Source organism: Panthera leo, chromosome A3 (genome assembly GCF_018350215.1).
Source record: "Panthera leo isolate Ple1 chromosome A3, P.leo_Ple1_pat1.1, whole genome shotgun sequence".
Lineage (NCBI taxonomy): Eukaryota > Metazoa > Chordata > Mammalia > Carnivora > Felidae > Panthera > Panthera leo.
In genome coordinates this window covers 104,838,862-104,892,357 of record NC_056681.1, presented here as the reverse complement: position 1 = coordinate 104,892,357, position 53,496 = coordinate 104,838,862, and the positions used below count along the sequence as shown (strand labels likewise).

At 51.6% G+C, this 53,496-nt stretch overlaps 2 protein-coding genes across 3 annotated transcripts; both read right to left on the bottom strand.

Annotated features, from left to right (window-relative positions):
* Positions 1 to 4,276: 4,276 nt before the first annotated feature.
* Positions 4,277 to 4,808, bottom strand: LOC122215259 (pancreatic progenitor cell differentiation and proliferation factor-like). Its single transcript, XM_042930335.1, has one exon. The coding sequence runs from the start codon at positions 4,685 to 4,687 to the stop codon at positions 4,277 to 4,279; it is 411 nt and encodes a 136-aa protein (XP_042786269.1). The 5' UTR covers positions 4,688 to 4,808.
* A 12,830-nt stretch (positions 4,809 to 17,638) lies between these two features.
* ARID5A (AT-rich interaction domain 5A) lies at positions 17,639 to 31,253 on the bottom strand. Of its 2 annotated transcripts, XM_042933128.1 has the most exons (7): positions 31,158 to 31,253; positions 22,729 to 22,844; positions 21,100 to 21,238; positions 20,704 to 20,756; positions 20,125 to 20,222; positions 19,667 to 19,826; positions 17,639 to 19,245 (listed from the first exon to the last, which is right to left on the bottom strand). In XM_042933128.1, the coding sequence occupies exons 1-7, from the start codon at positions 31,159 to 31,161 to the stop codon at positions 18,007 to 18,009; spliced, it is 1,809 nt and encodes a 602-aa protein (XP_042789062.1). In that variant the 5' UTR covers positions 31,162 to 31,253; the 3' UTR covers positions 17,639 to 18,006. The 2 variants fall into 2 exon arrangements, with proteins under 2 accessions (XP_042789062.1, XP_042789063.1); XM_042933129.1 differs by lacking the exons at positions 21,100 to 21,238; positions 31,158 to 31,253 and having other exon boundaries at positions 22,729 to 22,817.
* Positions 31,254 to 53,496: the final 22,243 nt, after the last annotated feature.

Here is a 53,496-nt window from a genome sequence, read left to right as displayed (position 1 = left end):
GGGTGAAATAGGCTGGCCTCAGGGTAAAACACTCTGATTTACTATCCTATCATGCCTTTCATCTCACTTCCTGACACTCATTCTTTTCTATAAAAGAAAAGCTCTTTTTGCCTAACTCAACATGACACATGCAGGTCTTAGGGTTCTCCCTGTTGCAGTAGTCACATATGCCGGCCCTCACCCCTCCTTGCAAGTGTCCCCCCTCCACTGCCGCCCTTGTAGTAATCCTTCAGATAAAATCTCTCCTTACTAAATCTGGATTTGATCTTTTCTTTGACACCAAGAATATGTTAAGAATATCAAGGAAAGAGACTCTGTAAATTTGGATTAGGTCATAAATGCCTATGTATTAATAAAACCCCACGATAAGCAATGTGAATCTCTAATCAAAAACCACTGGCCTGGGGCGCGTGGGTGGCTCAGTCGGTTAAGCCTCTGGCTTTGGCTCAGGTCATGATCTTGCTGTTCATGGGTTCAAGCCCCGCATTAGGCTCTGTGCTGACGGCTTGGACCCCAGGGCCTGCTTCAGATTCTGTGTCTCCCTCTATCTCTGCCCCTCCCCTGCTGGCACTCTGTCTTTCTCTCTCTCAAAAATAAATAAACATAAAAATTTTTTTTAAAAACCACTGGCCTGGGGCACTTGGGTGGCTCAGTCAGTTAAGCATCTGACTCTTGATTTCAGCTCAGGTCATGATCTCATGGTTCGTGGGTTCGAGTCCTGTGTCAAGCTCTGCACTAGCACAGAGCCTGCTTGGGATCCTCTCTCTCCCACCCTGTCCCTTCCCAGCTTGTGCTCTCTCTCTTTCAAAATAAATAAGTAAAACTTAAAAAGCAAAAAACACACTGGCCTACAAGGTACTGGATTTGAATCAAAGAAGTAAAGTTGCAACCAAGTTAACAATTTAAAAACTAACAAATTGGGGTGCCTGGATTGCTCAGTCGGTTGAGCGTCTGACTTCGGCTCAGGCCATGATCTTGCGGTCTGTGGGTTCAAGACCCGCATCGGGCTCTGTGCTGACAGCTCGGAGCCTAGAGCCTGCTTGGGATTCTGTGTCTCCCTCTCTCTCTGCCCCTCCCCCGCTCATGCTCTGTCTCTCTCTGTCTCTCTCTCTCTCTCTCTCTCTCTGTCAAAAATAAACATTAAAATATAATAAAAATAAAAATAAAAACTAACAAATTATGATTAATAACACTAACCTGTTTTTGTCTAATATCAGGCAAAGCAGCACTAGGACTCTGATAAATGGAAACTTGTCATAGACAGCTAGGGCACTGACAGTTCTCTAGAACTTCCTGTACAGCATACAATTTATGAAAATCTTATGTTAATAACATTTTACCTGAATGAAAGCATCTCTTCATTTAACAAACCTTTCTGTGCTACTCATTAATAGTAATGTATCAGATAAGCCTAATTGTAATACCTCTCTTTTTACAAACTTAAAAAATTCTTGGGGTGCCTGGGTGGCTTCATTGGTTGAGTGTCCGACTTCGGCTCAGGTCATGATCTCGCAGCTCATGAGTTCGAGCCCCACATCAGGCTCTGTACTGACAGCTCAGAGCCTGGAGCGTGCTTTGGATTCTGTGCCTCCCTCTCTCTCTGCCCCAACCCACTTACATTCTGTCTCTCTCAAAAATAAATAAACAACAACAAAAATTAAAAAAAAAAAAAATCCTAAATGATTTTCTGGAGACCCTCTGGGAAATCTCAAAGACAGTTTTAGGTGTGAAAGATAATCTTCAGAATTGGATTTTTTTAATAAAGATTTTATTTATAAAATAAATGACATGTATCCATTATTATGGTATCACAGAGTATTTTCACTGCCCTAAAATTCTTCTGTGCTCTGCCTATTGCTCCCCCACTCTCCATCTCTACCCACACCGCCCTCCCTGTCCCACCCCACCCCCACCAAACCCCGGGGCAACCACTGATCTTTTTACTGTCTCCATAGTTGGCCTTTTCTAGAATGTCATTTAGTTGGAAACATACAGTATGTAGCCTTTTCAGATTGGCTTCTTTCACTTATTTATATGCATTTAAGAGAGGATTTGAGGAGGACAAAATATCAAAAGCTTCCGCCAGGAGTTTTGAGCACTTAAGGTAGGATTATGGATTACTGTAAAACAATATTTGGATACCGTATTTTTTTTTAATTATTTTTGAGAGAGTGAGCAGGGAAGGAGCAGAGAGAGAGAGAGAGAGAGAGAGAGAGGATCCAAAGTGGGCTTTCTGCTGTCAGCACAGGACTTGAAATCACGAACTGTGAGATCATGACCTGGGCCGAAGCCAGACACCCAATGGAGTGAGCCACCCAGGCGCCCCTACCATATATATATTTTTAAGTTTATTTATTTTTTTATTTTTAGTCATCTCTACACCCAACATGGGCTTTGAACTCATGACCCTGAGATCAAGAGTTGCATGCTTTTCCAACTGAGCCAGCCAGGTGCCCCTTGACTCCCACAATTAACTAAAATAATAGTAAAACATGGGGACCTGGGTGGCTCAGTTGTTTAAACATCCGACTTCAGGTCAGGTCGTGATCTCATGGTTCATGGGTTCAAGACCTGCATTGGGCTCTGGGCTGACAGCTCAGAGCCTGGAGCCTGCCTCGGATTGTGTCTCCCTCTCTCTCTGCCCCTCCCCTGCTTGCTCTTTCTCTCTCTCTCTCTCTCTCAAAAATAAACATTAAAAATGTTTTTAAATAATAGTAAAACAATTTTTAAAGGAAACATGATCGTAAAGAACCTTTGCTCTTTCAAAAGTGAGACTTTATTCTCTTAAATAATCAAGGACATGATATAGTCAACCTAAAGCATAATTTTTTTTAATGTTTATTTGTTTTTGAGAGAGAGAGACAGAGTGCAAGCAGGGGAGGGGCAGAGAGAGAGGGAGACACAGAATCTGAAGCAGGCTCCAGGCCCCGAGCCATCGGCACATAGCCCGACACGGGGCTCAAACTCAGGAACCGCGACATCATGACCTGAGCCGAAGTCAGATGCTCAACCAACTGAGCCACCCAGGTGCCCCAAGAATTTATTCTTTTAAGACACAGAATCTTTGCCGTCTAAGCAGATAACTAGAAGGTAAAGAAAACTTTTAACCAAGTCCTTATTAAGAGGAGACCGATAATCCAAGAAAATTTTGTCATTTTAACAGAGAAAGCCAAATTCTGATTTTGGATCAGTATAATAATTTGATTCTAAAGCTTTTTTTGAATATCATGTCAAAAAACCAATCAGTGCTTAGCCAGCTTTGGCCCAAACTCATGTAAATTTCTTTCTGCAAAAGTACAACTTTCTATATCCATACACACCCATTATATTGCAATTTCTCAAGGTGGCAAAAATGAACATGTTTATTAATAGACCTAAATATATATATATATATATATATATATATATATATATATATGTATATATGTATATATATACATACACATATATATATATATATACACATACACACACACATATATATATATATATATATACATACACATATATATATATATCCATCCTTCAGTACCATATAAAGAGGCAAAAATACATAAACTAAAACTTATGCTTGAAATAATGTTTCAGTATTTTAGTAAAAAATTATTTAGGAATTAAATGAATATCCATTATCAAACCCAATTTAGAATCAATCTAAGATTTTTAGGTTACCTAAAGTTATCGGACACTATCTTCTAGTTGACACACAGCAAAATATAATTACTCTTGAAATGAAAGGTTATCAGAATAATGATTCAATTTGATTAAACATAATTTTATATTTATTTATTTATTTATTTATTTATCTTTTTATATTTGAGAGAGAGACAGAGACAGAATCTGCAGCAGGCTGCAGGCTATGAGCTGTCAGCACAGAGCTCAAAAACCTTGAACTCAAAACCTGTGAGATCATGACCTGACCTGAAGTCAGATGCTTAACCGACTATGCCATCCAGGTGCCCCATAAATGTTTCATATTCTTAAACATTAAATAAAAGCAGTGCTAGCTTATTTGATCAGTAAATCTGTAGGAGTTTAGGAAGAACACACCTAAATAGGATAAAATGTAAGCTTATATTATACTTTTTTTTTTTTTTTTAACTGACCAACCGCTTGGAGTTTGTTTCCCACCTGATGCAAGGCACACGATTACAGGGTGTCAGGAAGGCTTGTGTGTGGCTTGGATAGTAAAGAGTGGGATTCTCTTGACTTCCTTTTTGGTGTTTTGTTATTTTGATCTAAAAGAACCCAACTGTTTCCACTTGCTGCAGCCTGCCTAGTCTACGTGGAGAGAGGAGGGGACAGGAGGGGCTCTGATGAGCCTAGCGCCTCCTGAAGAGGGCCAGTGGCCTCTCAGGACTGGGGACGGGTGTTCGGTGTTCGCTTTGCCAGACTGGCCACCAGGCTGCTGCTTCCTCATGGCTTCCAGAGTCAAGTCACAGGCGATCAAGTCGCTGGAGGCCTGGGGAGATTCCGAGCGTGTTGCCATGAACGGGAGGGTGGACTTCCCAAAAAAGAAACTTGCCATCCAGTGACCTGGGTCGGCCTTGGAGGGACCGGGGTGGTGAGGGATGGCTTCCCCAGGATACTCTGCACCTCCACAGGAGCTGTTACTGGCAGTGGAACCCAGGCAGCGGTAATAGTCGTAGGTGGCCATGAGCAAACAGCTGGAGGGGATGGCTGCCATGCTGTCGCTTGTGGGCTAGTGGAAACCTCCCAGGCGACCCCTCGAGGGCCTTGGCGCTCGATCAAGATCACGGTGGCAGGCACGGGATGCTAAGGACCCATTTGCAGAGACCGCCTAAGGCAGCTCCACCACAAATCCTGCTCTAAGCTTAATGCTGACAATTCAGAGAAGACATAGCTGTTTTTGTTAAAATATTAGTGTCACTTGCAAAAAATATATATAAATTATGTGATAGTTAATTCTTTTTTTTTCTTTTAAAGTTTATTTTGAGAGAGTATGTGGGCGCATAAGTGGGGGGGGTGGGCAGGAAAAGGAAGACACAGAATCCCAAGCAGGCCCCCGCACTGGCATGCACTTGCACGGTCAGGGGGGAACCTCATGCCAGGCTGGAACCCACAAAGGGTGAGACCATGACCTGAGCTGAAATCAAGAGTCTGATGCTCAACGAACTGAGCCACCCAGGTGCCCCGTGATGTTGAATTCTTAAAAAAACATTTGAGTTGTTTTAAACATAATGTGTATTCCTCCTCCTCTCCCTCTCTCCCACCCCCACTTGTTGAAAGTATTAGAAGTTCAATTTCCTTAATTTGGAGGAATTTTAGGAATATTCAGTTTATATAAGCCTCCATCTCTAAGATAAATAAGTCTCAATCAGAATAGAGGTCCTGTAAGAGATTTATGATTTAACTAATTTGATAATCTGAAGGTAAGAAAATACTACACACTCAGACACAAACATACAAATAGGGATTATAGCTGCAATTCCAAAATTTTAGCCATGGGTCAAGAATACACAGAAAAGGGGCACCTGGGTGGCTCAGTTGGTTGGGCCTCCAACTCTTGACTTCGGCTTTGTCATGATCCTAGGGTTGTGGGATTGAGCCCCACGTTGGGCTCCGTGCTAATGTGTGGAGCCTGCTTGATTCCCTCTCTTCTCCCTCTGCCCCTCTCTCCTGCTCACACACTCTGTCTAAAACAAAACAAGAGAAGAAATACACAGAGAAAAACAAAACTCAGTTTTTGAACATTTCCTATCATTGTGCCGTTCTCTTCTCAGTGCTTACCGATTCTTAAATTGATTTGAGTTCAAAATACACAAAACAGAAGAGTAGCAAACTAGATGCTTTGTTGTCTTTCACCAACAAGGACAAGACCTCTATAAACCATTATATCATTTATCAGCACCTTCCCTCATCCCTCCTGCAGGTCACTAGAAGTCTGCCTTCCTATCTGCTTCCCCACTCCCCCCTCCCTTCCCATTGCCCTCTCTCTTCCCTCTTTCTCTCTCTGATTTAGATTCCAAATTCCATGGTGTCTGATTTAGCTTTCCTTTGCTTTCTGTACAAGCACCGGTCTGACAAGGCCCAACAGTGGGGCAAAGAAGCTGCAAGGACTGCCTTATAAACTCTAGGCATTGTTTGCATACAACTCATGACTAGGTTTTTCCTAGAAAAGAATAGTCAGAGCTCTTCTTGCTCCCAGTTCTCAAATGTAGCTGAACACTGAGCAATGTTTACTGAAAACTCTGGAGTGGTTCAGATTCTCCACTGTCTGGCATGTCTTCCTCCCATTATTACAAACCAGAGAGGCCTGACTTACTGTCTGGACAGAGTCCTTCACTTACTTGTGAACTGGAAGCCCAGGATACTAGGGTACCAGAAGTTCCTTGCCCTCAGGGGTGTGCTTTGGCAAAAGTGATGGAGAAGCGGTTTGGGCCACCAAAGACCAATATCCTTGTCTTGGCCACAGAGGGCTGTTAGGTGGCCCAGCTCAGCACAAGCCCCGGGGAGTCTTCTCGGTCATTACTGACTCGGCAGGGGGACAAGGCTCAGCCCAACTCCACTGATGTGGGGCTGCTGGGACCCATGGCTAGAGCCCCTGGACATTCACCATAAAGGAGACCTGGATGGCTGGTGGTGTTCAAGTGGCAAGTAGCAGAAATTGCTTCTGGCCGGTTTATACTCAAAGAGGGATTTGTGGGGAGGATTCTGGGAATTCCCTCAGGCTCCAAGAAAGATTTGGGATGCCCCAGGACATGCAGGGTCTCCATGGAGCATAGCCATGACCCTGACTCAGCTCCATTAGTCCAATTAGATATGGCCTGGCCCTGGAAGGGGAGTAGATATTGTTTGACCATTCTGGAGATGACCATGGGCTGTCTATTACAACCACACAGATGCTATCAACAAAGTCCAAGATCAAGGTCTAATAGGGTTGGTTTCTGATGAAGCCTCTCCTCCTGTAGTACAGATGCCTGCTTTCTTGCTAAATCCTCACTTGGTCCTTGGGGGCAGGAGCGGGGCAGGGGGCAGTTGGAGCTCTCTTATGTCTCTTCTTATAAGGATACCAGTCATATTGGATTAGTGCCCCACCCTTATGACCTCATTTAACCTTAATGACCTCCCTAAAGGCCCTATCCCCAAACACAGTCATATTAGGACTTAGAGCTTTAACGTAAATTTGGTGGGAATACAATTTAGACCCTACCAAATCTCAGTGGTCAGAGCTGGGTGATGGCTCCCGGCTGCCAGGAGGCTAGGGACGTGGGGAACAGCATTGTTCTGACTGGCTTACATTAATCATGTCCCATGAATCCTGGGATGATGCCCTGGACCTAGTTGGAATTCTGTTAGCAAGAGCAAATAGGGGATGGTGTTAGGTGGTTAACTGACAGAGTCTGCTGCGCTTTGTGTAGGCATGCTTCTGACCAAGCATTTAATCGTGAGCCCAGTAACACAAGAACAGATTCATTCTGGCCACCTCCTCCCACCGCCCCCAGGAGACTCAGCCGGTCTCTGCCTCCAGGCCTCCATGCACTGATCCGGCCCACATTTTCCAGGTCCTGATCGTCTTCTAGTCCTTCAAGTTTGTGAGCCACCGTCTCCTTTTCAGACATTCCTTAAATCACCAAAATGATTCCTGTTGCCTACATTCCAAGAGTGCCACTAAATACTCATTTAAACAATATAGTAATTGGGGCGCCTGGGTGGCTCCGTCAGTTGATCATGCGATCGAGCCCCAAGTCAGACTCTGCACTGTGCACGGAGCATGCTTGAGATTCTCTGTCTCCCTCTCTGCTCCCCTCCTGCTCGAGAGTACATGCTCTCTCAAAATAAATAAATAAACATTAAAAAAATAATAAAATAAAATAAATGATAGTAATAATATGCACATATATATATATTTTTTTCTATTTTGCTACATAGTCTTCCTATTCATAATTTCAGTGCCACAGATGCAGACGGTCTTCTCACCAGAGGTATGATTGTCATTTACGAGCCCTTTCTTCTTTATTGCCAAATATCTCCAATCATTTTCTATAATAAATTCCTAGAACTAGGAGTACCTGGGTGGCTCAGATGGGTAAGCATCAGACTCTTGATTTCAGCTCAGGTCACGATCTCATGGTTTGTGAGTTCAAGCCCCACGTCGGGCTCTGCGCTGACAGTGTGGAGCCTGCTTAGAATTCTGTCTCCCCCTCTCTCCACTCCTTCCCCATGTGTGCATGTGCACTCTCCCTCAAAAATAAACAAACATTATAAAAAAAGAAAATTTCTGTCAAACCACATGTCCCAAGTTCTGGTTTGGGAAGTATGGGGATGTGATGAGAAGGGACATGGGGAAATGGGTAATATTTTATTTGCTATGATAGTTACACACACATGTGTACTTCCCTACATGTATACCCACATGCACCTTACACACATGTATGCACGTTCATGCACACAGCAACAGTTTCCTCCTAGGTTTTGTCTTAGTCTGTTTCAGCTACTCAAACAAAATACCACAAACTAGGTGCCTTATAAACAATGGAAATTTATTTCTCATAGTTCTGGAGGCTGGGAAATCCAAGATTAAGGTGCCAGCAAATGCAGTGTTTGGTGAGAGCCTGCTTTCTAGGCTGGCTTTTCGCTGTCCCTCACAAAGGGGAAGGAGCAAGGGAACTTTCTCGGGCCTCTTTTATGAGGGCACGAATGCCATTTGCAGGGGCTCTGCACACATGACCTAATCGCCTCCCAAAGGCCCCATCTATTAATACCCATCACATGGGACATTAGGTTTTCAACGTTCAGACCATAGCAGTTCCCTTGTGGAGTCCCTCGAGGGATAGAATAAAGGAACTGAAGGTGAACAGAAGGGGGTAAATCCTGCCAGCAAATGTAAAGTGGAGGAATGCAGAAGGCTTCAGTGTGGCCAGGAGCGCCTCCAAATCTCTCTCTGGCTTCTTTTATTCCATTATCCCTGACCCAAAGTCCCTGCGCCTCCCAGTTTCAAAAGTTTTAACCACTGGTCCAGGAGCAGAGGTTGATTCTGGGACTGGATATGAGGATTTAGAGAGAAGAGCCTCAAAAGTGGGTGAAGACCGACAAACCCGTCCTCCTTTCCCTGAGGCAGGAAGTGAGTCTGGCTAATGACCAAGGTGTGGCGCTGCCTGGGGCTGCAGAGAGTGGCTGGAGATCTGGCTCCTGACATATAGGCCCAGGCCAGGAGCTGGAATTTTCAAGGAGGGAGATGTTGAGACTTACCTCACTGGTATTGCAGGTTCCCAGAGGAGGTGGGGGTGAGTGGGTGGAAAGTGGCCAAGTCCCTTTTTTTGCTGGTAAGTGTGCCTCTAGGGGTTGGAGTGTGTATTACAAGCCTAGAAGTAAATGGGATGGTTATAGTGGGCAAAATGCTGTGGTAATTGATGATCTTTTATGGGTGAATTCCTTATGATGAAATGTGAAGAGTAATGGATAGATAGGGGAGCCTGGGTGGCTTAGTCAGTTAAGCGTCCGACTTCAGCTCAGGTCATGATCTTGCGGTTTGAGAGTTCAAGCCCCACATCAGGCTCTGTGTTGACAGCTCAGAGCCTGGAAACTGTTTCAGATTCTAGGTCTCCCTCTCTCTCTCTGCCCCTCCCCCACTTTCACGCATGCGTTGTCTCAAAAATAAACATTAAAAAAAAAAAAAAAAGAGCTGGGGCACCTGGGTGGTTCACTCAGTTAAGCATCCAACTTCAGCCTAGGTCATGATCTCACCGTTCCTGAGTTCTAGCCCTACGTTGGGCTCTGTGCTGACAGCTCAGAGCCTGGACCTTGTTTCAGATTCTGTGTCTCCCTCTCTTTCTCTGTGCCTCCCCCATTCACACTCTGTCTCTCTCAAAACTAAACACTAAAAAAATTTCAAAAAAAAGTACCAGATAGATATCCTCATAAGGTTCCTATTAAGGGTAACTTTGGAACTGGGTATGGCACCATCTGAGTAGCAATTTCAGGAAGCAGTTATGGGTTGTGCCTCCCTGCTGTTTTTCCTGAAAGTTTAATGAAATCTTGCTACTATTCTTGCCTAGTCATGTGTGTGTGTGTGTGTGTGTGTGTGTGTGTGTGTGTGTGTGTATGTGTGTATGTGTATGTAGGGGGGATGAGAAGGGGCTTGGCCCATATTTCTGAAGCAATAGTCAAGGATGGGTTCTACCCCTTCTCCAAAGCCAGGCAAGGAATTGGCTGAGGTCACTTGGGAAGAGCTGCTCCTCTCCAGGGCCACCAGCATTTCAGGCTGATGGAGTGAGGAAGAGTCCTCTAGAAATAACCTGGGGATGACTCCTGAGCAAGTCGTTTGGGAACCACTCAGAGGCAGCTGGGGAACACTCTGAAGGGGAGTGTTTCTGAGAATAATTGGGCTAAAAAATAGGGTGGGACCAGGACGCCTGTCCTATGGGCTAGGTAGAACTGGGGATTGGTGGTGATGGGGGGGGAAACACGGACTTCCCTCAGGGAGCCTATGGTGTGGCAGGAGGGTGCAGACTCTAACAGGTCCAGCAGTGGCAGTATGTGAGCAGTACTAGGTGCTGTGGGGGCACAGGGGACGGGTACCTAACCCAGTAAGGCTCTGGGAGGAAAACTTCTGGGTGAGGCTGGAGTAGCGGGAGCAGTAGAGAAAAGTTTTTGAGGTAGATGTTTTCTGTGCTTCCAGAGCTGAGGTAGTAGCTCAGGGCTTAACCCAGACAGAGGCTGGGAGGACCATGGAGCCAGGAGACTAAGGGAAGAGCCTTCTAAACTAAGACATTTGGGGTTTAACCTGAGGGCAGAGGGCCATGGGCCAAGTTTATGGCAGAGGTGAGCCGACCAGAGTTGGAATTTGGAATTCTTTTAATGGATCATCTACTAATTTCTGCCACGCACCTCCAAAGCACTGCAGTCACTCCACAATGACACTAAAATTGTTCTACTCTACTCTTGGAGTTCATCATCAATTACCTCTCTCCACACAGCTCATGGGGATGGGGGGGGGGGGGAGACCTCTTTTGGGAGGGGAGGGAGTAACCTATCTGGATTTCTCCTAAGAAGTTGCCTCCCTGATTACTACCCAGGCAAGTGATGTCCAACCCAGGCTTCTAGGATTAGGATCCCTGGCCCAAGCTCTTCTGTCCCACAACCCTTGCTCGTGAGCACAGGACCTGCAGCTGAGATGTGGCGCTAAGTTGGCCCATGATCATGCATAAAGAGAGAGAGAGAGAGAGAGAGAGAGAGAGAGAGAGAGAGATGAGGATGGCAACTCTGTGGCAGGTAAGTATCTTCCACTTCCCAGGTCCTTGGCAGACATTACTAATCAATGCATCACTCTCAGACTGAGTCAACCCAAAACTGCAGGCAACCAGGAACAATGAGAGTTGGTACCTGGGGTGAAGCAGATTTATCATTTTTTCCCAATGTTTATTTATTTTGAGTGGGGAGAGGGTCAGAGAGAGAGTGAGAGAGAGAATCCCAAGCAGGCTCTATGCTGTCAGTATGGAGCCCCACTCAGAGCTCAGTCCCCTGAACTTTGAGATCATGACCTGAGCCAAAGTCAAGAGTTGGATGCTTAACCGACTGAGCCAACCAGGCACCCCAGATTCACCATTCTTGTCCCAGACCTAGACAGGACACAAAGGTCAGGATGGCTCTAAGTCAGAAGTCAGGCAGGAGAGCAGTTGGCAATAAGCCCAAATTTCAAAAGCCCTGAGGTACATGTGCCCCTATGATCAGCACTCATGTATCCTTTGGATAAATTCCTAGTAGTGCTATTGCTGAGTCATAGGGAAGCTCTTATTTTAAATTTTTGAGGAACCTCCACACTGTTTTCCAGAGCGGCTGCACCAGTTTGCATTCCCACCAACAGTGCAAGAGGATTCTTGTTTCTCCACATCCTCGCCAGCATCCGTAGTTTCCTGATTTGTTCATTTTAGCCGCTCTGACCGGTGTGAGGTGGTATCTCAGTGTGGTTTTGATTTGTATTTCCCTGACGATGAGCGATATGACAGGCATTGAGGAGGGCATTTGTTGGGATGAGCACTGGGTGTTGTATGTAAGTGATGAATCACAGGAATCTACTCCTGAAGCCAAGACTACACTGTATACACTGTATGTTAGCTAACTTGACAATGAATTATTTAAAAAAAAAAAAAAAAAAAAAAAAAAAGAGCCCTGAGATACAGGGCAGGCAGGGGGTGGTCAGGCTGGGCCAGACAGAACTGCAGAGAAGGAGGTGATGATTCACATGCATCCAGAACTTTAGTTTGCAAAGCACTTTCGCTAACTGCCCACAACTCTCGAGGTAGAAATTACTCACTTCCATATTATAGACGGGGAAAAGGAAGCCCAGGGGGAGTGTATTCCCCTGACATCACCAGTGGCTGCTACTGTTCTGGTCTACCTGGAGGATACACTTCTGAAATGACAGGCTGGTGCCTCAGGAACACAGGTGAGCACAGGACATAAGATCAGATCCTCTCTCCTCAAAACTTATCCTTGAGCTAAGGCCCACCAGGAGGCCTAGCCACTGAAGCTGAACCAGATGGTGGTCGTGTGCCGTTAAATGCTGGAGCCCCAAGCGTGGGGGGCACGGAGCGACAAGGAAAGGGGATGCTCTGACTTGTACCTACGCTGGTTCCTGGGGGGTGTGAACGCTCTCACTGTGGCCTAGTTCAAGCTACCAGCGTGCCATCGTTGGGAAGAGATGAGCCAGAAGGAGGCGGCCCCAGCTCCCGGATGGCAGTGCCCCAGAGATGCATGGCTATGGTCCCTGTGTGTGGTTGTTCTGTTCTCCCTGGGGTCTCTGAGCCCCGCAGGCTCTTTCCTGCCTGGATGGGAGTTCCTTGCTGTTGCTTGCAAGTAAAGGGCCTAAGAACCCTCACTGAATGTGTGGGGGAGTCATCTCATGGCCCGTGTTCTGGTTTCCAGCTTTTTGATCTTTTCCCCGTTGCTCCCTCAAGGGAGGGGTGACAAGGCCAAGCAGGAACCCTGGAGACAGCTGGAAGCCTGGCGGGGGTGGTGGTAGTGGTGCAGCCGTCCTTCTAAGACCCCTGCCTGGAGCCCCTTCTCCCTGTTCCCTCCGGCAGCCCCTCCCCTCCCTGTGGGGGCCTCACAAACAGGCTGGGCAGTGGCTGCCACTTGCTGTGCACAGATGAGAAGTGGCTTTCCGGGAGTGGCCAGGGACCCAGAGAAGCTGGGAAGGTCCTCCAGGACCAGGATTTGGGGGGGTGGGGGGGAGAGGTCACCTGTCCTTCATCAGTCACTAGAGCCTATCTGCATCTTATTCTGGGTCACAGGCAGAACCTAGAAGTGACCATACTCCTTTCACAGACACACAGATGTGGCCCAGGGAGGGGCAAAGGCTTTTGATTCATCAGGATTTGGGCAGGATGGGGACCCATGCCCATGCGCTGGCCAGCCCACCACTGTCTGCCCCTGTCCCCGTACACCAGGGGACACTGCACAGACGACTTGGCAACAACCAGACTCTCCTCTGCCCTCTGGTCTGGAAGCCCTGTTGAGTTTCCCAGCAGTGACACTCTTGCTTAGGAAACTGATCTTGTGGACAACAAAGAACAAAAGCTGCCCCCTAGTGGCCGCGCAGCAGCAGGACTTTGGCTTGAACAGAGGAGAGACCAAGCGGCCTGGCTGGAGCTGGGTCCCTTGGGGTTAAGGACAAGGGGCGTCAGGGAGACTGTACTGAATGGGCAGGAATCCCTGTCCAAGGGGCAGCAGCGCTTACTGAGCTCCAGGAAGTGGTCTCATGTGGCCAGAGGTTCCGATTTTTAAAGAGAAGCCCGATATCCAAACTTTTATGGGAAATCTCTTGATTTTTAAACGCTGGCAACTAGTTACAAAAACCTTTTTTATATCACATCGGTTCAAACAAACCAAACACATCTTCAGGCCACTCTCTGCATGCTCTGGTCTTGAGTTTAAATGGAAATCTCTTACCTGTGGGGCTTCCTCTGCCGGCCAACCCTGTGCCCACCTCTAGATGCTCCCCTGCTGCGCCTCCAGTGTGGGACACTTCACACACCCCTGAGGGCGGCTGAGCAAAGCCCTGCTTCCAGACCCCGTGCTCCCCCCTTTGAAGGTCATGCCAGGAGACCCTGACTAGGGTCCTTGCTGTACTCCCTCCTCCCCATCCTCCATTCTTGATCCTCAAAGACTCAGAGGTAGGCCTTGCCCCAAACCACTGCTATGCTATTGTGCTGATTTCAGAGCTTCCCGTACCCGGGCCTCCTCGCCCTCCCTCAGCACATTCATCTCCTCATCCTTCCTCTGAAGCCACCAGGACCTACCATCCCTTGGTCCCACCCGTCCTGGGTCCTTCACTGCATCCTCCCAGCCTCCTCTCTGCCGCCCCCTATCATGGTCGCCCTTGCTCGGCCGGCTCTCCGGGTGCAGCTCCCACTCACGTGGCACCTAGTGCCCCCTCTGCAAGTCCCGGCTCTGCATCCAGCTGGCCCAAGTGGCAGGGAGACCACCTCACCGCTGCTAGTCCCATGGAAACTCCCGCCACTAGCCTCTTGGGGTGGGAACTTGGGGCTTTCCAGAAGCCCCCGCACCCTGCTCCGTGTAGCCTTGCCCCCTCTCTTGGAGATCTCTAGTTGCCCTTCTCCCTCCTCAGACCTCCATCCTGCCCCCTCTTCCTAGGAGAACAAAAGCACTCACCAGAGGTGTGCACAGCCCCCACCCGCTGGGTGTCTCTGTAGATGGGCTCCTGCCACCCCCACCCCCCAGCACCTGGTCCCACCCAGAAACCACAAGCCTCTTGTGAGAGCTGGAGACCATGACCCTCCTCTGCTCTGGCTCACACTGGAACCCAGAAGGCCCTACACATCCAGCCTCAGCCACCTGTGGAACCCTGTTTCTTCCCCAGCTCACTCTCTTCCAACTCCATAGGCCTTCTAGTTCCTCACGCACGTGCCCACTCCTGCCCAGGGCTTTCGTCCCCACCCCCTTCCCTCTGCCCTCCTCAGGAGCCACACGGCTCCCCCATCACCTCCTCCAGCCACTGCTCAGATGCCACCTTCCACTGAGAACTCCTGGCCGCCCTGTTTAGCCTAGACATGGATGGTGGTGGTGGCAGCCCAACATTGTACGCTGTGCACTCAAACGCACACTTACAAACGGGCAGAATGAGGTAAATGTTAGGCTAAGTTACATTTTACCGCAAAAACAAACTGCACACTCCCCTCCCCAGCCCTATTTTTCTCCCTGGGGAGACATGCTCTGTATTTGATTCACTTATTTTCTGCCCCCTCTTCGCCTATAGAATGTCCTCTCCATGAGGGCGGGGGCTTGAGTGCCTTGTCCACTGATGCGTCCATCCCAACACCTAAACCAGTGCCTGGAACCCGCTAGGAACGGAAGCTCACTGTCTGTCGAATGCCTGACACACGGCCTTCTGCTTCAACGGTCACCAGGAAAAGGGATGTTCCTTCCCGAGTTGCCTCCACTCATCGCCACCCAGCAAGTCCTCACTGCCACCCTCAACAGCTTGAATGCCACAGACAGTTTGAAAGCGGTCTTTAAAATGGTCCTGAGACATGGCTTATGCCCCAACGGTAGGTTCTGGCCAGTCCTGCTGGCCTGTGGGTCCCCAGGGCAGAGGCAAGGGCTGTCAGGACACAGCAGGAATGCAAAGGAATAGGGTATGAAAACAGCACGACCTGGAGCACACCTGTGCACGTAGGGCGGCTGTGCCCAGGAAGCACGTGCAGGATGTCCTTCCAGTGAGTCAGGCTTGCCTGTCAGCAGCGTCTGAACCTAATAGAGCTCTCGGAGCTGTTTCCTCATTTGTAAATCAGGACAGTACCTTCCCCAGAATCATGAGGGGCAAGTGAGAAAAATCATGTAAAGCGGCACACTGGAAATGCAGGGCGCAGAAATTTCCCAGGAAGCATGCCCACATTGAGCCCTGGGTATTTGCTGACCCCCAAGCAAGGGCCACAGCCTCCTTCTCAGGAGCCAACTTCAGGTCGCAGCCTCTCCACAAGGTGTAGTCCCCCAAACAGCCTGCAGAGGGCACCACCATCACAGCTCTGAACATCCTGTGCCCAAGTTCTGCCTGGTGCGCACCTCCCACCTCTGTGCCAGAACGAGGGCACTGTGGCTTTGCAGATAACAAGGACCTCAGTGGCTGTGCCCCATCTCAGGCAGGACCCTGCACACAACAGGTGGCCCTCGCCTCTCCCTTACCTAGGGGATCTGACCCCGTGGCCTGTGACCCAGCACCCAGGGCACTCGCAGGGATGGTGGCAGAATTCAGCCCTCCCGCCCCTCTTTGTTCACCAGAGATTCCAGGAGCCTAGAGAGATGGGCAGCATGTGGGAACAGGGGATTCGGGACTGGAGGTCATGCCGCTACTCAGGCTGGTATCTGGCCATCGCCCAGGAGGGAGGGGGAATCGAGGGACCCCCAGCAGAGCCAGGAGCGGTGACTACCACCCTCTGGCTACCCCATCCCTAGGAGGGCAGCTCTCTGGCCTGTGCCCATCTGAGCTCCCCCTCCACAGGCAGCTTCCAGGGGTGGAAGCTGGAGGCAAGGCTGGATGGGATGCCTTCAGCCCTGGTAGCCCACCCCCTGGTGTCAGAAATGCTGTGTGCGCCCCAGTCTGGGTTCTCTCATACTCAGCGGTGGCATTGGGCAAACAGAACCCACGGGGGGGCCTCAGCCTACACATCTGTTAACTAAGTGTGGGGGTGGGGGCGGGGTCGTCACGCTAGATTGCCCCTCCCATGACCTGAGGTCATGAGTATCCCAGAAGGCAGGAAAGTTCCAACCGCACAGGTCAAAGGCCCCCGTTGACCAATCTGAGGCTGGAGGCTGGAAGTTGGGGGCCTGGCCCCCACCCCTACCATCCCTGCATTCTGGAGCAGCACTGCCTTTGCAGGAACACGTGAAGCTCAGCAGGTTACTGTGCTGGCCTCTGAGGCCAGGCAGCCTGGGGAGGAGCGGGAAGCCTCTGAAAGGGGCCCTCCTGCCCTCCCTCCTACTGAGACAGCTCCCCAAACTGAGCCTTTAGCAAGGAGGTTGTTTAGGCTGCAGGGTCTGAGCCCCCAGAACAACCGTATCTAATGAACACAGATGCCCGGGCCAAGATTCTGCCCCCTTCACTCCCCTTCCCCTCTAGGTGCCTACCCAAATCGGGAACCTCCTGGGCCACCCCTGGGCAGGTGAGGGGGCTCACTGGGAGGATTGAGCAGCAGGCTCTGTAAGTCCATCACCAGAACAGACCAATCAGATTCCCTGCTCACACCCTTGGCCCCCAGGGCTCTTCCTGCTGTTCATGGTTGGGGGTCCTGTGGTTTAGCTCTGAGTACTCGAATCACACCCAAGTGGCTAGCTCTGCTCAGTCACTACCTGGGGGAACCAGGGCAAGTCACCAGCCCTCTCAGAGCCTCAGACCCCCACCTGACAGGCAGTTGCCCTGAGACTCTACTATGAAAGTGGACAGAAAGCACAGGACAAATGTTGCAGCCTGCTGAATTATGAACAGGAGACTTGACCCCCTGCTCTTCGGCGGGGGTGGAGGCATTTTGGATCTGAGTGGATGCAAGGTAGGTCTCTCTCCTTGGCTCCCCCAGCCCTGTCACCAACGCCTCCACCCATGAACACGCCCCAGCCTCACCTGCCCCTGTGAAGGTCCAAACCATGCACACCTCAGGGCTGGGTGGATCCGCATTGGTCTTTTATTGGATTTTCCATGGGCAGCCTGCATACCTCAAACTGCTACCCAGCTCCTTGGCCCTTCACCACGTTCCTGGCTTCTGCTCTGGGGACCAAGCTGGGAGCTGCCAGCCCAGCACCGTCTTCTCCCACGGCCCCGCAGGCTTGGGCTGCTTCCTCGAGACAAACCCAGTTTTCCCGCTGCCTCCCTCTCTGTGCCAGGCTGCCCAGACAGGGGGGCACGTTCCTGCATTGGGCACAGCCAAGCTCTCCTGGGGAAGAGGCTCCAGCCCAGACCCCCGGCAGTGCCTCCCCGTCTCAGGCCACTTCAGACCCTGCACAGCACGGCACAGCCCTGTGGGCTCAGACCTAAAGCTTGGTGTTGAGGTGGAAGAAGTGGGGTGCTGCATAGGTTGTGGCAGGTGGCACGTGCCATGCAGACGAGGCTGGGCAAAGTCTGTGGCGAAGGGCACTGTCGAAGGATGCCGGGGGGAAGTGCATCAGACCGGTGGCCATGGGGGAGGGCGCTGTAGTGGCTAGGAAGTGGGCCGGGAAGGTAGGGATGACCAGGGGGCTGAAGGGGAGTGTGGCTTGGCCCTTTAAGTGGTCCGGGGTGCCGGCAAAGTTCAGCGGGCAACGCAGCATGGTGCCCCTGTAGGCCTCGGGGAGGGTGGGCCCCAGCGCTGGGCCCAGCAGGCAGGACACGGCCAAGCCGGACCCCACGGATTTGGCCCCGCACTCCTTGGCGTCCACCTCCTTAAGAAAGGGAGACACTGCCCGCAGTTTTTTGCCACCATGGGCAAAGCCCTCTTCTTCCAGGCTGCGCTTGTTGCTCAGGCCTGGGATGCTAGGGAAGGTAGGTGGGGGTGCAGGGCTCTCGGCAGAGACCTTGGCCATGGGGGACACCCAGCAGGCTTTGGGCTTGGGGTAGGGGCTGCCCTTTCTCGAGCTGCCTTTATGGAATGCAGACGGGCGGTTGGCATCCCCGCCCCACACCAACTGGGGCTCTTTGACCAGCAGGCCCTCCTCTTTGCCAGGGGGCCCTAATAGCGCCCCATCTTTAAGGCTGGGGAAGAAGTCCCGGGGGTGCTGGCTGACGGGCTTCAGCACCTCGGTGGGGTACGCATGGAAACAGCCAGTGAAGATGGGGGCTGGCAGGCGAGGACCGGCCAGAGCCTCCTCCCTGAGGCTGCCACCAGGTGCCTGTAATCCCTCCTGAGGGGTCAGCCGGTGCCTGGAGTTCTCAGCTGGCTTTCCTGGGCTCTGAGGACTTTCGGAGAGGTGAACAGCTGGGGATGCCTGGGGGTCCCCATTAGGGCTCCTGGCCCCGTGGCGACAGCCCTCCTCCTGGCACTGCAAGGCCTCCGCCTTGCTCACCTGGGCCAGGAGCTTCTTTTTGGCCAATGGTGACATGATGCCATGTGTTCCTTTGCAGTAGAAGCTGGACAGGAGCCGCTTGTAGGCCTCAGGGCAGCTGCTGGCACCCACGAAGGGCAGAGAGGTGCCCAGGGCTGGGCCTGGCTGTTCTGTGCCATCCCTGGGGGGCTCCTGGCTAGGAAGCTGTGCCAGGTCCGTGGCAGCATCTGTCTTGGTCTTTCCTGGCATCATCTGGAATGAGAAAAGTTCATGCCTCAGGGCTGGGTGTGAGCCACATACCCTGACCTGGGGGCCCTGTGGAGCAGAGTCACAGAGGGGTCCCAAGAGCCTCTGTTCACTCTTCTAGCACCTTTGTGAAAAATTTTCAAACAGTCTCCTGTCCTCTGAACGGGCACAGCATGGTATATGAGGACACAGGGCCTGGTGAATGAGGTGCGGGCTGGAGTTCAGACCCCATGGGGCCTCTCATTTGAACTGGCACAACCATGACCCTGGAGCACCCCACGGATCTGCCGTCAGAGTAGGTTCTGGCTATCCTGGGCAAGGTGCTCTGCGGCCATGACGTGGGTGGTAAGAGGGAGGTGTTTGGCAGGGGACCAGGGGACAGGGAGGCCTGGGGTTAGCTGGTGGTCCAGGCAGGCTCAGAGCTTACTTGGTCTAACCGCTTCTCCTCCTTGGCCTTCTTTGGCTTCTCAGGGGCCCCGTCATCCCCGCGGGGCTCCTTGGCCATCTTGTATTGCTTCCTGGGCTTGGAAGGGGGCAGCGGCTTGTCGTCCTCCCCCTTCAGGTGCCGCACGTATGGGAGCACCAGCCTGAGCAGGAGCACAGCGTGTCCACCAGGAGGCCAGCCTGGCAGGCACGTGCCACACCTCCCACCTCTCTCCCTCATTTGGCCCAGGAGGCATTCGGTGTGGCCGAGCTGGGCCTGGGTGGTGATGAATGCGGCACAGGCAGCTCAGGCTTGTACGTCCAGTGGGAGGTGTGGACGTCCTGCCCCCCCCTCCCACCCTGCCCCCTGCCCCCAGGTCCTGCTCTGCCCCGCCCTGCCCCACCCCGCCCCGAGGTGAGGGCCGAGGTGTCCTGCAGGCAGGGTCTCACCAGGGGCCGTACCTCTCGTAGTGGCGGCGTGTGCACGTGGCCGCGCTGGTGCTGCCCGGGCTGCCCCCCAGCTCGTCGTACACGTTCTTCCAGAGGCGGCGGCCGGTCACCTGCAAGGGCACCTCGTGAGGGCACGACCGGCACACCCTCCCCTGCTGGTGGAGTCCTGGAAGCTCCAGGTCCCCACTGGACAGGGACAGGGACTGCAGTTTTGCAGCTGCTTCTCCAGCAGTGGCGGCAGGGAGCTGGGAAGGGGCTCGCCTGGCCGCTAGCCAGCCCTCCCTCCCAGGGGCCACTGCCCGGCTGCTGGCCCCAGCAGCTTTCCAGGCAAAGGGAGCACGAGGAAGACAGAACAGATGGGAAGACAGGAAAACTTGCTTTGAGCAGCAAAGTACAAGCCGGCAAGGCAGGCCCTCTTCCCCCACAGCACACAGCATGCAGGAGAGCTAGGGAAGGGGCGGGATTTGGGACCCTGCCTCTGCCTCCTATCTGGAGGTGGGGACAGGGCCCTTCCTCCCCAGGACCCCACAGGGTGCAGTGGGGAAGGCCTGGGAGATGCAGCATGGCAAGGACCCAGAGGTGCCTCCTTACCATCTCATAGGCCCCCAGCTTCTCCACTGCTTTGTAGATCTTCCACAGGTTAACTGGAGAAAAGAGAGGGCAGGGCCCCTGTCAGCCTCTGTAGGGGGAGGGCACAACCAGCAGCCCATTCCCGTGGACCTGTCAGGCAGGCACAGAACCAGCACACATCCAGACAGGGCCACTGCAATGGATGGGTGGACTAGGCCCTGTGCACTGGCAGTCCAGTGGCCAAGGAGGACAGAGATCCGGCCCCACCCACTGCAGCCCTGTGCCTGGAGGGGGGTGCCCCTTCTGTGGGCTGGCATCACCCAGGGGTGTCCAGAGTGGAGGTGCCTGCCCTGACACCCTACCTGGATGGGATCCCCTGCCAGGCTCCCCCTCCCTGCCTGCACCCCAGGGACGCACTCTGCTTGAAGCCGAGATGGGGCACCCTCTCGATGGGCGTGTGTCGCTCCTTCATGAACTTGTAGAGGCTGACCAGGAAGGCCTGCTCCTCCTCCCGCTCCTGGTCCTCCTCCCGCTCCCCGCCTGCCTCGGGGGAGTCCTGGGGAAAGAACAGGAGGCATTGGGATGAGCCCCCAGTTGGCGGGTGGCCGGGGACAGGCGGAGCCACTGGCTGCTGGGGAGGAATGAAGCGTGTGGTCCCCAACCGCAGGCTCCCGTAGGAGGGAGCAGGCTCCCAGCATCCAGCTTATGGCTCTGGGCTGGAGTGATCTGTCTCTTGGCATCAGAAAGACGCAGTTGTCAGCTGTTAGTACCCAGGACCCCAAGTCAGGGTCCACAGAGGCCCAGCTCCAGAGACAGCCATAGGAGCAGCCCTGCAGCTCCCCAGGCCTCTCTCCAGGCACAGAGCACTTCTCTATCTTGCTCTGGATTTGTTCTATCTGTGTCTCAGCTCCTCTACCAGACTGTGAGCTCCTGGTGGCAGGCTCAGAGTCCCCAAGCCGAAGGAGCAAAGGTGCTTGGTGTTTTCTGGCACTGCGGGGTCCTGTGTCCACTGAGCCATTGCTGTGGTGGCCTGCCTCTCTGAGCTGCCAGTCTGCGTGCTAAATTTAGGGTGGTGAAGCCCTATCCTGGGTTCCTGACACACTTCGGTCAGGACGTTCAGTTCCTGCTTCCAGAGGGGCAGTGTCTGCTGATGGTATTCATTTGGTTGGTGGCTCAGGGCAGTGGGGTATGGTTGAGCTGGGGCTCAAGGCTTGCAGAGCAGACAGCTCCCAGGTCCTGGATGGGGAGGCCCTAAACACCAGAAGGATGTAAACCATGAGGGCCTAGAACAGTACAGACAGCTGTGCATTCCCAAAACATTCTATTCAAGTACCGTTTCAGTGTTTCTGACACTGAACGAAGACCTCCGACCATGAATGGCACGCAAACTCACGCGTCACCTATGAAACTGTGACGCACTGGAGACCAAGGCAGCTGGTCTTGTGCAGGCCTCAGAATGAAGGCACTCCCTCGGCAGCTCTTCCGCGCAAGCTGTGAAAAACCGTTACCATTTGCGACTACTCCGCTACGTGAATCAGGATTTTTACTCCAGGCTGTGCCACCAAAGCAAACGGCCAAGACGAATGGACGTTCAGGCCAATGCTCCGCTGGGTCGCCCACGGCTCCCTCTCAGACCCTGCTCACCGAAATGGCCTTAGTGATCTCGCTGAGGGACTCTAATACCCACGCTGTAAACTTGGAGGGATGCACGGATGTACACGTGGTTTTACATCTTAAAACAGTGCTTTTATCGGTTTCATTCATCAGGGCTCCAGGCAGATCTTCATTTGATAAGGGGGTTCTGCTAGGAAAACTAAGTCTGAAACCCCTGCCATGGGTCACGGGAGGATCCTCCTGTCCCTGGCTCCCAGCTCCCCACACCTGATGCAGGCCCAAAACCCCAGGGCTGGGCCCGGCTCAGCAGACTGGAGCGTGGGGAACACATCCTCCTGAGAGCTTGGGGAGTCCCGAAGTTCACCTGGGAGGCTGTGCACAGGTGAGGGGGGGAGGGGCAGGGAAGAGGCCCCCAGGGGTCGCCCAACTCACCTCCAGATGGATGGGGCTCTGGCTCCTGCTCTGTTCACCATCGCGTTGAGGGGACACAGATGGGTCTAGGGGATCACCTTCCTCTGACTGTTTTCTTTTCCCTTTGACAGGAGGTGCTGCAAAGAGGGGAAGGGGAAGGGGTGGGGGAGGGGGGAGAGAGAGCACTTGAGACGCAGGCAAGAAGAACAGGCAGTGAGGAGAGGTCCTCTGGGAGAGATGGCAGGTCCTCCCATCCCCCATCTGAACCCACCAGGTGTGGAGCGAGTCCTCCCCTTCCTTCGGCAAAGTGTCCCCTGCCTCCTGGTCCCTGGCTGCACACAGGCTGGCCCTTTACACACACCTGTGGGCTCACCCCGGTGGCCAACTCTGCTCTCCCTCCTCTCTGCCAGGCTCACCTCCGACTGAGCCCCACACCTGCTGCTGTTCCTTCCTCTGTTCCAGCCAGCTCCCCACATCCTTTGAAGGAAAATTTAAACCACCCTGGGGTCACGTCAGAGGAGAGTAAGGTCGGGCCACGGTGCTCAGGGAAACCCTGTCTCCAAAACCTGCCCCACATTCAGCCAGAGCGTTTTCACAGCACCTCAGCCCAACTGGGAAAGCTGCAGAGGTTCCCACGTTTGTGAGCCCAAGAGCACCACAGCGGGTGCTTGGATCCTCCAGGAATAATCGAGAAGGCTAGAAGCTCCTGTTTATGAAACATCTGACCTTTCTATGAGCACTGGCAGAGGGCTAACTGTCCCTCATTAGGCCACTTGCTCCTGTCACCTGCAAGGGTCTCACCTGACAAGCCACTTCTTGTGGGTGGCCCTTCCCAGCCCCCAGCCTAGCACAACCATCTTGCTCCGCTGGGCACCCTCGGCCACTCACAGCCATCCGGACTGAACTGCCCACTGCGCACGTGGCTTCCTGACAGTGAAGCCACACAGTAGGCGCCGGGTTTCAGTGAGAAGGAGCGTGTCTCACAACAACATGCATGGAGGGCAGGAGGCACTCGACTTTACCAAGGGCAGCCACAAGCTGATAGCTGCAAGGGCACAACACCTGTGTCCCTGCAAAAAACACTGGAAACCGCCTCCAGCCCTCGGACAAGCTGGCAGTGCACCTCAGACCAGGAGCCCCGAGCTTTGCATCTCCCCTTCTTTCTAACCTTCTCTTCCTTTTTGTTAACCTAGTATGAACGCTCCCATTCTCCCGGTTTGCTCCAGCTCAGGAAATCCTTACCACTGGGCACCTACGAGCTCCCCTTTCTGTCCTGGAGAGAAAAAGAATCGCCGTGACAACAACAAACCCACACCAGCGTGGCCCACGAGGCCAGAACCTTTGGCCACGGGATGGTGTGCCCTTCGGTGGTCGCTCATGGAAGCTTCACCCTGCTTGCAACTACTCGCTTGTTCCGCACGGGTCCCTGGCTCTTCCACGTGTGTTCTCTTATTTAGTCCCAGAAGGGAGCTCATTTTTTTGAAAAACGTTGATTTTGAGAGACAGAGAGATGGTGTGAGTGCACACACATGAGCGGGGAAGGGGCAGAGAAGGGGGGAGAGAGAGAATCCCGACGTGGGGCTCGATCTCACCACTGCGAGACAACGACCTGAGCCCAAATCAAGAGTCAGGCACTTAACTGACTGAGCCACCCAGGTGCCCTCAGGAGGGATCTCATTTAGTTTTTTTTTTTTTATTTCTTTTTAATGTTTTTATTTATTTTTGAGAGAGAGAGAGAGTGTGAACAGAGGAAGGGCAGAGACAGGGAGACATAGAATCCAAAGCAGGCTCCAGGCTGTTGGCACAGAGCCCGATGCGGGGCTCAAACTCGTGAACGAAGATCATGACCTGAGCAGAAGTCGGATGCTTAACTGACTGAGCCACGGAGGGGCCTCCAGGAGGGATCTCCTTTTATTTATTTTATTTTTTTTTTTTTAATTTTTTTAACGTTTATTTATTTTTGAGACAGAGAGAGACAGAGCATGAACAGGGGAGGGTCAGAGAGAGGGAGACACAGAATCCGAAACAGGCTCCAGGCTCTGAGCTGTCAGCACAGAGCCTGACGCGGGGCTCGAACTCACAGACCGCGAGATCATGACCTGAGCCGAAGTTGGCCGCTTAACCGACTGAGCCACCCAGGCGCCCCAGGGATCTCCTTTTAAAGAGGGGAAACTGAAGCCAGAGAAGCTAAGTTGCTTGCCTCCCTGGGAGACCAGGGTTCAAAGTAAGGTCTGTGTGACCACCAATCCAAGTGGCCTGGCCTTGCCACCATCGTGGTTGCTGTTGTCATCACCAGCATTTAAAAAGCCTTGATGAGAAGTCCAAATAAACTTGGAAGAGAAACCAATCCTAAGGCTTGTCAAAGAGAAAGGCACTCAGGCCTTCTTCTCAGGCTGGCTTCTGACCAATCAAGACATGGTCAATATCCAGAAATAACCAGGTGTTAACAACTGACCTGCCCCCACCTCCCCAACTGATGCCTTTCCAACCAAGTTCTTGGTGACTCTATGCCTCAGTCTTCCCTTCTGTGAAATGGGAAAGAGCCTGGAGTCCTTTGGCCACTCTCCCTGAATTCCTAAAGTCCACGGGCCAGGTCACAGGCACAGCCACTTTCCCCAGCTCTTCTCCCTGCCCTCCTGCCCTCTCCACCTGTCCTTTTTTCTTTTTAACATTTATTCATTTTTGAAAGACAGAGACAGAGTGCGAATGGGGAAGGGGCAGAGAGAGAGGGAGACACAGAATTTGAAGTAGGCTCCAGGCTCCAAGCTGTCAACGGAGCCCCGATGCAGGGCTCGAACTCACAGACCGCAAGATGGTGACCTGAGCTGAAGTCGGGCCCTTAACCAACTGAGCCACCCAGGCGCCCCTCTCCACCTGTCTTCACACCCTCTCTGCCTTCTTTCCTGCTTGCTCAGCTTCTCAGCATCAAAGGACTCTCTCCACCCTGAGTCCCTACATGTGGTGATCCTGGGGCTTCTCACTGGAGCCTTCCTACAAACTTGGTATGTGACCCTCGTAAGTGGCTGCCCTCAGCTGCAGAAAAATAAAGTGGTAGGATCAGTACCCATTAGAATCACCAGGGAGCGTTTTAAAGACATTGGTGACTGTGTCCCCCACCCCCAGTCTGATTTAAGGTTCTGCAGGGGCATCAGTTTAAAGCTCCCTAAGGGATCTTAAAGGGGGCAGCCAATTTGAGAGCCACTGGGCCAGAGGACCTCTATCCCTTCTGCTTGGTTCCAGAATTGGTAAGATCTGCCTGGGCCACACTGAGGGGAAAATCTCCTGGAGCCAGGCACTCAAGTTACCTGGAAAGGAGGTCACCAATCTGAGCCGTTTAACCCCAGACAGGAAAAGGATTAGAGCTCTTGCCTAGAGCCACAAAGGGAAACACTCTCTTTATCTCTGTGTCCAGCTGAGTCCCCAAATGAACTCAGCCTCCACTCCCTCCCAACCAGGCTAGTATGCTCTCTGCCTGGCAGGGCCTTCTGGGCCCCACTTCCACAGCCTCAGCTGAGGGAGAGGACAGTCCTCTCCCTCCTTCTCCAGGGTGCCCTCTGTCCTGTCCCTGGCTACCCCAAGTCATGGAACCCCAGGGTTCTAGATCATCTTCATTTGGAAGAGGGTTCTGCTAGGAAAACTAAGTGTGAAACCCCTGCCACAGGTGACAGGCGGGTTCCCCTGCCTGCCAGGTTCCCAGATCCCATACCTTCCAGTGCTCTGAGGAAGGGCTGGGCTGCTCTGCCGGCTCTGCAGGGGAGGAAAGAGTCTCAGGGACCGGCCATCCCAGTCTCCCAACCACATCCAGCCTGCAGAGGCAGAAGAGTCCCACCTGCTCCTGAGTGACTGCTGCTGCCCAGCAACCTCTGAGTTACTGTCCTGCTATCGCCACAAAGCCTCAGATGCCCCACTGTAACGGGAAGGTGGATCCAACTTGCAAGAAGAAAACCACTGCTGGTCAAAGGAATGTCGTTCAGACATGGCTTTTTCCATCCAGGAAGCAATAATGACAATAATGATGATGATGATTTCATTGTTTACTGTGAACACAGCTGGAATCTATAAGGTATGAGATGGGGATCTAATCACGTTTCCCCACAACGGTTACGTGTCCCAATATTGACTGAGTGATGCCCTTCCCCCAGTGATTTGAAATGCTACTCTCCCCATAATCTAAAGGTTTATAAGGAATTTATAGGAGGGGCGCCAGGGTGGTTCAGTCAGTTAAGCGGTCAGACTCTTGATTTTGGCTCAGGTCACGATCTCACCGTTCATGAGATCCAGCCCCACATCGGGCTCTGTGCTGACAGTACAGAGCCTGCTTGGGATTCCCTCTCCCTCTCTCTCTCTGCCCCTCCCCGATTTGTGTGCTCAAGCTCTGTCTCTCTCTCTCTCTCAAAATAAATAACAACGAAAGGAACACACCTGAAACCGTTTCTGGAATTTTCTACTGTTTCCTTCACTGTGGAATGCCAGTACTCATGCATGCTGTTTTAACTGTAAAACAACTGACTATCCAGAGGGCAAGTCCCCCATCATTACTCTTTTTAAATAATTATCTGAACTTCAGGATAATTTGTCACATTCCCTTAAAAAAAAAAAAAAAAGAAAAACACTGGGGTTTTGGTTGAATTGCATTTAAACTTAGAAATTACTTTGAAGAAAGAGAACACCTTTCTGATATGGCACCTTCCTTTTTTCAGGACCACATGTCTCCCCAGATTCAGGTCTCCCTTTGCTGTCCTCAGACGTTCCTTCTTAAAGGCCCTGTGTGCTTTCCGTTGAGCTTACTCCTTGTGTTTTGGGCAGCTAGATAATAGTGTGAGAAAAGCTTTGATAATCTACAGCAGGACTTGGCTCCACAGTCTCTGTTGTTTCCTCCTCTCACTGTTGGGAAGAGAACAGGAGGCTGCTGGTTGGGCCAGGAGTTGAGCCCTTGGGCCCTTGTGACTCCGTGCCTCACTGGGGAGCGAACAGGGGTGGCAGGGTGCTTGGGGGTGGCGTGCTGCCCAAAGCCCTTCTGGTATTAGGAATCTGATCTGTTTAACTCCATGGCTTGTGTTAAAGTCCAAGCTTAAACCCCAGCTCCTGAAACCACAGCAGTGAAGAGGTTAGTTTCAGTCACTAACTCCAAAAGAGGACGCTCCCTGGAGTCTACTTGTTCTCAAACGATTCCTTACCTCCCTTTCCAAATCATACACTCCACCAACTCAGCTCAGTGCTCTGCCGGGCCGTGGACTAGGCATTTTTGTACACCGCTTCACTGAATCTTCCCAGCCACCCAGTGGGTTCTATCTCCCCCCTTTTACAGATACAATACGTGAGGATCCGAAAGGTTCATCACTTGCCTGAAATCACCCAGCTTACTAGTGGCAAAGCTGGGATTCAGAACCAGAGCAGTCTGACCGTCCCAAAACTGAGCTCTGAGATCTGGACTTTTTAATGGAAACAGGGAGACGCCAAGCTCCTTATCTGCTCAAAGGGTGCAAGCTTGCTTCTCTCCCTGAAAGAAGCAATCTCCCATCACACCACTCCTATTAATCTGCTAAAAAGTCTGGCTTCTGCTGACAAGCTGAAATCAGGTAAGAGTGGGAAGGGGCTCTGCTCCACAGAGCTGCATCTTTTACCAAGTCAGCCACTGCTTCTGTACTACGGTATCCCTTTCACTGCTAGACCCCCAAGGGCCCGATGTTCCAAGCAGGACAAAGAAACAAGGCTTCCGACACAAACCACAGCCAAGTGTGTGTTGTGTACACACGCCCCTCAGCGGGATCCGAGGTCTGCCTGTGCTGCTCACTCCCCACTGTATTTCACTGTCCAGAGCAGCGTGAGGCCTGGAACAAGTGCTCCATAAACAACCACATGGATCCAGTAAGACCACGTGATCTCAGATGCTCCTGATACCTCAGAGAGGGGCTTGGGCTGTGACTAATTCAAAGCCATAGAGCCCGTCAGAGACCTAGTGCCAGACCGCACCGCTTATATCTCTCTCCTCTCCTCTTCTCTCTCTTTCTCTTGCCCTGCCCCGCCCCATTCACCCTTGGTGTGATGGGAAGGAAGCAACACTTCCTTTCATGAAAAGTCACCCACTGGGAGCACTGCATCAATTGCGTCAATTACGACAATAATGGTAACAGCAGCCCAATAACAACCAGCAGAAACCGCCCCACCTCGCCTGGCCCCACCTCGCCTGAGGTTGTTGGCTTAAGTTTCTCTTAGTTTGAGCCGGAGCTGAAACAAAGACAGCCTTTGAGGCCGCCAGTCCACTCTGTGGCCCAGGAGCCGGCTGCCTGGCAAAGTCTCGGTGCGGAGCTTTCTCCAGTGGGCAGTTTGGGGAGGGAGGACTGCCAAGGGCTGAGGACGCATGAGCCGGACAAGGGACCCCCGAAGGGTGCAGCTTCTGCCCCAGCCCTGCCTCAGTGTCTCAGCTGGGGCACAGGAAAACGGGGTTTGAGAGCAGCTGGGGCCAAGATGACAGTCTTGAGAGAAATATAGAAAGGTAGGTGGCATGGGGGCTCCAAATGTGAGACTACCGTCTCCTAACCGCACTAGGACTCTTGTCCCCCTTTAGTCAGCTCTGGTATGTCCTAAAAGACCCTATGCCAGGATAGGCTGAATACCCACTGTCCCCCCCCTCCAAGTCTGGGTGGTATTTGATAACAGTAACAGCTCCATGTAAGGACTGTCTCCTAGGTCCCCATGAACTTTAAGTTTGTGTTCCCATTCCACCTAGGGAGAAACTGGGTTCAGTGACTTGTCCAAGACATGACCCACGAGTAGAGACACAGCCAGGACATGAGGAAAACTGCCTAACTCTTGCCAGGGGGCACTCCATAGCCTTTCAGCATTTCCACCCACCTGGTAGAGACCCCAGGGGGCTAAAAGGGAGAGTGGGCAGTCCCTGGCCAGTCTACCATCAGGTAACAGGAGGGCAAGGGGGAGGGGAGAGGTCTTGGGAGGTCTGCCTCTCTCTCACTGCCAGACCTCACTCTAAGCCTCAGTTTCTCCGCCTGTAAATCAAAGGAAGAGGGACTGATCCCCTGAGGTCCTTTCTACCTCTGCCACTCTATGTTCCACACGCCCCAGGTGGGTCCCCAGGGCTCCGGCAGAGTCTGGAACTCCACTCTGGGCGCTAGACTCTCTAGTCACTATCTCCTACCCCTCCTTTGCCCCAGGGGGCATGTAGGCACAGAGACGCTGACTCCCTCAACAGTGGTGCTCCGGCGGGGGGCGAGAAGCACCTGTTATCCTCCCCTCGGCCCCGCGGACCCCTCCCTGACAGCTGACCGGCCGAAAACAAAGGGACGCTGGACCCGGCCAGCACAGTGCCCCCGGACCTGGCACCCTGAACCCTCAGAGTCCGGCGCTTAGAGAGCCCCGCCACCCCCCACCCACATCGGCGGGGCTGAACCCCGCCTGAAGGCGCCCCCGGACACTCTGCGAAGGGACCGAGATGCACCAAACTCCGCAGCTCCGGCTGAGCGCGAAGGCAAACATCTCTCTCCTTGCACGGTCGCAGCCTGCGCTTCAACTCTCTCGCTCCCCCCCCCCACCACCCCGCCCCATCACTCCCGGGGCCGCCACCTAGTCCCTTCAGGAGACCCGAGGAAAGAGAAGACACAAGAAAGAGGACGATAGCAAAGAGGGAAGATAGCTCTTTCTTGCCGGGCGGGTGGGGGAGGGCAGAGGAAGGTGGACAGGAGACAAGAATAAGAGAGAACAGAGAAGAAAAGAGAAAAAGGGAAGAGAAAAGAGAAAGAGAAAGGGTAGGGGGCGGGAAGCCGGTAACCGCCGAAGGATCAGAACACCCCTTTGCTGAAAGAGGAACAGTTGATTCTTCAAAGTGCATTGAGCAAGTTCTTCAAAACCCGCGCAGAGTCACTTTCAGGAAACGGCGGCCGCAGTGGAAAGCGCCCCGCGCGCGCCCAGGGACCCCGGTGCCTCTTCTCGGCGGCGCCGGCGGGTTCTGAGAACCGCGGGGATGTGACGGGGCGGGGCGGGGGGGGGGGCAAATGGGGGCTGGGAGGCAGAGAAACTGCTGCGGACAGCCTGTCACAACAAATTAGCTGAGACCAGCTCGAGATTGAAACCACAGCAGGAAGTGGGATGACAGAACCGTACAGGACTTGGTAAATTTCAGCCAAGAGACGACGAAAAGAGTTTCGAGATAAACGTCCGGGAAGCCCCTGGCCGCCAAAACTTTTTGTCTCTCCTTTTTTCGAAGAGTGAGCGCCGACACCCAGCCTCACCCCTCCCGCGTAGGGTGGAGGGCGCTGGCGCCCCAGCGGGGCTAGGGTGCCCGCGCCTTCGCCCCGGAGTCCACCCCCGGCCCCGCTCCGCCCCTCCTGGGGGCCCGGATGGCCACGAGGGCCCGGAGGGCACCTGGCAGGGCAACCTCGCCCTCCCCACGAGGCCGCCAGCCCCGTACCGGGACAGGCCAAGTAGCTGCTTACCCATGGCCCGGAGAGGTCCCTCGGCGCCCGCCCGAGGCCCTCCGCACGCGCGGCTCTCCAACCCCGCGCTCTCCGCGCAACTGGCCCTTGGCGCAGCAAGCCTGCCTCCTCCCAACAGCCCCGCCCCGCCCCTCCCGGGCACCGCCCCCGCCCCGCTCTGGGCTCCGGTTGGTGGGTCCAATTCTTCCGCGCGGGGGCCGGGGCCGCCCCCTGAGCCCGAGGACCTCTGGGACTTGTAGTGCGCTTTCCCTCTCCCCAGGCTCAGAGACCGAGGTACCTGAGATAGGCAGGACACGCAGGAATCGCTGCTGCCTGTGCCTCTAGGGACAAAACTAACCTTGGAAAATTCCTCGTTGCTCGTCAACGGGACCCTGGGGCTGAGTGGGTTGAGCAAAGTGCATCTGACTTTGACTTGAACTGGGTCCTGGGTATTTTCCAACTTCCACCCCGCCCAACATAGAAGTAGAGGCGGTTGGTGTTAGCTAAACAAGGACCCCAGACCAAACTAGCAAGTCCTTTGGTCAAAATTCTGTGGGGTCCCAGAAACTCTTGGGGCAATGTCTGCAGATGTCACAAGGCCAGGGACTGGCAGCTACAAAGCATTCCAACAAGGGAGCATGACCCCTGCTTGGGGAGCTGAGGGTGAGGCTAGAGTGGAATGGGCACCCGAGGAGCTGCTGAGCCCGCCGAGGCAGCTTCCACCGCAGGGAGGAGTAACTTGGCCAGGTGCGCAGCACAGAAGAGGAAACTGAGGCTCACCTTTGAGAGCCCAACGTCTCACAGCATCATCCACAGCAGCCAAAAGGTGGGAACAAGCCAGTGTCCACGGACAGATGAATGGATAAACTGTGGTGTGTCCATATAATGGAGTATCATCATTCAGCCTTAAAAAGAAAGAAAATTCTGACACATGCTACATGGATGAATCTCGAAGACATTATGCTCAGTGAAATATGCCAGTCACGTAAGGACAAATACAGTATATTCCACTTATACGAGGTACTTAGAGTCCAATTCATAGAGACAAATAGTAGAATGGTGGTTGCCAAGGGCTGGGGGAAGGGAGGAAAGGGGAATTGGTGTTTAGTAAGTACAGAGTTTTCGTTTTGCAAGATGAAAAAAGGAGCAAAGGATGGTGGTGATCTATGCACAACAACCTGAATAACCTTAACGCAACTGAAATGCACACTTCAAAATGGTTACAATGGTAAATTTTATATTATGTATATTTTACGGCAGTTTGAAAAAAGAGGCTGAGGTTTCAACATGTGGCTAGCTAGGACTTGAACCCTGTTCCTAACACATAGTAGGCACTCACAATTTCTTCTGTTGATTATTTTAGTACAACAACTCTAGATATTTCCCATCAAATCGCTGTCCCCATTTTATAGGGTAAAACTGAGGCTCTAGGAGGTTACTCGCCTCAAGTGATACAACTGGCAAATGGCAGAGGCTGAGCGAAACCCAGGCACTGGGGCTCCAGAACAAGCCTCCTTAACCAGTCACCTCAGCCATTTCTCAGCAGTGCCATTAACAGAATCAGGGACAACAGCCTGAGGAGAGAGCCGAAGGGAAAGACACAGCGCTGGTGAGGAAGTAGTGGGCCAGCAAGATGCCCACCAGTAGCTTCAACGGAGTCCTGGAATCCAGGAGTGAGGTGTAGACTTGAAATACAGGTGGTTGAGGAGCCCTCGTACCCAGGCACCCACCAAACTTTTTGGTACCCATTACTGCCCACCTACCCAAATGGACCAGGGCTGCAGGTTGGTGGCAAGATCTCCTGCAGGCTCAGTCCAGCACAGATAACACTGTGAGCCCTCCCTCACGGTGGATTGGTTCTTAAGAGCCAGCACCTGGAGATTTGGTAACAGACGCATCACCGACAGTATTTAGTAACTGCCCACAACAGTCGTTATCATGGTGATGGTACTGGTGTGCCCCACTTACCAGTTTACAAACTCTCCAGGACAGCTGAGGCTGTGGTGGCCCACCCTGCAATGGGATGCCATCAGGAAGTTTAATGGCCTTTCTAGTCCCACTTTCACCCATTCTATCAGGATTGATTGCCTGAGCTTCCGTTCAGAAACCTGCGTGCTCCCCTCAGGGTCACAGTCTAGGCCAGATCCTCCCTCCTGGATTGATTAGCCCCTCTGACAAAGAGCTCACTACCTTACAAAGTAGCAGCTTATCCCCCCCAGGGAATAGGGTTATTCTGCCATCCAGGCCACCACACACTTACAGACAGGGGCTGTTGTGCAAAGCCTCAGCAAGTCAACACCTGCCTGTGCCAACCTGAGAACAATATGATCTAAATTTAATTGCCTCCTGAGGCAACTGTTTGCAACAGAACGTAATTTACAATGGCCAATAAATCTTGCAGGGGAACAACATCTCCATTTGCCTCCCTAAAAGCATAAACACTCCATTGCTCAAGCCTCTATCTCACACACCTCCACCTCTTGCCCACAGCCACTCTGCCCCTTCACCCTCTGTCCATGGGGTCCCAGCCTAAGACAGCCTGAGAGGAGTCGCCTCGCCCCTCAATGTCTTGGGGTCTTTCGGTGTGTCTCTAAAAACAAACAAGCGGGGCGCCTGGGTGGCTCGTCGGTTAAGCATCCGACTTCGGCTCAGGTCATGATCTCACGGTCCGTGAGTTCGAGCCCCGCGTCGGGCTCTGTGCTGACAGCTCAGAGCCTGGAGCCTGTTTCAGATTCTGTGTCTCCCTCTCTCTCTGCTCCTCCCCTGTTCATGCTCTGTCTCTCTCTGTCTCAAAAATAAATAAACATTAAAAAAACAAACAAACAAGCAAACACATAAACCCCACTAGTAAATGCATTCTTCCTGGAAAACATTACAAACAAATCAGCACTCTCTGACACCACTCCAAATTCAGTGCCCTCCTTGCCCCAGAGATAAAGACTATTATCAGACTGGGTAAAATCTTCCAGAACGTGCCCTATGCATGTTCATAGATATATGTATCCATGGTATAAAAAATTATTTAGCTTTGTTTTATGTGTGTTTTTAAACAAATAATACTTTTTTTTTTTTTTTTGAGAGAGAGAGAGAGAGAGAGAGACAGTGTGCGAGCAGGGGAGAGGCAGAGGGAGAGAGAGAATCCCAAGCAGGCTCCACAGCCCACAGAGAGCCTGATTTGGGGCTCGTTCCCAAGATCCCAGGACTGTAGGATCATGACCTGAGCCGAAGTCGACAGTCAATTGCTTAACCAGCCACCCAGAGACCCCAAATGATACATTTCTAATTGTTCCGTTCTTGCTTTTTTGTCCAACAATAGATTCTGGAGATCCCTCCATGTCAGGACACAGACCTGCTTGTCTCATAACTCCTGGGCTGCATGCCTTGGTGTGGCTCTACCACAGTATCTTTAAATAACTCCCTCTTTAATGGCCTTTCATCTTTTTTCGATTACATGAATCCTCTGAGAACATTCAGGACCACCTTAGAACACTTCAGGGCTCAGAAGCTCACAAAGCCTTCCCAGAGCCTGAGCTAAAGCTAAAAGCTGCCTTCTCCTAACTGTGACCTCCGTGTCCCAGCACCCCTTGCTGGCCCAGTTCTAGGAAGAAAATCTGGCCCTGGGGGTGGTTCTTCTCTAGGAGCTCACAGAGCTGGAGAGACCATTCAAGATGTGTCCACCTGGCCTCATTTTAGAAAGGAGGCCACTAGGCCCAGAGACGTTAAGTGTGTTGCAGAAGATCACACAGCAAGTCAGTGTTGCTTCTTCTGGGACCCAGACAAGCCCATCCAGCTCACTCAGGAAACAACACACAGCCAGTTTTTGCCCTGGGAAGCTCGGTTCCCAGGCTCAGCAGTTGCACAAGGCCCCCAGGGCTTTGTTTTCAAAGGAGAAATGAAGCGGGAAGTATTTTTAACCGCTGGCCCCGCCTTGCTCCTGCCTTGCTCCCTCGTGCTAGCTGTCCAGGAAAGGCCGGCTTCACAGTGGCACTGCGACGCATGGAAAACAACAAACGCCCGAAATAGATGATACCCAAGCTCAGGAATGGAAAAAATTGGCTCATGGCTTCAAATGCCTCTTTTAGAAAAAGCCAAGAATAGCTTTCAGCCTTTGGGGACCTGCTGGGGGTGAGGGAGTGACGAGGTGTGGTGCTGGGGCAGGGATCCAGCCAAGATTGAGTTCGCCAAGGGCCCAACTTCCAGCTGGAAGAGTTTTGGCCACTTTCCCCCAGGGCACGTGAAAACTAGCTTCCCCAAGCTCTGTCCACACTGAAAGCCCTGTCTACACCCAACTGCTTGTTCCCTCTAACCCCACCCCCACCCCTTAGCCCTGCCCTCGCTGAATCTGGACCAACTTCCTTTGTTGGGCCAGGCCTTGGGCTGGGAGCTCCTCCACCCCACCACGGTCCTAGCTGGGTGGAAACCTGAGATTCTGCCCTTCCTGAGCCTGAAGGGTGAAAGCCAATTCCCCTGTGTATGGGGGAGGGGAATGACGAGAAAAAATTGGGGTTTCCATCCCTACTCAGACAGCTCAGCTATGTGGCCTTGACCAAGTCACTTGACCTGTTGGATCCTCAGGTTCCTCATCTACAAAGTAGGGGTACTGTCTCATTTATCCAACATTTGTTGTTCGTCCTACTATGTGCCAGCACTGGGCTAGGCCCTGAGGACCTAGCCACAACTAGAACAAAGGCCTCATCTTTTGGATCAGAAGATGTAGCCTTGCCAACCTCATAGACTGCAGAGAATTTCTCCTTCACACGGTTACTGAGCCACACCCTGGCCCTAGGAGGGTGCAATGCCTTGGACCATGTTTATCAGACGATATACCAGGCATCTTAGGTCAATTATGTCGTTTAGTATCATCTCGACCCTGTGATGTGGACACTGTATTTAACCGCTTATGACAGTTGAGGGCGCTGAGGAGCAGAGAGTAAGTGCTGGACAAGTTCAGAGGCTCATCTGCGAACAGTAAGGAGTAAAGGCCCACTGTGCGCTAGGTCCCGGTTAAGTCCCAGGGACGGGAATAACTGAAGCCTGGTTCTTTGTGTCACTTTGTGATACAAAGTAGTAAGTAGACTGGAGGTCAGTACATATGCACAGGACAAAGACTTCTTAAAACCTGGAGTCTGTGCAGCCAGCCCTTTTACTTAAAATAAGATTTCAGTTGTCTCTTCAACACGATGGTTTACTACTGTCTCCCATTTGACAGAGGAGTAAACCAAGGCACATGCGGGATAAGTGACTTGCCCAGTTGCCGCGCAACAGGGGTTTCTCCTGTAGGGTTCCCTATCACAGGCAGTTTCCCAGGACGGACGCCGCCGCACGCCTGCCCCCGGCCAAGATGCGGAAAGCTGGGGCGCGGCGCGGCAGACGGGCTAGGAGAGAACTACGTCTCCCAGGATGCTGTGCGTGGGGCGTGTAGGGGCGGGGCCGCCGCGAGCACAAGGCTGTAATTTCTTGGTATTAAAAAAAAAAAAAAAAAAAAAAAGTAGCACAAGCAGAGAAAGAAAGAATCAAAGCCTCAAGCGTCATGTCTAGGAATAGCCTCGGAGCCAGGCCAAGTCATTATAGACGATGAGTAATCCGGTTAAGTCATTTCTCTAAACACCATTCCTTGTAAGAGAATTAAAATATCAGTTTACATCAGAGGGGGAGAGGCAGGCTCCCGAGGCCCGGCCGGGAGCCCAGCCAGGAGGGGGCGCGGCTGGCGCGCCTCTGCTGCTCTGCCCTGCCCCGGGGAGGGGCTGGATGCCAGGGCCTTGACAGCTGGACCCTGGGCTCGGGCACCCAGCCAGTTATGGGTGGGGGGCGAGGGGGGGGGGGGTTAGGGGGCGAAGGAGGGGAAGGCGGCGGGTGGGGGGGGGGTTCGCGTCCCGCCAGGCCTCAGTTTACTACGTTGGTAAGGGCTTCGGGGAAAGTTTGGAGCTGCCCCCTGTCGGAAGAATCGGTGTCCCTCGTTGGGGCAGCCCTGCAAGGTGAATGGTGGGGGGACTAGGCCAGAGGAGCTCTCTTTTCTTTAGTGCCTCCCGCTTCCTCCCGGATTCCAGAATTCATATCCCGGCAGCTGCAGGCGTACTGTCGGAATGAAGGGTTGGGACTGACTTGGGGATACGGAGCGAGGAAAATGGGGGTCCCCGATCTCCTGGGAGTTCCCTTAAACTTGCAGCAAAGTCGTGGGCGTGGCGATGACCACCAGCGCAGCTTCTGGAGTCCTGAGGGCAGGATTATGCTGAATTGGGGAGAGCTAGCTGATCAAGAAGCTGCCTCTTCACATCTAGAGCCTGTTGTCTGAGACCCCTCCAGGGCCAACACCATGAGGTGAGTGCCAGATTCCGTGCCAGCTGTGAGCAGACACAGGTATCCTCCCACTCACGGCGGCCCTAACCTGGATCCTTACCAGGTAAGGCTGCTGGGGCCCAGAGACTGCCCACTGGCTTCCCGAGCTGGCCCCCAAGGCAGCATAGGATAATTGAAGCTTAGAGTGACTGAAAGTTTGAGGCAGGCCAGGCCCAGCTCTAAGCTCCTTACACACATTCACTCTTGGCAGTTAAGTTAGGCCCTTTTATTATGTATGTATTTTATTATTCATTCATTCACTCATTCATTCCTTCAACCAAAGGACAAGGGGATGCACAGACACGTTCACAAGTTCCCAGGAGACTGCATTCAGTCTCAGCCAGGCTACTGGAACAGGAACCGCCCAGGCTCTGAAGCCAGGCAGACTGTTTTGCCATCCCGCTGCCCCCTTTTGCAGGTGAGCTAGCACAACTTACTCACTGTCTTTAATCTTCAATTTCCCCACGTGTAAACGGGGTTAGCAATACTTACCTTGCAAGATTAATATGAGGGTGGAAATAAAATAGTCCTTCAACAAATGATCATGCTGTTGTGTTGGTGGTGTTCTGTGAAAACAGCCTCTGGACAGGGCAAATTCAGTGTGCTTCTGAGCCTGTGGAAGAAAGTAAAGAAGTAAATACTTAAATAGCCTCCAACCACCCCCCCCCCCATCCCAACTATCTCTTAGCACAACAGGCATCTTCCCCAATGGCCCTTCTGCACAGCCCTGTGCCCCCCAGGGGAGACCTAGGTTGAATTCCCCCCATCCCACCCCCAAGCCTTGTTCTTGGTGATCTGGGCTGGGCCCTGAGACTTCCCACCTGGTCAAGTTTTCTGAGTTTTCAGGTAGTAGCTTCAGAGTCTTGAAGTCTCTGGTGGGGTCTTAGGGTCTAGCCAGGATGCCAGGAGGAATTATGGGCAAGGTAAGTGAGTCATTACCAACCTGAGCAGTCTCCATCAACCCCTTGAGTACTTCAAGCCTGGGCTTTTGGGGGGAATGGGAGAGGCTGCTTTAGTTCCTGCATTCCCAAAGGAATGCATGGGACCTTGCTAACGTCAAAACTAAAGCTTCCAGGCTTGGAGTTGTCTGGGACCCATTGGTTCCCAGAACTCACGTCCGTTAGAAGTTTCCTGCTCTCTCTATGCCTCTCCTCACATCTAATCCCATGCCTGAAGTCCAGGCCTCTGCATTCATCATCTCAGTATTACCCGCCCTGCAAATGCCACTGGTGAGGCCTGTCCTCCCTTCCTGACATCCCAACAATGTTTGAAGCAGTGCCTGGCAGGGAGAACCAAAGGGGAGCTCAGATCCAAATGGTCCTGCCTATACCTCAGGCCCTCCTTCCTTCCCACTCTGCCAACCAGAAGCTCAAATTCTCCCTACACCCACCGTACATCCTTCCTGCTTCTGTGTACCCAAGAGCATGTGTACAAACCTGTGCATTTGCACACGCATCCTGCATGCAGAGGAGCCCCTAGCTCACACATAGGAACACATACACATATGTACACCCTCACCTGTACTAGAGCCCACACCCCTGGGGCTTCCTTCTCCACATCTGGGGCACCAAGTTGGCCTACCTTGGCCTCCGGAAGGGGAAGATGGTTGTCCAGCCCTCCTGCCTCTCCCTAGCTGTCCATCTGTACCTTGGTTTCTTCAGCCATGGGGCTGGCCTTGTGGGATTTTGCTGTTGCAACTGACTTCCTTCCCTGCCTCGGCCTCAGCAGGCTCTTCCAGACCCGACTACTGGTACTAGCCACAGCTGAAGACACAAGGCTGCACGTAGGTGGCTCCTCTGGGTCTTGGGCCTGCAGTACACCCAGATCTTGGGCATGGTGGCAGCTTAACATTCACCCCTCCCTGACCAATCTTGCAATACAGCCAGAGGACTGTATTCCCGGTGCTGTATGCTCTATTCCTGACCCCAAGTGTTTGTGCTTGCTGTTCCCTCTGTGTCTGAGGGCCCTTCCCTGGCTCGGTAGGTCCCGCCTTGCACACCCAGGAACCTCTGCTCATCTTTCAAGGCTCCACATGAAGCAGGAATCCACATCCCCTCTGAGTCCCAGTGCTCCCATCATATACCTCTGCTGTGACATTTGCCACACTGGTGCTCTTGTGGTCAGTCCCATGTCATTGTGTGACTGTCCAGCATCCACTGAGGCTCTATCCCCCGGTTAAGAATGGTCCTTCCCATTGGCCTGCACCATGCTGCTGGCAGGGCCACAGCGCCCAGGCCACTGCTCCTCCAGAGAGACTGATGTTCAGAGATGGAAGGGACTTGTCTGAGGTCCCACACTGGCTCAGGAGATCTCCGTTGGCGAAAAAGGGAATTGGGAAGGAAGAGGAGCAAGTGAGAGGCCATTGAGGGTGGGCACATAGCTGGTGCATGATGAAGATCCACAGAAGGGGGCTGAAGGAGGGGAAGGAAGGGAGAACGGGTAGGATGTCCATTTCCACCTCCTCCTACCACCCTCCCCCATCACCACGTACCATCTAGGCCTTACCTAGGGCAGCACTTCCTAGTTTTTAAGGGCAGATACTCTATATTTTGGCCTTGAGGTCACACACATTCCCTTCTTCCTGGAGTTCCAGGGCTGGGTAACTCTGCAGGTCTGGTGGCCTCTCCATCCTTCTGGCCCCAGGCTGGCGGCTTAGATCAGAGCCCCTACGCTGGGTATCCCTGTTGCTGGTGGACCCTCGGTGGTGACAGTGAGCAAGATCTCGGGCCCTAGATGCCGCTCAGGATCCAGGATCCTGGACGTCCCTACAGGATCTCAGAGTCCCCAAGCTCCTAACCCACTGGCCTCTGCGATAGGGAAGTTCCAGACACCCAGGAGCCGCACTCTGGTGAGCGCGGGGCTTGCTGTGGCTGTGCAGGATCTTTCTGCATAAGTCAATGAAGTTCTTCACGCTCAGTTTTCTCATCCGTAAAAGGGGGATGGCACAATAACAGCTCTTGCACCTTCTAGTGCAACTACGGCAGCACAGCTTCTAGATGAGCTATTTCTTATAAAGAGCTTAGAGCCATGCACTGCAGGAGGAAGGTCTCCATAAATGCCAGCTCTTCTCCGTAGCCCAGAGCAAAGCAGCAGGCATGGCATGAGCCAGGCCTCCGGGAAGAAAGACAGGAAGCCTGGGCTCCAGGTCTAGCTCTAACAAGCAGGCAGGCCATTTGGTCCTGGAAGGCCCCTGCCCACCCCACCTTCCCTTCTGTTGTATGTGTCATGTTTTGTTGGCTCTGGGGGCTTTTCTGAAAAAAATAAACAAGGGCTGCATGAACCCCCTACTATTCTGGTTAAGTTTTGAAACAGCTCAGAAATCCCCTCCTCCACTTGTGAGTCAGTGGCAGGAGCAATAAGCAGAACTGCTAGTGGGCAGCCGCGAGAGAAATTCTGCAAAATAACAGCTGGGCAGCCCTGTGGCCCCAGGGATTTGACCCGCGGACTTGAAAATATTTGACATGGGGTGCTGCTGGAGAGGCCCCGAGGCCTGAGGGCCCCTGGGGACGGTGCGGGGGTAGACATTAAACCCTGAAAAAGATCAGGATGCCCACCCCGTGGCGTAATTTGAAAGAAAAACAACCCTGAACGGTTACATTGGTGTAAAGAAGTCCCACAAGACTGACTTTTCCCGTAAGGCGATTTCGATGCTCGTTTGGAAATATCAAATTCTTTCCAAGTATTTTCTTTTTCTATTTTGGTGCCTTAAGCACGTGCTTGGTGAACCAGGCTCGCGCCCCAGTCCTCCGGTGCCCCAGCGGGCGCCCAGTGGAGGAGGGGCCAGTCGTAGGGGGTAGGGCGGCGCAGGGGAGGGGGGCAGAGGGCGCGGCCTGGGGGTGGGGGCGGGGCGGACCCCAGGCCCCCAACCGGGGGCGGGAGCCCAACTCGGAGCCGCTGCGCTGCGCCCCCCGCCCCCTCTCCGTCTGGGCTGGCAGGACGGGGCGGGAGTTTCGGAAAGCGCTTTCCTTGCCCAGCCGGATCTGAGTCAAAAGGGGGAGCTGGTTCAAACCGAAAGAATAATTCGGTTAGCCAAGGCCGCCAATATTTCCCAGGGACCCAAATTACTGCCAGGCAGGGAGCTCCGGGGCCCGAGCCTCGCTGGCCCCTCGGGCTTCGCTGAAAGCCCCGTGCCCCCACATAGTTCTTTTCCCCAGAAAAGGGGCCAGGAAGGGCTCAGGGCAGAAAGGGCTGGTTGGGGAAATGGAGCTTCCTCCAGTCCCACAGGCTCTGTTGGGCGTCTGGGGCCTTCTGGGGATCCTCTTCGAGGCCCAGATGATTGGGGTGCTCTGGCAGAGTTGAAGGAGAACTCCATCTACCCACCCCAGTAAGCCCTGCCCTGAGCCCATCCTTCTCAGGTCATTCAACAAGTCCCTCGTGCTTCTGTGTGTTTGCATCCTCTGTTCCCTCTGCTGTTCCCTCTCCAGCAGTTTGCAAATGCCTGTACACCCTCCTGAGGATAGAGGTATGAAGCTCTTCAGAATTTTCCCTGGAAGTTTCACTCCTGGGGGCCTCTACCCCCTCTTCCAATAGGCCTGTCTTCCCACCGTAGAGACCAGCTTAAAACCAATTTGAAAAGAATCACTCAAGTAGGTTCAACATCCTTGACACAGCCCCCTACACTCAATGTCACTTCCAGGCCCCTTAGCTCAGCAGTGCTAGCCCTCTGGCCAGCATCCTGGTGGACACAGTGAGGCCCGAATTAACAAGATTTTTTTTTTTTTTTTTTGAATTGTCATTAACCGGGAGAGAAACATTGATTCATATGTAGTAGTTCATCATTTTTTTCAGGTTGGACTGCTAGGGTGCGGTGGGCCAGGTGGGGCCTAGGGGGCTGTCTTCATCCAGCTTGTGGATTCTGACCCCTCTGGACCCCGACTCAACTGCCCAGCCTTTGCAGTCACAGAAACTCTCTAGTTCAGGGCCCTTGCTGGATTCAAGTTCATTCTGACCTTAGGACAGGTGTGAAAAGGAGATGCTGATGGTTCATCTTCCTGGCCACCGAGAACACCTGGCCTGGGCCTGCTGCACTGCCCCCTCAGCCCAGCTCACCACCTCAGCACAAAATTCGCCCTGTAAGCAGGACCATCGGGAGCTCCCAGGGAAGGGCCAGGAACACAGCTGCTCTCGAGCAGATGAGCCTACAGACACGAGACGGCGGTGGCATGGAGGGCCTGGCTGATGTACACCCCACGCAAGGACGAGCACAGAACATGGCCAAGGTCAGGGACATGTGGGGTCAGCTGACCAAGTGAGGAGGACACAGGTGCACAGACACACACACGCCCCTTGGCAGGGCTGGTTGGGGCTGGCAGGGCTGGGCCACTGGTGCCAGAACACCTGGCATTATCCCCCTGTAGTTGCTAAGTTCCAGGGAGGTCCGGAGGAGGGGGAAGGCACCAAGGAGGGGGCCACTCTAGGGGCTTGGAGTGGCCGCTAACACTGACATGAAATATGTTCATATTATAAATGGTTTAGAGCAGGGGGGTGACTATTAACTCTGAGGGCTGAAGGGAGACCCTGGCTCCTGGGAGAAAGGTGGGAGCAAAAAGAGAGAGAGCGCACAAGTGGAGGAGAGGCAGACAGAAGGAGAGACAGAATCCCAAGCAGGCTCCACACCATCAGCCCAGAGCCCGATGTGGGGCTTGAACTCATGAACCGTGAGATCATGACCTGAGCCGCAATCAAAAGTCAGATGCTCAACGGACTGTGCCACCCAAGTGCCCCTAAAGGGTTGTATAAAACAAAACAAAACAAAACAAAACAAAACAAAACAAAACAAAACGAATGTGTGAGCTCCTGGGTGGCTCAGTGGGTTAAAGGTCCGACTCTTGGTTTCAGCTCAGGTTGTGATCTCATGGTTCATGAGTTCGAGCCTTGCATCAGGCTGTGTGCTGACAGCAAGGAGCCTGCTTGGGATTCTCTCTCTCCCTTTCTCTCTCTGACCCTCCCCCATTCACTGTCTCTGTCTCTCTCTCAAAATCAATAAATAAACTAAAAGAAAAAAAAAATCCTAAAAAAAAAAAAAAGAATATGTGGGCCGCCTCATTTGGAAGAGCCCGGGGCTCTTGATCTCAGGGGTGGTGAGTTTGAACCCCACGTTGGGTGTAGAGATTAATTAAATTAAAAAAAAAAAAACTAAAAAAATATATATGTGACTGAGACCTTAAACAAAAGTTTGCTGACTCCTGATTTTACAAGTGAAAAAAACAAAGCTGCAGAGAAAGGAAGCTACTTGCTCAACGCCACACTGCAGATTGGTGGCTGAGCGCTATTCTGTGCCTGCCAGTCTCCTGCTTTTCCCTCAGCGTTGCAACGAGTACAGGGAGGTGGCCTGTCAACCCTGGGTCAGCTGCTCTTGAGAGTCAGGGGTTGGAGAGGGGACCCGAATGGATGTCTGTGCCTCCATTGGTGATGGATGCTTCCTACCCGGCCCCTTCCCTGAGGTTGCTCTGAAAGGAGTATGTTTTGCTTTTTCTTGGGGGGGTCTCCAAGGATACAAGAATACAGTTACCAAGGATACAAGAATACAGGTCTGGCCTGTTTATCAAGAGCTCTGTTTGTTGTTTTTTTTTTAATTTCTTTTTATTTTTGAGAGAGAAAGAGAGGGAGGGAGAGGGAGGAGAGGAGAGAGAGGGAGACAGAGAATCCGAAGCAGGCTCCAGGCTCTGAGCTGTCAGCACAGAACCTGACGCGGGGCCCAAACTCACGAGCCACGAGATCATGACCTGAGCCGAAGTCGGACATTTAAACGACTGAGCCACCCAGGCGCCCCTGTGAAGAGCTCTGTTAATCAAAATACCCAAGGGCTGGCAGGCACAACGTGCACACATATGTAGGGGCATTCTGGGGAATTGACTTTTCTGGGTAACTGAGGGTTAACTGGAAACCTGCGTTCTTATGCTTTATCGAAAACTTCTGTACAAATGGCGAGCATTTCCCCAACTTAGTATTTTGAAAAGTTCCACCACTTTCTAAATATGTGACCTTGGTCAAGTTACCTAACCTCAGTAACCTCAGTTTCCTTATCTGTAAAATACATACAGCAATACCTCTCTAGGTCATGACAGGCACTAGAAAGAGGAGCCGTGTGTGCTCTAGAAATGGAGCCACTATCTATGTTGTTGTCATTGCAATCAGAGGAACCACACCGTTGACTGAGGCTCTTTGCTGGGATTTCGCATCGGATGCCGTCGTACATTCTGTCCATGTTGACACGGAGATGGGCCAGAATTGGCACCAATGTGCAGTTTCTGTCCCAACGAAGTCCTCCCAAGGAGATGGTCTTCTTATGATTTGCTTTCTCATAAAAGTCTGTGCAGTCAGGGCTGCCTGCAAGGACCCGAGGACTCTTGGTCGGGAGCCTAAACGCTGTCTTCATTTGAATTTGTCACGCCTCCTCTGGGAAAGGGGTCAGCAGATGAAGGACAGAGCTTGGGCTCAGGCTTCCTGGCATTCTATCCACGCCCCCCTCCCCCACCATGTCAGCCTCCCTGCACACAACTCAGGAGCAACCACCATGCCAGAGGACCAGCGGGGAAAGAGACAGGGAAGGGGGAGCCTCTGGGGCCACCGAGAAGGCAGGAGGGCTTGGGGATGAGGGGCACCCTGGTCTGGAGAGAGAGAGCTGGGCAGGCTCCAGATTCCCAGCAAGCGCAGGGGGATTGGGAGGGAGAGGGGGGCTGCAGGTCTCAGTCTTAGTCTGCTGCATTCTGGGGAGCTTTCTCTGATGGCCCCCAGATGGAGGAGTTGAGATCCTGCCCTGGAGTGGGGAGCCCACGGGAGCCAGCGCTCCATAGAATTGCTCTTGCTGGCTGTGCAGGGGCAGGAGGGAGCCATAGACGGGAGGGTGGCAACCAGGCACCTCACCTCGTAGGGGCTCTTCCCTCTGGTCTGACCCCTACTGCCTCAGCCACCTGCCACCTCAGGGATGTGCCTTAAGCTGGAGGCACAGCGCCCGTCTTCAGGGCTCCGAGTCAAATCAGCTTCCAGTCCTGCCGCTTACTGTGCGGGCCCCTAGCGTGCTACTTAGCCTCTGGGCCTCACTCTTCTTATCTGTAAAATGGAAACACCTTAGTCCGGATGTGAAGACAGTGAGATCAATGTGTGAAAAATCAGCCTTGTGTGGCTCACTAGCCTTACAACCTGCATCCTGCTGTCTTCTCACAGCTGGACAGAATTGCATCGGGCCCAGGGGTGGGCGGGGCCTTACCACCAGCCCCAGGAGGGGGCAATGTAGGCTTTGGTTTCTGGGGGGACAAAGGCCTTCTCTAGTCCTCATCTGTGCTTGGTCCTGCTTCCGTCGCCCCTCGGCTTAGTCTGTCCTGTAGCCTCTCCACTTCACCCTCTCCCTTCCCATAGCACTGCCATATCCCCGGGCTTCATACAGAGGCCTGCCAGGCTGGGACTGGGGCCTGTGGTGGACATGAGGAAGTGCTGACGGGTGGGGGGGGGGGGGTCTCACTCCCCTTGGGCTGCTTTTCTCCACTGGAGAGGGCATCCCTGGATACCTAGAGGCTGGCCATGATTCTTGAGCTCTTGCACACCCAGCAGAAACTGGAGGGGTAGAGGAGGAGGGAGAGGAAATGCCCATGTGGTGTATTAAACAACAGAAGAACCATGTGCTGAACACATACGTGTGCAAAGACAGAGCCACTATGGGGAGGGGGGGGGATTGTGCAAAACGTACTGATATCGATATCGACAATAAAAATCCCACTTTGTGTATGTATGGCCCAGCAGACTTCGCAAGTGCTTTCCTCCAGGAGGTCATTTTCATACTGACTGTAGTCCCTGATTTCAAAAAGCTGACAATTTAGTTTCCAGGGCCAAGTTGAGGATAGCTACAATATGATGCAGTGAGGACAATGCGAGTGAGGGAAAAAGTCCTAATCTGGAGGTACCTGGAGTAGCTGGAGGTGAGGTGAGGGCTTGAGCTATAGTCCTAGAAACAGTAGGCAATTAACAAATGTTAATGGAGTACATGGCGGAACCCTGATTTGGGGGGAGTTGGCAAAATTAAATATGTAAATAAATTCCCAGCATCCCTTGCAGCTAGAGGTGGCCTCGAGACCTAGTGCTGGTCAATGAGATGTAAGAAGTCAGCTGGGGGTTTCTAGGAGGGTTTGACTTTCCTGTTCTAGTCTCTGTCCCTTCCTCTTTGTCACTTCCTTTTTCTTCCTGCTTGGGAGGTGCAGCGGCAGCTATCTTGAAACCATAAGGAAGAAAGCTACTTCCCAAGGAAGCAGAACAGGAGGCTGAAAGGGTGCTGGATCCTTGATGATTTGCTTGAGCAGCTGTACAGGCTGGACTTCCCACTCCAGGGCTTCTTGTCCTTTGAACAAGATGAGCCCCCATGTGGTTAAGCCACCCTCCTTGGGTTTTTGTGACATGAAATTCAATGCAATTCTGAAGTCAGAAGGCAGGTGCTGGCGCCCCTCCGTCCCCACACTGGCTATAGGGCCCTGGGAAACTCCTTTGCTCTGTCTCATTTGCTTATCTGTAAACCAGAGGTCGAATAAGATAACATTGAAGGTTTTTTTAAAGTACCCACTTTTGCTCATTTATAATATGTGAATATGCAATATACCTCTAACCATCTATGTGCTGGGGAATAGGATTTAATTTACAAAAACTCAGATTACTGTAGCCTAGTGTCTTTTTTTTTTTTAATATGAAGGGTTTCTTTAAAGTTTATTTTGAGAGAGAGAGAGAAAGGCAGAAAGAGAGGGAGAGAGAGAATCCCAAGCAGGCTCCGCGCTAAAGTGCAGAGCCCAGTAGCTTCATCTCAAGAACCATGAGATCCTGACTTGAGTCGAAATCGAGAGTCGGGCACTTACCCGACTGAGCCACCCAGGCACCCCTGCAACCCGGTGTCTTAAGGAGCTCAGCCACCCTAAGGGCAAAATAGGTGCTCCTCTATGTTAAAAATTTTTTTTTAATGTTTATTTATTATTGAAAGTCAGAGAGAGTCAGAGCATGAGCAGGGGAGGGGCAGAGGGAGAGGGAGACACAGAATCCGAAGCAGGCTCCAGGCTCTGAGCCGTTAGCACAGAGCCCCACAAGAGGCTCGAACTCGCAAACCGCGAGATCATGACCTGAGCCGAAGTCAGACGCTTAACCGACAGAGCCACCCAGGCTCCCCAAAATAAGGGCTCCTCTAGGTTTAAAGGACATCCTGGGACAGCTGCTGCCCCTTGAGGTCCACGCATTTGTGGCAAGAGGGAAAAAAAAAATGACTATTTGAATAAAAACATCTGGCTATGTACATTTCTGCTGCCTAGTAAGTGTGCAGTTATTCACGCAGGGTGAGGAAAATATGTACCGCTTCCTTCAGTTTACAGATGCTGGCGGGTGAAGGAATTATGTCTAGAGTTAGATTGTGTTAAAGGAAAGACTGTAATCTTAAAGCTTCTGTGATTTGGGCAAGGGAGACCTGGGGTCGATAGCACTTTGTTTAAAATCTGCCACTATTCTGTCTCCCTCTCTCTCTGCCCCTCCCCTGCTCGCTCTCTCTCTCTCTCTCAAAATAAATAAAGAAACTTTTTTTAAATAAAAAAATAAATAAGATCTGCCACTGTGAGGGAAAAAATAATCTCAAACAGAGAGGGAGGCAAACCATAAGAGACTTTCTTTTTTTTTTTTTTTTTTTTTTAGTATTTCAAACATCCAAGGGTTTTGTGTTTTGTTTTTTTTAATGTTTATTTTTTTTTAATTTTTTTTAATGTTTATTTATTTTTGAGACAGAGAGAGACAGAGCATGAATGGGGGAGGGGCAGAGAGAGAGGGAGACACAGAATCGGAAGCAGGCTCCAGGCTCTGAGCCATCAGCCCAGAGCCTGATGCGGGGCTCGAACTCACGAACCGTGAGATCGTGACCTGAGCTGAAGTCGGATGCTCAACCGACTGAGCCACCCAGGCGCCCCAATGTTTATTTATTTTTGAGAGAGAGAGAGAGAAAGAGAGTCATAGATTCAGAAGGAGGCTCCGGGCTCTGAGCTGTCAACACAGAGCCCAACTCAGGGCTTGAACCCACAACTGCAAGATCATGACCTGAGCCAAAGTCAGTCGCTTAGCCAACTGAGCCACCCAGGCACCCCCAATAAAAGACTCTTAAATGCAGAAAACAAACTGAGGGCTGATGGCGGGAGGGGGGTGTGTGGGGGGGAAGAGGAAAATGGGTGATGGGCATTGAGGAAGGCACTTGTTGGGATGAGCACTGGGTGTTGTATGTAAGTGATGAATCATGGGAATCTACTCCTGAAGCTAAGACTATACTGTAAACACTGTTAGCTAACTTGACAATAAATTATATTTAGGAAAAAAAATAAGTATATAACCACCAGACTCACACAGCAAAAAGTACAGCTCTTTCTGCCCAGGAGTCCTGTCCCCATGCTACTTATATAAACTTATTAAATTGCACCATAAAAAAAAAATAATAATAAAAAATAAAATAAAATCTGCCACTATGATTGTGGCTTTGCCAGTGTTTCCTTGTAATTTTGTAATGTATATTCTAATGTTTTTTTTTAAATTTTTTTTTTAACGTTTATTTATTTTTGAGACAGAGAGAGACAGAGTATGAACAGGGGAGGATCAGAGAGAGGGAGACACAGAATCCGAAATGGGCTCCAGGCTCTGAGCTGTCAGCACAGAGCCCCACGCGGGGCTCGAACTCACGGATCGCGAGATCATGACCTGAGCCAAAGTCGGACGCTCAACCGACTGAGCCACCCAGGTGCCCCTCTAATGGTTTTTTTTTTAATTTATTTTTGAGAGAGAGAGAGACAGAGTGTGAGTGGGGGAAGGACAGAGAGAGAGGGAGACACAGAATCCAAAGCAGGCTCCAGGCTGAGCTGTCAGCACAGAGCCCGATGGGGGCTCATGAACCGTGAGATCATGACCTGAGCCACTTAACTGCTTAACCAACTGAGCCACCCAGGTACCCCATTTTGTTGTGTATGTTCTGAAGACATTAGGTGTAGTCAGGTTCAGGATTTAGTCTACTGGTGACTTATTCTTTTCATCATTGTATAGTGACTCCTTTTTCCCTATTAGTGACTTTTGTCTACTATTAATATTGCTACATTTATCATTCTTTTGATTCGTATCTGCTTAGTACAAAAATACTTCCAATATTTCTGTATCATTATGTTTTAGATATATGTCCTGTAAACAGCATATAGCTAGAGCTGTAAAAATATAGTCCAAGAATTTCTGCTATGTAAGTCGCAACTTTAGTCCTTTTACATATCTTGTTATTATTGATATATTTCATAACTTGTTCTTTTATTTATCTTATATTTACCATGTTCTTGCTTTACTTCTGTGCTCCTTTTGCTACCTTCTGTTAGATTGATCAAATTTTCAAATTTTCTTCATGCTCACCCCTTTTCCCTCTACTGGTTTGGATATTGCATACTGGGTTTTTATTCTTTTAAGTGGTCAATTTACATCTCTATTATGCAAATCTGACTTAACAAGGGATGAAATTAATCAGTATCTTTATGCTCTTCCCATAACAATGCCAAGGATCTTAAAAGCTTCAATTCCAGGGGCGCCTGGGTGGCTCAGTCTGACTTTCGCTCAGGTCATGATCTTGTGGTCTGTGAGTTCGAGCCCCGCATCTAGCCCCGTGCTAAAGGCTCAGAGCCTGCTTGGGATTCTGTGTCTTCCTTTCTCTCTGCCCCTCACTGCTCATGCTCTGTCTCTCTCTCTCTCTGTCAAAAATAAATAAGCATTTTTTAAAAATTAAAAAAAAAAGGCTTCAACTCCAATTACCCACCTCTCATTTTCCATGCATTGTTATCTAATATTTTATTTCATCTTATTTTTAACATCTCAAATTATTTATTATTGTTGGTGGTGGTATAAATCAGTGACATTTTTGTTGTATTTAAAAAAAAAATTTTTTTTTAACGTTTATTTATTTTTGAGACAGAGAGAGACAGAGCATGAACGGGGGAGGGTCAAAGAGAGGGAGACACAGAATCCGAAACAGGCTCCAGGCTCTGAGCTGGCAGCACAGAGCCTGACGCAGGGCCCGAACTCACGGACCACGAGATCATGACCTGAGCCGAAGTCGGCCGCTTAACCGACTGAGCCACCCGGGCGCCCCTTTGTTGTATTTTTAATTTTAAAAATATTAATTCCAGTATAACATACAGTGTTATTTTAGGGTCAGGTGTACAATACAGTGATTCAACAATTCTACACATTGCTCACTGCTCATCGTGATAAGTGTGCTCTTAACCCCTTCACCTATTTCCCCTGTCTCCCTACCTACCTCTCCTCTGGTAACCCCCCGTTTGTTCTCGATAGTTAAGAGTCTACTTTTTGGGGGAAAAAAGTCTGTTTTTTGGTTTGTCTCTTTTTTTTTCCTTTGTTTCGTTTCTTAAATTAATTCCACACATGAGTGCAAACATATGGTATTTGTCTTTCTCTGGCTGACTTATTTCGCTTAGCATTACACCCTCTAGAACCATCCATGTTGTTGCAAAAGGTGAAATTTAATTCTTTTTATGGCTGAGTAATATTCCATTGGCTATAAATACCACATCTTCTTTATCCATTCATCTATAGATGGACACTTGGGCTGCTGCCATCATTTGGCTAATGTAAATAATGCTGCAATAAACATTTAGCAGTGCTAAAATCAATGACTGTTTAGATTTATACACGGATTATCTCATGGCCTCTATTACTGTGGATAAGTTGTCTGCAATCAGTGTAATTATTGGTCCTTTTCAAGTAAGCCGTGTTTCCTCTCTGATTGCTTTTAAGATTATCTTTGGTGCTCTGCCGTGTCTATATGTGGATTTCTTTTTATTTATCCTACCCAGGATCCAGTGTGCCTTTTCAGTCTGAAGGTCCGTATCTTTTTTCCATTCGAGCAAAATTTCATCCATTCGATCTGTTCTTTTTCAAAGTATCCTGTTCGTTCACTATCCTTTTTATTCCTTCCTTTATATTTTTAATTAGTTTAACATACTGATTTGATATCTTTTTCAGCTTGTTCTATCATCCCAATCCTTGGAGATAATGACTTTTCTATTTATTATACTTGCTGACCCTCCTTCACAGTAGATGGTTTCTTCATGTGATTTGTCCCTGGTGTTTGTGAGCTCACCTTCAGTGAGGCTGTTTGTTCTGTGGGAGTCGTGTGTCCTGAGTTGGGAAAATGGGCCTCAGAGATCTGTTTTGTATTTACTTCTACAATGGCCTCAAGGGCTCATCAGGAGATTTTTTTAAATTTAAGTTTATTTATTTATTTTTGAGACAGAGAGAGAGCAGGGGGAGAGAGAGAATCCCAAGCAGGCTCCACACTTAGCACAGAGCCCGACACGGGGCTCAGTCCCACAACTGCGAGATCACGACCCTAGCCAATATCAGGAGTCGGATGCTTAACCAACCTAGCCACCCAGGTGCCCCTTTTTATTGTTTTTTAAGCAGGCTTCACCCCCCCCCCCCCCCCCCCACCGCTCAGAGTCCAATGCAAGACTCGAACTCATGACCCTGAGAACGAGACCTGAGCTGAGATCAAGAGCCGGACGTTTAACTGACTGAGCCACCCAGGCGCCCCACGGGGAATATTTTTGTGTTAAATTTTCGCAAGAAATTAAATGGCATAAGAACTTGGGAATTCTTTGCCCCGTGGACAGCATACATTTAGATGCTACTTCCACAAACAGTTCAGGTTTTAAGTTTTGATTTTTCCTGGGAATCTTTTCTCCCAGAGCCCTAAGCCAAGACGAGATTCACTGTCAGTTCTCTAGGTTGGTGGGTCGAATCTTTCCTGAGGGGCAGCCCTTCCGGTGTTCTAGCTTATACAGGGGTCTCTGTTCCATGTTTTCTAAAGGCCACGCCCCTTGACCCGTGGAGGGCATTGATTCTTCTGGCCCCTGTCATTAGGGCCCACGTATCCAGGGTCAGAGTTCAACTCTGACTACAGATTCGTTCTGTCCACCAGACACCTGGGCGTTTCCCCACCCTTTCTTCAAAGTTCCACTGCGGTTCTATTATCTTTCAGTTAATATTTTACTCTACATTTCTCAGTGTTTTCAAGGGGAGGGGTGTCAGTGTCAGTTGAGTCCAGGATGTTGCCAGAATCTGCAAGCGATGGTCTTGATGGCCAGCAGAATACCTCAGGGAGTCTTGGGACCTGCAAAGTGAGGCCTGGAGACAGCATGGGTTGCGGGTGGGGAGCTGAACATCTCTGTATAGGAAATAAACAGGAGTTGGAGGGTAAGGAGGTGAGAGCTGGTTCTGAGACGCGGGAAGACCACAGGGCCTGGGGGGATAAGGGAAGGGCCTTGGCTCCTAAAGAACAAACAGCAAGAAATCCTGGCGGTGGAGACATCCCGGGACCCGTGAAAATAGCGGTGAAGCTTCATTTAACTTTGTTCTCTGTGTTCAGCTGCTGTGAATCCTCCCTCCTCTCATGCAGCAGGGGCCTACACCAATGCCTGTGCCCGTGGTAGTTAAGTAAAACCAAAGAAGAGCCCATCTTGGGGTGTGCTGCCTGCAGGGAAGAAAACATCCACAGGAAAGGAGAATTCAGCAGAAGGAAGAAACAGGGCCAAGAGGAGCCTAAAGAAACATGGGGGCCTCTGCTGACCTCTTCCCGGAGACTTTGAGGGGAGGCAGGGGTCTCCCTTCTGGACCTAAAAAAGAAGGCTCAGCTCAGGCCTGTTATTTCAGCTCTAAGAAGGGCTCACCCCACCATGCAAGAGGGCTGGAAGCTCACTCATGGGCCCTGCTCTCAGTGTGGCTCCCGCAGACACATGGCCCGTGTGCAATTTCACCCAGAGAGGCACCTGCTCACTTATCCAGAAGCCCCCGGTTTGGCCACCTCATCTATCCGGAACACACCTGAGAACAAGGAAATGGGGTTTTAAACAACATACGCTGCCAACTATGTGTAAGTACCGTTTGCACACTTTTCAAATGCCCTTTAGTGCTTTCACTCAGGAGCCAATTATCTTTGTTTTAGAATTAGTAAGAGAATGGGGGCACCTGGGCGGCT

Bases quoted from the DNA above. Each gene is read 5' to 3' on its own strand.
- LOC122215259 (XM_042930335.1), bottom strand. From the start codon at position 4,687: ATGGCAGCCATCCCCTCCAGCTGTTTGCTCATGGCCACCTACGACTAT.
- ARID5A (XM_042933128.1), bottom strand. The intron at 20,757-21,099 runs GTGCGTCCCTGG...TCTTTTCTCCAG, and splicing joins CCATCTCGGCTTCAAGCAGA to TTAACCTGTGGAAGATCTAC. The intron at 19,246-19,666 runs GTAAGCTCTGAG...TTCTCATTCCAG, and splicing joins AGGAGAAGCGGTTAGACCAA to ATGATGCCAGGAAAGACCAA.